The sequence below is a fragment of the Syzygium oleosum genome, unplaced genomic scaffold, assembly GCF_021117445.2.
Source record: "Syzygium oleosum isolate NSW1041296 unplaced genomic scaffold, Sole_v2.1 Sole_v2.17, whole genome shotgun sequence".
In the NCBI taxonomy this organism is placed as follows: domain Eukaryota; kingdom Viridiplantae; phylum Streptophyta; class Magnoliopsida; order Myrtales; family Myrtaceae; genus Syzygium; species Syzygium oleosum.
The window spans coordinates 6568246-6629919 of NW_026607501.1; the positions used below are offsets into that span (position 1 = coordinate 6568246).

Sequence of the window (61674 nt, forward strand, 5' to 3'; positions counted from 1 at the left end):
GGTGGAAATTGCCATTACGGTTGATCTGGCGAGAAGTGACCATGGACAGTTGGTCTGGTGACGTGATAGAGATCATGGGTAATACAATTTCAAGTTAGCAGTTGATGATGGTTATTGTGCACAGTTGCAGGTGCATTGCAATGACTTGGAGATTCAAGTTGAGATAAGCTGACGTAGAAGAATACATAAATTAAGGGGGAGCAAACCAAGTTGAGATAAGCTGACGTAAAAGAATACCTAAATTAAGGGGGAGCAAACCTAGTACTGAGCTCACACGTGAGGGGGAGATTGTTGAGATACACGTGTAAGTTATGTTAAAGAAGTCCCATATCGGATAATTGATGTGGTGTTGAGCAGTTAATATATCATACTTGGCCCATAACTCATTGGCTTAAGCTTTTGAGTGAAGGTGGGTCAAACTGGATATGGTGACAGGCTCAGACTTGAGCTCCCTCTTAACAATCTCCCCAGGTAAAGGTATCGGGCTTCTACTGTGCGCTCCCAACAAAGACTCTATTACAAAAGCAGCTCATGCTAGAGACGGTATGATATGGCTAGTGGACATACAAGCCTCTACATCCTGGTGGGAAGACAAATCTTTATCAATTTGAATTGGACTCAAATTAGTGTCTCACTACTGTCTTAAAATGCTGGAATCCACATCCAGCAACCTGGAGATATCAAAACGGTTTTCTCCATTATTGTGAAAGGGGAGAGATGTCAAACAGACTGCATAAGCAGAGAGTTATACATTGGGAAAGTATCTATAATGGTCAGATTAACAGCTATTTGACTGAGAAAGCTTCTAACAGATACCTTTAAAGGTTAACAGATCAAAGTGAGCTGTGAAGATCGGCGAAGTTCAAGAACTCTTTGTCTGTCAAGTTCTTAATAAGTGGGCTGTGAACATTAATCCTAGAGGAGTCTAAGCTAGTACTTCAACAGAAAAGATGGACTTAGGCTGAAGTTAACCTCATCCCAGATATGCCTTGAAAGTCTAACCATCATTGAAATCTCCAGTTAGGCTCCGTTTGTTTCGTGAAAAATAAATGATTTAAAACAAATCTTTCTAAAACTAATCGCTTATATCTCTAAAATAATTAGTCAATGAAAAATATTTTCGTTATCGATAACAATTTATGTCTAAACATTTTCGTGAACGACAAAATATTTTGAGTTAATACCACGAAAAACTCCAAACTGGTACACCTGATATAAATTTACCAAAAACTAATTTTTTTACTACCAAAATCTCCAAACCGGTACACCTGTAATAATTTTACCCTCCGTTAGTTTCCGTTAAATTTTACCTTCAAATTTCTGAGTTAGATAACACGTGACAGTTAACGGATGTACCAATTGGGGGTTTTACCTCCGTTTGTCACAGGTGTACCAATTCGTGATTTTTCTTAGTATTAATTTAATTTAACGGAAGGTAAATTTGTCATAAGTATACCAGTTTGGGGTTTTTTGTAATCAAAAAATTAGTTTTGGGTAAATTTGTCACTTGTGTACCAGTTTAGGATTTTTCGTGGTATTAACCCAAATATTTTTCGTCAAATCATCTTTATAAGTGATACAAGTAATCTTTTTTAGGAAAAAGTTTTTCAAATCATTCATTTTTCGCTAAACAAACGCATCCTTAGTTTATACTTTATGGACTCCAAATCTAATGGAATCGTATAAAACAAGTATATACATCACCAGGAAAATCTAACTGTATTACATTCAGAAATATTAGTAGGAGGAATAAACGGATAAAGATTCCAACCCACTATCTTCCAAAAGACAAAACTGTGGGTGGATTAGTCCTTACTGTTCTTTAATAAGTTCAATATACATCATGGTTTGAACAGATGCAATACATTGATCTCTCTTGCCTGCTAATTGTCCAACACACCCTAGATGTTACCTTAGGAGAAACTTGCTGAAAGACATTTTCTATTCATGACATTCGTAGTTTTGCACCAGAGTACTCCATCACCCTTTAAAATAAATGTCTGAATAGACAAAATCGGATGTGCTTCCCTACTCATTCATGTTGCGAAATTTATTCTTGCGACTTGATCTAAATTACTTATGTTAAGTCCCGCAATAATCGTAGGTTAATTAAAATGAAGTATGACGCTTTAAAGTTGAGGACAACCAATAGCTTGTCAATATGCGAGTATGTGAAGTTCTATATAAAGCAATGGTGGTTTGGGACAACCACACAAGCAACCACAAGAAGCAAGGACCGAGAGGGAGAAACAAGAACTTGAAATGGTCTCCTCAAGCATCCCAACAGTCGATCTCTCTCCTTTCTTGAGTGAGGAAGGTGATGAGCATGGAAAAAAGGAGGCAATAGAGACCATAACCCAGGCTTGCTCTGAGCATGGCTTCTTCAATATAATGAACCATGGCATCCCCACTGATCTTATGAGTAAAGCCCTCCAACTCTCCAAGACGTTCTTTCAATACCCACCTGAAGAGAAGCTCAAGTTGAGTCCCGCAGGCGGTTGCGATTGCGAGCTTCCTATTGGCTACAACATACAACCCGATCACTCGGTGGACAAGAATGAGTACTTCCTGGTGTTCCAACCAGGGTCAAGCTTAAATAAGTACCCTGAAAATCTACCTGAACTCAGGTAATGCTCAGTTCACTGCGGGCCTGCCCTTGTTCTTTTACCTTTCATTTTAGTCTAATCGTACGTCAAATGCCAATGATTCCTAAAAAAATGCTCTTTTACACTTTGACAGGAGTGTGATCGAAGATCTCTATACACGCTTCGTTGGAATTGGTTCTCTTTTGGAAAGCATCATAAATGACTGCTTGGGGCTCCCTCCGAATTTCCTTAAAGAGTATAATAATGAACGGGAGTGGGATTTCATGGCCGCGTTCCGCTATTTCCCTGCGACTGAGAGTGAGGCAAACGGAATCACAGAGCATGAAGATGGGAACTGCATCACCTTCGTGTTCCAGGATGAAGTTGGAGGCCTCGAAGTTCACAAGGATGGGGAGTGGATTCCCGTTGTTCCCGCGGAAGGCCAAATTGTGGTCAACGTGGCTGATTTCATTCAGGTAAGTGACAAAGATTCCAACTCTTTTCCCCCTATTTCGGCATGCGATCAACATATGGATCGTCTATTATTTGACTCCTGCGCTGCATCTTTTGTTCTCTGTTCCATCTTTTCATCATGTCACTCAACAAATGCTATGTCTCTGTTTTGCATGGCGACGCTGGCTAAAAGGTGCTGACCAACAAAAAGTTCAAGAGTGCCACTCACAGAGTGGTGAGATCGAAAGGAATAAGCCGGTACTCGTTCGGCTTCTTCTACAACTTGCATTGGGACAAATGGGTAGAGCCGCTGCCACAGTTCACTGCAGAGATCGGAGAGCCGCCTAAGTACAAAAGATTCCAGGTCAGGGAGTACCAGAAGATGAGGATGATGAACAAGCTTGATCCGCCTGCTAGACCGGAAGATGAGATCGGCATTACTTATTATGCCATTGATACTTAGCATGAATGAAAATGTCCCTATCAAGAACATGTGCAATCGTAATGTCTTAAGCAACTAGTACTTGCGTTCCCTGAAGTCAAGAATAAGCACTTGTTATTGTCTGATGGTTCGAATTATGTAAAAATGTGTGAACTAGTTAAGGGTTGTCATCGAGGTGCTCAGTTGCTTCCCGTTGTTAGTCCTTCAATGTCATTTCCTAATATTACAGCTCCATTTCTAAAGTTTACCTCAGAAATCCTCCAATGGAGAAACGATCCTCTCTTCACCTTGGGTATCCACGACCAACGTCTCCAATCCATAATCTGAGATACGAAGCGTGATAGAAAGTACAGAACTTATCCATTGTGCCCGGTGAATGTATCTTTAGAAGTTGGGATATGTTTCAGGATTCTATCTTCTCAATTTGAGTAACAAGATAAGGAAATTTGATGAAATGTCCCCACCCACATAAACATTGTGAGGATAATGCAACTGAATTTAGCTCTTCAACCAAAACAAAAAAAGATGTGCTGACCTTCTTATAAGCATTAGAGGTATGATTTCTTTAAGAATTCGAAAGCGAACTAGCGTTTGGCACTTCATTTTCCATGTATTCTGCTCATCCCTTTTGCTCATCTGTTCCTTTTAGTATGAAACTTAGTTTCTATCGATATCATTGCAATTGTCAAGTAGTGTAAAATCTTATGAATTTACAGATCTTTAAAGGGTGTGATTCCACAGCAACACGAAATGAAAAGACGGACTTAGGCCGAAGTCCACCTTGGCCCAGATATGTCTTGAAAGCTTAACCAGCATTGAATATTGCACTTTGTTTATACTGTTATAACTCCGAAACTAGTAGCCATATAAAAAAAATGGTTAACACGACGAAAAACTCCAAACTAGTACACCTGTGATAAATTTACCCGAACTAATTTTTTTACCACCAAAAACTCCAAACTGGTACGCATGTGACAAATTTACCCTAAACTAATTTTTTTACTACCAAAAATCCCAAACTGGTACACTTGTGACAAATTTACCCTCCGTTAAATTGAATTAATACTATGAAAAATCACAAATTGGTAAACCTGTGAAAAACAGATGAGTAAAACCCCAAATTGGTATGTCCGTCAACTGTCACGTATCATCCAACTCAGCAATTTAACGGTAAAATTTAATAGAAACTAACAGAGGGTAAAATTGTCACAAGTGTACCAATTTTAGATTTTTTGCGGTTAAAAAATTAATTCGAGGTAAAATTTGTCACATGTGTACCAGTTTTGGGTTTTTCGTGGTATTAACCCTAAAAAAAAAGGCACAAGTGCATTGGAAGTCCTAAATCTTGTCTTGAAAGTGAAATTAAATCCTAAAACTTACAAAAAGTGCAATTAAGTCTTAAAACTTGTCAAATTAGAGCAATCAAATCATTCCATAACCTCCGTCCAACTTGGATAATGAAAAATGCCAACGTGGCTTTTTTTAATATTTTCTCTCTCCTCTGTGGTGATGATGTGACTAAAACATAAAGCGAAAATGATATCATTATGGTCTAAATATGATTTTCAATAAATTAAAAAAAAGCTAAATTTAAATAATAAAAAAAAAAGTTGAGAAACCAAGAAGGCACTGCCCCACCATCACCAAGAAGGGCCGGCGATGGTAGGGGATGGCTAGCGAGGGCTACCAACTAGGGGTGTGCAAAAGAACTAGGACCCGCCCGGATCGTCCGGGACTACCCAGAACCAAACCGAAACCGGTCTAGTTCCCAGTTCCAATTTTTTGGAACCGGTGGGTATCAATCCAGTTCCCAGTTCCTGGTGTGGAACCCCCCACCCGCTCACCAGGACTGGACCGGTAATATAATAATAATATATTTTATTTTTTTAATTTTTAATTAAAAAATCTGACCAAAATTTTTTTAAAAAAAAAAAAAACTAAATCCCTAAACTAACATAACTCTCTGCTCTCTCATCTCTGGACGCTCAACGACTCAAGTCTCACGCTAAGTTAAGAAGTGAGAACTTCACGCTCATTCTTCTCTCCGACTCTCCAGCCTCGACTCACGGACTCGACTCCGTCTCCATCTCTCTAGCCTCGTCTCCGTCTCTCCGGCCTTAGCTATCAACTCCTGATGGCCACACCTCTGGCCCTCACTCTCGGTCGCCGTTAAGTAAGTTCAAATCCCTAATCTTTAATCTACTCACTAAATTCCTAAATCTGTAAGTTGTAGGTTTGTTTGTTTGGTCAATCTAACTCAAAAACTCTAGAAAAAATAAAACCCTAAATCCTTAACCTCTATGTTGTTTGATTGTTTGGTCGGTCTAGAGAAAAGTTTTGATTAGAGGGTTTAGTTTAGTTGGAGAATGGCTCTGTGAATCGCGATCGGTCGAACCGCAGGATCAAATTTTTTTCTTTTCTTTTGAGAATCGCAATGCTAATTTGAATACACGGGGTCACTTTGTTATCTCATGGCTAAGGTTGGTTCATATCTGAAACTCTTGCGTAGTTGGGATACCTTGGTCATTTTTCCCAATAATTAATGGGTACCCACTTGATTTATGAATGATGTGGTTAATAGAACTAATCATAGTGTAGAAATTATATGGAAAGTTATGTTCTTTTCTTTTTGTTCTGTTGATCCGATGTTGATCTACAGATTTTTTCCATATGTGATTGGCTTGGTATATTTGGAGTATTGAAAACTCATAAAACCTTTTGTCTGATATCTAAAGTTTGGCCTGAATTTTGTTGATACTATTCTTCTTTTTTTGCCAACCGAAATTGACTTATATTTTCCCTTTTATCCAAGCAAAGTTTAACCTTTTTTTCCTATGTTTTTGTATGATGTTTGCTGTACTTTGCTTTCTCAGTCATTAGTCCTTAAGAGCAGCCCAAAACTCAAAAAATGAAAGCAAACAAAACAATCCCACACCTGAAATAGAAAAAAGTCTCGTGATTTATGAAGTAAGTTGTAATAATGTTTGAGATACATGGGTTGAAGCCCCTACTTTTCGATATAGCATGTACACAAAGTCAATTTGCTTTAGTTTTGAATCTTGGATGACCTTAACTTTTATCCGTTGATGACATGTTGCTTGATTTGAGCAGGTGATCTATTAACATGTCAATGGAAGTAGAGAAATCATATGATGCGATAACACCAATAATGGAATCAAAATCACTAGAACATGGAGGAGGGGACGATGACTTTGAAGAGGCATCCAATACAGATAAGGTATCCAGTTCTTGTCCTCGGCCTAGTAAGCGAAAATTAGTAGCTTGGCTTCATTTTCGTAAAGGCAAAACTAACGCGAACGGGAAACTTGAAATGTTTTGCAATTATTGTGGGACCAGGTATTTGTACCATGTTGATAATGGTACTTCAAATATGTTGAAGCATTTGAGAAAGTGCCCTAAGTATCGTCGTAATATAGATAAGAAGCAAAAATTGTTTGCATCACATAGAGTAGATGGGAATCAAATGACAATGGGAAATACTAGTACTAGAAGTGCTAGTGTTTTAACAACATGGAAGTTTGATCAAGAGAAATATAGGCAAATGATTGTTCGAATGATTATAATTGATGAACAACCATTTTCGATGGTTGAGCGTGTTGGATTTTGTGATTATACCAATCAATTACAGCCTCTCTTCAAGCATGTGTCGTGATTTACGGTGGCTAGAGATTGCATGAAGTTGTATTTTTGTGAAAAAAAAAAATTTGAAGGCTTCCTTTCGTAAGCTTAATTCTAGAATCGCACTCACGACTGATACATGGAGTTCCCTTCAGAATTTGAACTATTGATGTCTCACCGCACATTTTATTGATGAAAACTAGAAATTGAACAAAAGAATCATCAATTTTGTGGTGATGCCTAGTCACAAGGGTAGGGATATTGGGAAAATGGTTAAGAAATGTATCTACAATTGGGGAATAGAGAAAAAAGTGTCAACAATCACCGTGGATAATGCTAGTTAGAATGATGTTGCCATTGGTTATTTGAAAGAAAAGTTTGCAAGAGATAAGCTATTGATCTTAGATGGTGAAGTTTTACACATGAGGTGCACAGCTCATCTATTAAACTTGATTGTGAGGGATGGCTTAGTTGAGGTACGCAATTCTATTACACGTATTCGTAATGTGGTTAGGTATGTGAGAAGTTCTCCTATGAGTGCTAAAACATTTCAAGATTGCATTGAGAAAACAAGGATCACTTATAAGGGTTCAATTTGTTTTGATGTCTCCACTAGGCGGAACTCCACTTACATAATGTTAGACACCGCCATAAAGCTAAGAAAAGCTTTTGAAAGGAGGGATAAAGAAAATCTTTCTTTCTCAACTGAGCTTAGCTCTGATACTCCAAATAGTGTTGATTGGGAAAATATCATTATTCTTTGCAAATTTTTGAAGAAGTTTTATGATGCCACCAACAAGATGTCCGGGACTTTGTATATCACTTCAAATGATTATTTTGAGGGAATAGCTTCTTTGTTCAATTATCTGAAAGAAGTGGCGAAGGCTTTCGATCCTAGGGTGAGAGTTATGGGTGCAAAAATGAAAGATAAGTTTGACAAATACTATGGGAGTTTTGAGAAAGTGAATATGATGGTGTTGATTATGGTAGCATTAGATCCTAGAAAAAAAAATGAATTATGTGAGGTATTTTGTAGACTCATTTATGATGATAGTGCGATAGTTGATGAGATGTTTGATAAGAAGAAGTTCGCTCTGGAATGTTTGTTTAAATTTTATGAGAAATCTTCTCTTGGTTCTTGTGACAAGAATTTGGGTGGTGAACTTTTGAGTTCTAGTACCGACAATAGTTGTGATCCTTATTGCGAAGAGGGAAATGAAGGGGAAGATTGCAGTTTGGATTTCTACATACAAGAGCCTTCGTATGAAGCCTTTCTTAACGAGAAGAAAAAGAAGTCCGATGGCAACTTATCTAAGCTCGATCGGTATCTTAAAGCTGAACTTGAAGAGGCTATCGATCTTGACATTTTGATGTGGTGGAGCATGGCCGGCCAAAAGTTTAAAATCCTATCTTTGATGGCTCGAGATAGTTTGTCTATTCCTGTAACTACCGTTGCTTCAAAGTCTACCTTCAGTACATCTGGTCGTGTGCTTGATGGCTTTCTAAGTTCTTTGACTCCTAGAGTCATGGAAGCTTTGATATGTACTCAAGATTGGTTGAGAGCGGTTATCGAGCCGATTAATGTTGAAGAGTGCATTGAGAATGCGGAAAAGTTTGAGTTGGGTAAGGCCATATCTTTTCATCTTGTAATTATTTCGTATATCTAATGAGTGAATGCTTTATTTAATATCTTTTTTTTTTGTTAGATATGAATCATGTTAACGTGGAGATTAACGGTACATAGAGTTTACAAGTTGAAGTGAAAGGAATATATATGATGAGATTTTTCAATAATTGTTTGATTTCAATTTCTAGTTCTAATTTATAACTAATGTTGTATGATCATCTTTATCTATACTTATTGTTGTTCTATTTTCAGGAGGTTGGAACTTGGAGTTTTAGAGCACTCAAAGCTTGAGAAGTTGTTTACTGCTATTATTCCTGCGTAAGTTCATGTTCTTCAATGCAAAATGTCTGTAAATATTAAACACTTTTATTTTAGACTCATTTCATCTATACTGTTGACACCTATTTTTAATTTGCCCAAAATTAATTGTACAAAATTTAGGAGTTAATTTCTTTAATTCCTAAAACAAAAAAAAATATTTCTATTTAAATGCATTGCATATAGACATTAGGCATATTTGCATTAATAGTGCCTATTAGAGCATATTTTCTTAATTAATTTCAAAAAAAAATTAAAAATTAAAAAATTAATTAAAAATCGGATCGGGCCGGCCCAGCCCGACCCTTTTTTCCTCTTTTATTTTCCCCCGCGCGGGCTCGGCCCGCTCTCCTTTTCTTTTTCTTTTCCTTCCCGCGCGGCTGGGCCTGGCCCGGCCCAGCTCTTCTCTTCCTTCTCCTCCCCATCGCCCGTCACTCTCGCTCCCCCTGTTCGCCTCTGTTCCCGGCCGCAGAGCGTGAGCGACTGAGCGCCTCCGCGCCATCCCCATCAACCAGAGGAGGGCCGAAGGAACACGCCAACGGGACTAGCATTGATTGCCAGTCCCGTCCGCCCTAAATTCCCGGGCCTCCTCTCCTCCTTCTTCCTCTCTTCTTCATGGCGTCAAAACTGGTCCCCCCTCTACACCAGCCTAATGGCCGCGAAAGTCATGGTAGGAGCAGAGGCCGGTGCAGAGCATTGAATGGAGTAGAGAATGGCTTCGTCGTCGTCGGATATACAGGCCAAAGAGAGGAGAGAGAGGAGGCTTCGGGGTTGGCGAAACAGTGAAAGAGAGAACAGAGAGAAAGAGAGCTGAGAATAGAGAGAGAGAAAGCAGGTCGGGAGTACGCCGGAGCGAACCATCAGCGTTGCCGTCGCCGTGAAGCAGCCAAAGCCGCCCGGTCGGCCGGAGGGAGAGAAAAATAGAGCAACAGAGAAGATAGAGAGAGCTGAGAATAGAGAGAGAGAAAGAGAGAGCGAACCACCGGAACAGGACAGACCAGCAGCGTCGCCGTCGCCTTCAGACCCGCCGTAAGCCGCCCAGCCGCGCCGTCGACCGGTGAGCATCCCCGGGTCCCGATCACCTCTGTCCTCCCCTGTTTTTGCACGCGGTCCGGCCAGGACTCACGCCGGCCGAGTCACGCGATTCCCGGCCCATGCCGTCGCCGGTCCCGGTCCCCACTCGCAGTCGAACGTCAGCTGCAGCCGTCGGAGCTGACCGTGCCACCGGAGGAGGTCGAAATCGGCTAATTTCCACCGCGCACGCCCAGTGTTCGACAAAATGCCTCAATGAGGCCGATTTTTGTCTCGTCGCCAGCCGGCGAACGACGGTCCGACGTCGGCTCAGGTGAGTGGTGTAGCTTAATGGTGGTACTAAGGGGTCAATTTGGGGGCGGCGCCGGTCTGGGTCGGCCGGCGGACGGTCAATTTTGGCTCCGCCGGCGTTTCTCCCCCGCGGGTCTGCAAGTTCGGGTCAGACCCGACCCGAATCAGTAGATCCGACCCGGGTCAACGCCCGGGTCGGATCCGTTGACTCGGGTCGGATTCGGCCGACCCGGATCAGCCGACCCGACCCGGGTCAACGCCTGGGTCGGATCCGTTGACCCGGGTCGGACTGGGCCGACCCGAATCCGTTGACCCGACCCGTTTTAATATTATTTTATTATTTTATTTTTTAAAAAAATATAAATTCAAAAACAAATTAAAAAAATTAAAAAAAAAAAATTTTCCTTCTTCCACCATATATATATATATTCGAAAAAAAAATTTTAAAATTTTTTTTTTTAAAAAATTTTTTTTATGTGGTTTATTTGAATGTTTTAATTTATTGTTATATAATTATGCATGTAATTTTAATTGCATAAATTGCCATGTCTTAAATTAGATATACCTATAGGGTTATAAGTAGTTTTTTGCATGTTTTTACTACTGTTTTGTTACAATTGCATGAACTGTTGTGTTTTGAATGTCATCTGACTTAGTTAAGGCTAGAACCTTAGGCTGCATATCTATCATAACTGCTAATTGTTTCTGATTATGCACTCGCTTGATCACCTCATATGTTAGGAGAAAGGTCCTAAAATCAATCCAAATTGTCTGACGAATATTTTCAAAAATGAACAGGGTAGAAAGGTACCGAAAGGGCATTAGTTATCTAACTAGTGTAACCAAGTCCCCGAACTCGGTTAATCTCTGGTTCGCAGGAATAGGGTGATTCTCCCATCACCCTATTTGAGTTTCTAATCGGCTCACCCCAAATCGATTAGTGGCAACTCCTTGATATAAATCACCTGCATGTTAAGAAACTTAAACCCTAAGTCGCGATATGGTATGGGCTTGGGAGAGCTCGAGTTAAGTCTCAAACCTAGACTTAGCACGTACCAGGCGAGCCCCCCATTTTTGCATGTTCGATAAAAAAGGGCTCGGGAGTTCGGTCGCGACATATACTCATTGCTGTTTTGTTTTAAGGAGGTTGGAACTTGAAGTTAAAGAGCTCTTAAAGCTAGAGAAGTTGCTTGCTCTTTGTATTCTTGAGAATAGGAGAGTTGCTGTTTTGTTTGCCTGTTGACTATTGTGAACTTGTGGCAAACTCCCACGTGTGATATATAATATAGGTTACGGATGTATTTGATGTGAAGCTTGTGAAGTTGTGAACTTTGTCACGAATCTTGTTGTAATGTGTAATTGAACTTTGTGGCAAATCTTGTTGTCATTGTTTCTGAGGGTTTTAGGCTCATTCAATTTATTAGCTTAAATGAGAGCCTCTTGACTCTTGAGGCTTGAGCAAGTTGTGTAGAAGCTTGAAAAGTTGTAGAGGACAGTTCTGCATCATACCATTTTAAATGGAAGTGCATGACTTATGCATCAGACTAGTGAAATAAAATGCCAAAGTAGGGATGTTCTATGTACATTGAAGATACATCACACATGTACATTAAGGTAAGTCAAAGTAGCATGTGGTAAACACAACCCACCAATGGGCAAGAATTAGATCAGTCCATTTTTTGATTTGTTCAGGAAAACTTGGTGGGATTGGTTCCATGGACCCACTGTCCGATTCCCGGGTGGGTCCATGGATTCGACTGGCGGTTCTCGGTTCCAATTTTTTGGAACCGATCCTTAATGGGCGGTCCACGGTTCCGGGGTGGGAACCGCCCACTCGGACAATGCTCACCCCTACTGCCAACCCTCACTTACGATCAACGAGAGTCACCAGCTGTAATATAAAAAGCCTAAGCCCATGCTCCTAAGGCTTAGGCCTCAACCCATTTTCCTCTTATCTTCCGCAAATGAAGAGAGTTTAGTGGAGAAAACAAGAAAGATAGAGAGAGAGTGCACGACCACAAGAAAGAAAAGGGAAAGAAAAGAGGAAAATTCGGAAAATTCTTGGTGCGCTCACATCCGAAGCTGATTTCACGCCGTTTTGTAACATCATATAAGCGTTCGAACCTTTTATTCGTCTAATTGAAGAATCGTCAAAGTTAGGGCTTGAAATTCGAAATTATATCAATTATGTGTTGCTGCTTCCGATTGGGGGTTGTTGGGTTGCGTATATATATATAAATGAAAGTTTAGCGTAGTGTGAAGCTATAGAATCTTATGGATCTCGATTTGAGCTAGCGGTTTGCCCAAAGAGAAATTCTGAAGTTTGCCATACGTGCTGGACAGATTACAAACAATAACTTAGGGGCTAAGTTTCTTTGATTTCCGGCTAGGTTTTAGGTCGGCTAAATTGAGGGTTTTGTAGTATATCAAAAGGGCTTTCTATGGATTGTAAGTTTGCTTTAATCGAAATTCATTGGTGGAAGTTCTGGCTCGAACAAGTTCGTCGCGCAAGTTACACTTAGCGGGTAACACTGGTTATCCGCTATGGGCAAGCTTGCCATTGACGCGTAGTTGTCATTTTATTAACAAATAAGCATGGTATTATCGAGTCGCTCGCTAGAATATTGGTTTACTCAGTTTTTAATACCATTTTTCGATTAATTGTTAAGTATTCGGGTGCGTCAGCTCGAGTAACCACTATAGATTGATTTTTCGGTGTTTCCAGGTGAATAGTATTATTTCTTCTTTGAGTTTGTAAACTCATATTTCGAAAATGATATATCATAGATATGGGGCTGCGCTATTTCAACTCATAGTTTGGCTAAAACACTCCCCAACAAAGTGTTTTAACCATTTCACCCATTATGGGTCCCATCTTTCAGCATCTTAAACTTTCCCTCAATGTCTTATTTTGATTTTTTTTACGGGTCCCACTTTCCTTCCTTGTCATCCCACCTTTCAGCAATTTTCTCTCTTTCTCTCTCTTTGTAGAGAAAATGCCACCATAATCACCTCCTTAAAATCACAAAACTCAATCGAATGATGTTTTCTCGGTCTAGTTGGTGGCTGTGCAACATATGAAATTCAAAACCAACCCAATATAATGCTGAGGAGGGATTCAACTAGACTTTACTATGTTTGAACCATAATTAGACCAATATGCGCATCTTTAAATCATTCTGCCAAACAGATTGCAGAAAAGAAAGAGGCCAATGGAAACCGATTTGGGGAAATTTTCAATGAAAAGAATACTCAAAATTCACTCAAAAAATTAAATGCATGCTCCATCCTAACAGGTAGGGGTGTTAGAACCGAACCGAAATCGAAACCGAACCGAACCGAAATCTCGTGCATTTTCGGTTCGATTCGATTTTTGGTTCGGATAATGAAAAAATACCCGTTATTTTTTTCGGTTCAGATTATTTCAGTTCGATTTTCGGTTCCGAACCGAACTGAAATTTACACAATCTCTCTTTTCTTACTCATCCCTCTCAAAATCAATCTTCGTTTCTCTTCTCCATTCCGTTACCGCGTCTCTTTTAGGATACTTGTCACACCCCGAACCCCGCTATGGTCGTTATGATGCGACGACCCAGGACTCGTCGCCGACCCTTTTCTTTTTATCTTTTAATTACGCATGCGGAAACGATCACAACAATCTCCGGACAACAACAATAAACAGGGATAGTTAGGAAAACAATTCACAACAGTCAAACCACACTATTTTGATTTTCACTTGATTAACCCCTGGGAACATTCTTACAAGCCCACATCGGGCGCTACCACAAAAGCCAGCAAAAAGAGTAAAGGCTAGGGTTAATCTACTCCATCAACAAGTCGATCCCAAAAAGCCAGCTTCCAGACGCCCTGAACCAAACTGGGTGCAACAACATGCTAGGGGCCTGAAAAGTGGTTAACAACAACAAATGAGACGAAAGTCTCAATAAGTTAACAGCCTAAGCCCCGCTTAGGAGGCTAACTCGCACGGGGGTCCCTAACCAGGCAATACAGCATCAACAGCACATCATTAAACAGTCACAGGCATCCTTACCTCGCCTTGGGACACTCGTTGATGAAATGCATATGTCGCAAACTCGAAGCATCTAGATCAATTACTCATGCATCAATGCATCACAAGCGGGCGTGTCCCGATTATAAGATAGAATCCACTTGAGCACGTCCCATACCATACTTAGCAGTTTCTACCACATAATCAGGCACTATGCATTGCATCACACGTATTCCAGTTATTACGCCCCCTCGGCGCCACCACACATCAAGCGATACGCAGCAAGATGGCGGTCTACCGGTAAAAACCGGGCTCCGTCCCGCCCCGTCGGGCACGGCTACGTCAAACGATCTACAGTAAGACGGCATTCCAATACGGCAACATCAAACGATCTACAGTAAGATGGTATCCCGTAAGGAGCATCGAGTCCGGCCTCGGGCCGCAACAAGGCATCCGGGGTATCGGCACTCCAGATAATCCCCAGGCATCCGATAAATCGGGCATCGTCAAGCGATACACAGCAAGACGGGTCCAACGTGTGACCACACGAGCACACAAGCATTCCGGCCAATTATTATCTTCTCAATTAGCCCATGCATACATGAATCGTGCTCTCCTCGATGTCATACAATAATACCAAGTGGCCACACATGCCAACAGTCAATCAATTCTTGCAATCTTCGATTTCAAACACGAATATCAACCACAAAGTATCACTAACATTACTTGGCATAACAGAATAAAATAATTTAATTCCAAAAGTCACATAAATTTTTCCACAAAAACTTTCGATCAAACAATTTGCCATAAAATCAATTTAATACGACAATTCGCGGCAAAATCGCCAACATTCAAGCTAGAAATCATAATTTGAAATTATAAATTTTCCGAAATAACAATAAATTAAATTCGGAATTAATTAATTAATAATATCCGAAAATAATTTAATTTTCCAAAATGTCAAAATATTTCCTCGAATCAAAAATCATTCAAATCATTTTCTAAATACGCCAACTTAGACGGCGAAAACCAACATTGGCGTCACAATTTGACGCTAGAAATTTTCCGAAAATAATAATATTTAATTTCCGGAAATTGATTATTTAATAATAAAAATAATAATATTTAATTCGGAATTAATTTATTAACTAATAAAATAATATTTAAATTCCGAAAATAATAACATTTCATATAATAATCAATAACAATAAACTAATCAATAACTTATACCCTAAACACAATTAATTAACCACTAACCCACAATTAACACAAACTAAACATAAATTAAACTACCCTAAGCAAGTTTAACGCCCTAAACACGGGATTAGGGGTTAACTTACTCGGCTAACGCCGGCGATGACGCGAGGACGACGGCAGCGACGAGGGCGGTCCACGGTGGTTCCGGTTCGGACTCGGCGGCCGGCGGACGACGGTGAACGGCGAAGGAATAGCCGCCGTGGGGGCTGATCCAGCGCGGCCTGGGTTGTTCCGGGGGAAGCTGGCGGCTGGTGGCGGTGTCCCGATAGCTGGGACGGCGGCGGCGACGTTCGGGACGGTGGCGGCGAGTGGCGGAAATGGACAACGGGGCCGGCTCCTGCAGCGAGTGGGCTGGGCAGGGGCGAGCTCGGCCAGAGGGGAGTCGGGATGGCGGTCGGAGGCGGCACGGTGGCGGTTAGGACGAGCTGGGGTGGTGCGACGGCGGAGCGGCGAGCGGTGGCTGAGGGCGACGACGCGCGGCGGAGCCGGGGTGGCACAGCGGCTGGGCCGACGGACAGCGTTGCTCGCGCGCCGCGCGGGCAAGCCGTCGACAGGCGGTTGCGGCAACGGACGGCGGCACGGCTCGTTCGGGGTGACGGCAGCACGAGGCGACGGCGGGCGGTGGCTGGGCTGGTCCCGGCGAGGCGCGGTCGCGAGTGGAACAGAAGCGGAGCGGAACCAGAAACAATCAACGTCGGGGGAGGAAGAAAGGGAAGGAAGAGAAGGAAGAAAAAGAAGAAAAGGAGAAAAAGAAAAAGAAAAAGGAGAAAAGGAAGAGAGAGAGAGAGAGAGAGAGAGAGTTGGTGGGGTAGGTGGGGGAGAGGTCAGACACGCAAGGGGAGGGGATCGGCGGAAAAGAAGGGGGAGAGAGAGTGAGAGAGTGTGGTCAAATCGCAATAATCGCGATCCAACGGCCACGGTTTAAATCCGGAAACGATCCAACGGTCCCCGAAAAATCCTAATTAATATTTTTAGGATTTGGCCAAAAGGGTGTTAATAAAAACACACTGCGAGGGTGGTCTACCAATCCAAATTCGCACCCGGTCAAAAATTCACTTTTCACGTATCCCGGGTAATATCGAGATTGGCCACACTAATATCGACACCGTCCAATTATATTCGTTCCGGAATTCCGAGAAATTCGACACCAAAGTTTGGGCTCTAAATAACGGCCAAATTCGATCGAATGCGATTCTAGCGAAATCTCAATTTTAAAAACAATAACCGGGAGTGATCAGTTCCCGGGCGAGATTTTACCATAAGCACACTGACGAATTACACGTTTTATAAATCCCAAAAATGGGTCGAAATTCGGAATGTCACAATACTTTCTTCCGTTGACTAGAGGTTTGCCTGGGCTTGACGTCGCCTGAAGTGGTGCCTCTAGTACTGGGATTGATCTATTGTTGTGGTGGTCGCCGGAGCTGCTGCTATTATTAGGTTGAAGCGCAAGATCAAGCTGAGAGAGGGAACAAACTGACAAAGGGAAAAACTTGATAATGTCTGGCCCCTCGCTTGGCATATAAAAAGGGACTGATAGAGACAATACAAGGAGGAGGGACACTCTTACAAAAAAGAAGTCTACACATACAGAGAAAATTTGTGAAGAGAGAACACAAAAAGAGGAAAAGGCCAAACAAGAGCAGTAAAAGGTTTTCTCTCTCGAGACTTGTGTTTCCCCAACATTGTTCCAATTTTTTCTCTTGGAGTCGCGTTGCTACTTCAGCTCTTCGTCCGTTTCCCTCCGGCCCTTCAATCTGCGGCCGCCAACCCACTGCAACTAGTGACCTCCAAGCTCATTGCCGTGTCATCTTATAACAGCGCCTGTGTCAATCCTCAAGGATTTTTTTAACATCCTTGACTCAGTATTGCATCTCTCTATCTCGGATGCCTGGCCGTCTCCTCTCAAGTGGGCAGAGTGTGTAGCTTCTTTAAAAAAAAAAGCCCATTCACTGTCAGAACGTGAAGACCTCACAGTTTACCTCGTAAGATGGGGCGAAAAATAAAGAAGAAAAAAGAAGACGAGGAAAACCGAAAAATTAAACCGATCCGAACCGAACCGAACCGAACCGAACCGAACCAAACCAGGTTTTCAGTTCGGGTCATATTCGGTTTGGCTTGCTATTTGATTCGGTTCAAGCACTCACCCCTACTAACAGGGTCAAAGAAATTAGCAAGTTCAATCGTCAGAAGTTAATGAGATGATAAACCTTTTTTCACTTGGTGAAAGCAAAACTCTTTAGGATCAGACAAGACTCACTTTTCTCTTTCCACTCTTCCCCATAAAATATCAAAATCTTCAACTGAGAAAATCCCTAGAAGGAGAAAAACCCAGCAATGCCAAAAGGCCTCACTAAAGATCATCCTCAAAAAGCATAAACTTTAATCAGATTCAACAGTAAACAAGGAATGAATAAATACCTACTTTTTCCTAGACATAAAAAAAAGAAATAACAGAAGAAAAAGGAAAAAAAAACACTTTTAGACTTCATTGACCTGAACCCATAACAAGGAAAATTACCACATTACTCAACATTAACAAACACTTCAAATTTAATCAATTTATCTGGCATCCATCACAAAAAACGACGCAAAAACCATCTCAAACATTAAAGAAAAGAAACTAAAATGAGAGAGAAAGAGAGAAGGGTGAAGATGAAGGAAAATGGGACCCGCAAAAGAAGATTAAAAAAAAAGACACTAAGAGAATACATAGAAAGCTAAAAAGTGGGACACACAATGGGTGAAATGGTCAAAACAATTTGTTGTGAAGTGTTTTAGCCAAATTAGGAATGGAAAAAGTGCAGCCCTAGATATGTTATGAGACAAGAAATGACATTTTGGTTGCCTAAAAATGGATTGAGCATTTACTGCTATTTGGTCTATTTGAAATGAAAAGTTACTTTTGATTTTGGTTTGAGCTTATTGAATATAAATGGGTTTGTGAAATCTTTTGGGAAAGAGTCATGGGAAGTGAATGACTTTGAACATGGTTTATAAAAGATTATATATTTTTGTGAGTAAGTATTTATACTTAGTGTCTTTGTGAACCCATTGAAGTATGGGTATGCACATACTAGTCTAGGATATCCTTGTAGGTAGAGCTACCGACAATATAGGTGGAGACTTAGTCAACGGAGAAATTTGATCGCATTGTCACGAGGTGTTATTCGTGGATATGGTTAAGATTTCTGAGCATGAGATTGGCTAATTGAATGGATCATTGACGTGTGTTTTCGATGAGATTGATCAATGGACCAGACCATTAGTTTTTGCTTTGATATTATTGATTGAAATGAGTATTTCTGTTGTGAAAATGTTATGTTAAAGTAGTATATAACGTATTTTGACATTGACGTTTGTTATATGCTGGAGTTGGGTTAAATGAGTTATGGTTTGATTTTGTAACTGTGTATAGTGGATGCTAGATCTACTTAGAAAAAATGTATTGCTCATGAAGCCGCAATAGCTCATTCCTCTCATCTTACTTGTTTTTCAAGTTTTTCAGCAAGCCGCAAATAGGATGTGAGCGTTTCGTATAGACTTTTTGGTACAAATTGTATATAACTGCGGAGCTTCTGAGTTAGCTTGTTGATGGATATGTATATAGCCTTTTGATGGTTTATAGTGAACTCTGATATTGTAATCAGACAACATTTTTATCATACATATAAATAGATGTATATATTTTGATATCGGAATGAGTTTTGGTTATGTTTAAGCTGCATCCTTTGGTGAAAGGACGGTCATGTCATGCTCTTGTTCTTGTTGAGTTAGGAGTGTGACATCAGCAACTCTCGCCGGCCATCCCTTACCATCACTGGCCCTTCCTAGCTATGATGGGTTCTCACCTCTCTCTCTCTCTCTCTCTCTCTCTCTCTCTCTCTTTAAATTAGTTTATTTGTTCATTTAATTTAAATAAACTTGTATTAAAAATCAGATTTGGACTAAAAAGACGTCGTTTTAACCATGTCATCGCCACATAGAAAAGAGAAAATATTTATAAAAAAAAGCCACATTAGCATTTTCCGTTAGTCAAGTTGGACGAAGTTAACGGAAAGACTCGATTGCACCAATTTGATAAGTTTTGGGACTTAATTGTACTTTTTTGTAAATTTTAGGACTTCGGCCGAAGTCGACCTTGGCCCGGATATGCCTTGAAAGCTTCACTAGCATTGAAAATTACACTTACTTTATACTATTATGGCTCTAAAACTAGCAATCATATAAAAAAAAAAGGGACAAGTGCACTAAAAGTTCTAAATCTTGTCACGAAAATGCAATTGAATCCTAAAACTTACAAAATGTGCAATCAAACCCTAAAATTTGTCAAATTGATGCAATCGAGTTTTCCTGTTAACTCCATCCACCTTGAATAACAGAAAGTGCTAACATGGCTTTTTTTAATATTCTCTCTCTCCTACGTGGCAATAATATAGCTAAAACATAAAACATAAGGCTAAAACGATATTATCTTGGTCTAAATCTGATTTTTAAAACAAATATTATTTAAATTAAATTAAAAATAAGCTAAATTTAAAAAAAATTGAAAAACCAGGTGGCGACGGTGGGGGGCGTTTCTCTCTCCCTCTCTCTCTCTCTCTCTCTCTCTCTCTCTAAAGAGTTAATATCACAAAAAATCTTAAACCAGTACACATGTGACAAATTTATCCCAAAACTAATTTTTTTACCACTAAAAATCCCAAATCAGTACACTTGTAATAAATTTACCTTCCGTTAAGTTGGATGACACGTGGCAGTTGACAGGTGTATCAGTTTAGGATTTTACCTCTCTGTTTGTCACAGATTTACCAATTTGTAATTTTTTATGGTATTAATCCAATTTAACGGAGGGTAAATTTGTTAGAAGTGAATCAATTTGGAGTTTTTGATGGTCAAAAAATTAGTTTTTAGTAAATTTATCACAAGTGTATCAGTTTGGGATTTTTCGTGGTAAAAAAATTAATTTGAGGTAAATTTGTCATAAGCGTACCAGTTTAGAGTTTTTCATAATATTAGCCCATCTTTAATTAGCCTAATTTTTTATTTAATTCAAATAAAATTTGTATTGAAAATCAGATTGACATCGTTTTGGCCACGTCATCACCACATAGGAGAGAGAGAAATTTACAAAAAGACCACATTAGCATTTTCCGTTAGCCAAGTTGGACGGAGTTAAGTAAAGACTCGATTGTACCAATTTGACAAATTTTAGGCCTTGATTATATTTTTTGTAAGTTTTGAGACTTTCAATGTACTTATCTCAAAAAAAGATATAGTTCACAGAATGACCTCATGTTATCACATTTAGAAATACTAGAAAGAATAAACGGATGAAGATTCCACCATACTATCTTCCAAAAGACGGAACTGTACATATTTTCCTGATCTTTATTAGACTCGTTGTGCTCAACAAGTCCAAAATTCTTTCGGACTTGGCCACGCGATGCCAAACCCTCCTATGTTAAACTATGCAGTATGATTTGCTCGTTAATTTTTTATTCAAGAACCATTTAATCATTTTTGCACGACTATATTTATTTTAGTATATTCAAAAGTAGAGATGTGATTGAGAGCAAATTAAATTCACAGCATCGATCTGGTGAAGAGTCAGGCAAACTGACAGTCAGTAGGACTGTAACAATAGTAAAGGTGATCAGTTTCTAAGCGGTCCAATTCCCAGTTTCTAGAACCGAGAATCGGACCATCCAGTCCTAACACCGGATTGGTCGGGTCGGGTCCGGTTCTCGGGTGGGTAAATGGAATCAATGGCATGTGTTTTATTTTTAAAGCATATAGTTCATAATCCAAATTCATTGCAGGATTGATAATGAGAAGACGCATGCCTGAAAAGAATTAGAGAACTTGCAAGAATAGCAACCGGCAGATACTCTCTTGAAAAGGCAATTAGAAGAATCATTAATAAAAAGGGACATCAATTCGGCTCTTTCGATGGGAAAGGAAATGTATAAACTAAAGAGACACGAAATGATCAATATAGCACATTCCAATGTTGCCCGAGTTCTCCATAGTCGATATGATCAAATGCATCCACAGTCTACGATGGCGTACGAAAAACGGCAAAAAAAATAAAGCATCGGATATATTCCTCGATGAGATGCAATTGCAATCACAATCGACTAAAAATAGAGCAAAAGATGTTGGCCGGCCCGTATGACTCGGCCGAGCGCCCTAGGATCACCATAGCGAGATATTAACTGTACGGTAAAAGGATTGATAGAATTTGTGCACCTGTTTTGGATTCCATCTGCCTAGATGCCGAAATGACGATGAACCGGTGCCGTAGGTCTTCTACCCTGTCACCCCCGAAGTCCCGGCGCTATGAGACCGCCTCAGCCAACTCACGGAAGCCTTAGGTGAGTTTGAGAGCGTTTGAGAGAGATTGGAGAGAGTTGGGTGCAGAGGAAGGACCTGCAGCTCTATTTATAGAGTTTCCAGCCAGGCCCTCTCATAACGGGCCGGGCCGAACTCGGCCCACACAAGCCGGGCCCATATCTGACCAATTAAGAAACCTTATATCCAAACTTATTAGACCAAACCCGTAAGCAGGTAATAATAATCTCAATTAATGTAACCCACATTAGGAAAACGTTACAAAAGAGGGAGGCGAGAGTTGAGACTCAAGATGAGACCATGAGAGGGAGGCGTCGAGCAAGAGGGACGCATCAAGTGACTTAAGCAAGAGGGTGGCATCTAAGACTCGAGCAAGACTGAGAGTGATTGAGTCGAACGAGAGAAAGAGAGCAACTGAGTCGAGCGAGAGAGGCATGAGCGTGAGCATGAGCATCAGGCGTGAAAGTTTTGTTTCAAATTTGGGAAAGAGGCGTGAAAGAGTGAGGTTTGTGAAGATATTGAGGATTTTTCACATTTGTAATAAATAAAAAATTCGTTTGGTTCGGATGATCTAGGCAGGTGGTTCCACACCTGAAACCAGAAACTGAACCGAAATTCACCGATTCCAATTGCATGGAATTGGGAACCAGACCAGTGCCCTCGCGAACCACTTAGAATTGGCTGGTTGGGACTAGCCTTGACAATTCCTTTTGGTCGCCCCTAAGGATTAGGATTGAGTATACTTCTAAATGTTCTAAGATGAAATGATGTTAAACCAGGTGAACTCGAAACTGATCCCAGACTCTACATACAATTGTAATACCTTAGAAATTGTCATGAAGGCAGATATAATCATTTCGCTTTGATTAATAGCAATACTAGTCAAGCAATTGATCATCTGGTGGGTACCATTGGCGTCTTCACAACATAGTATTTTTCATTTCATAAGCAATTGCGAAACAAAAGTCACGGCTGTCTTCCTCATGAAATTCAAACAAGACAAAGGAAAAGGTTAGAAGAAGCCAATTGAGCATCTTTCGTGCAGGCCTACGAAGCATGAGTAAATATGCTTCAGTTGACACGTTATGTCAGCTATGTGAAGTCCTTGTAGATGAGGACATACTTGCAGATGACTTCCCAAGCTCTGTTAGGCCATACCGTAAAATGAAAGAAATTATAAGTATGACACCCATGTTTTGTTCTTTAACATCTAGTCAAGCCAAATTTATTTGAGATATATGCACCAGAAGTCCTAAAACTTATCACGAAGGTAAAATTGAGTCCTAAAACTTTCAAAAAGTACGATCAAATCCTAAAACTTATTAAGTGGAGTTGATCAAATCCTTCAATTAACTCCGTCTAATCAAGCTAACAGAAAATGCTGGCATGTCTTATTTTATTACTTAACTTTAGACACATGGCGATGATGTGGCGTTCAATAAGCACCACATCAGAAAAAAATAAATAAATAATATAAATTACATTAGGTAAAAAAGCTAAAAAAATAAAAACAGACCACCACAACCAACGACCGTGGCCAAGCCCTTGCTGGTGGCCGCCGCCACAACCACCGGGAAAGACCGGCAGACGTCGCCTGGGCTTTCCCGAAGCTCGAAAACCCTCGGTTAGATTTGGGGCAAGGGTTGCGCCCTCCCCCATATTGGGGCCTCACCCGGGGTCAGCAAGGGTCGTTGGCCTTCGAGAAGGCCCACGCGACCTCCGCCGGCCCTTCTCGGCGGTTATGGCGGTAGCCACCGGCGAAGGCTTGGCCACAGCCGCTAGTCGTGGGTCTTTTTCTTTAGCTATTTACCTTATTTTTTAAATTTAATTGTAATAAAATTAGTATTACAAATTAAATTTGGGCCAAAACGGTGTTGTTTTAGTGTTATGTTTCATTATTTAGCCACGCCATCGCTACGTAGAAGAGAGAAAATATTAAAATAAGCTACGTCAACGTCACGTCAGCGTTTTCCGTTAGTAAATTAGATGATGTTAACTTTAGGATTCGATTGAACCAACTTGACAAGTTTTAAAATTTGATTTTTGCAAGTTATATGACTCAATTGCACTTTCGTAATAAATTTTAAGACTTTCAATGAACATATTCCAATTTATTTATAGTTTAACCATGTTTGGTCGATCCTTGACTTCTTTTACAATCGATGTATGCGCTAGTTTAATGCAGTTAATCGACCTTGAAAAGCTATATTAGCTCCTCATAGATGCTGTCATTTTCTTAGTCACTTTCTTCTTTTTGGCTCAGCCTCTTAGTTTTAGTTGAAAGGGGGTCAAAACAACCAAACTTACTGAAGCATCTTTATTTCAGACTCTATATATATAGTCAGAACTGAGGAGAGATCAGGGAGTGGCACAAAAAGCATATATCCTTAACAATGAGTTCAGGAATTCCTACGGTGGATCTCTCTCCTTTCTTTGCACAAGGAGATGAAGAAGGCAAAAGGAAGGCCATCAAATCAATAGGCCATGCGTGCTCCGAGTACGGCTTCTTCCAAGTGGTGAACCATGGTGTTCCCGTTGAGCTGATGAAGAGAGCCCTGGCTCTTTCCAAGACATTTTTCAAGTACCCGAATGAGGAAAAATTGAAGTCCGGTCCGGTGCCCGGCATGCCGATCCCCGCCGGCTACAGCCTGCAACCGGAAAGGTCAGCCGACAAGAACGAGTTTTTCATGATGTTTCCTCCTGGGTCCAGCTTCAATGTATACCCCATCAACCCACCCGGTTTCAGGTACCACAAAGTAATTAACTTCATAGTTTATCATAACGTGGTGTCCCCCTAAGAGGAAAGAATTCGATAGAACTGAAGCACTTTCCGTGTTCTCATTGCTTCTGAACTTTTCAGTTTTGAATGAGTCGATACAGTATTGTTGACTCCTATTTTACCACGGGGAGGTCGCGACAAGTATGAATTGTATTCGGTAGCGGCATGGTCTAATAGCTAAACAATGATACTTATAGGGTAATCATAAGCTGTGAGCTTCAACTATTTAATTTTTCTTCACAATGTCTTGCAGGGAGGTCCTGGATGAGATGTTCTCACACTTTGTGAACGCAGGGAGGATCATTGAGAACACAATCAATGAGTGCTTAGGGCTCCCGTCGAATTTGCTGACAGAGTATAACAATGACCGGAAGTGGGACCTCATGTTGGCATTCCGCTACTTCCCCACTACCGAGACAGAAAACACTGGGGTCGCCGAACACAAAGACGTGAACTGCATCACATTTGTGTTCCAGGATGAAGTCGGAGGACTAGAGGTCCGGAAGGATGGGAACTGGATACCAGTGACTCCGCTAGAAGGCACGCTCATCGTCAACGTCGGAGACGTTATTCAAGTAATGACTAATGAAACACGCGACAATTATTGATTATTATTCCTTGCACATGTACAGGCAATGAGTACAAAAAAATTATAATTTTTTGTGTAGGTACTGAGCAACGACAGGTTCAAGAGTGCGAGTCATAGGGTGGTGAGGCAGGCAAGAGATCGGCACTCGTATGCATTCTTTTACAACATAGGCGGAGACAAGTGGGTCGAGCCATTGCCGCAGTTCACTAAGGAAATTAAAGAGGCACCGAAGTACAAAGGGTTCCTGTTCAAGGAGTATTTGCAGTTGAGGTCGAGAAACAAGACCCACCCTCCTTCTAGGCCAGAGGATGTGATCAGCATAAAGCACTATTCGATCCCTCCCCAATAAGAGCAATTCCGAATTGCCGAAAAAGTGTCCCTTGTTGATGAACTATAAGCAGCACCGAGTCTATTCCTAGATGGTGTAATTTTGGGCTTCAAATTACATTTCTGCAATGGATTTCTCCAATTTCAACCCGCATCAGGGGAAAATAATGTTCACCGAGTTCAGTGAATATGCAATCTTTCTGCTCTTGTATGAAAGAAAACACTCAGAGCCTTTGCGTTGGCACCAAAAAACAGCTATAACATGAAAATGAAGGATGGTGACCAGGATCCTATAAAAGAAAGAATACAGATGGCTCAGCTGTATATTCCTAGATGGTGTAATTTTGGGCTTCAAATTACATTTCTGCAATGGATTTCTCCAATTTCAACCCGCATCAGGGGAAAATAATGCTCACCGAGTTCAGTGAATATGCAATCTTCCTGCTCTTATATGAAAGAAAACACTCAGAGCCTTTGCGTTGGCACCAAAAAACAGCTATAACATGAAAATGAAGGATGGTGACCAGGATCCTATAAAAGAAAGAATACAGATGGCTAAGCTGTATATTCCAGCAGCAAGAACATAATTATACAGAAGGTATTGATGATAGTAAGAATTTGAGGACCCGTCAGAATTGGTCAATGAGACCAAAGTTTGTTAACGTTAACTGAAAGTATGAAACCGGATGGTATCATCCTGAAACTTTAATACAATAAGTTCATGTCATTTTCATCAATCTTATGTGGTCTTTCTTTTGCATCATTTCTTTATTCAGACATTCGACAGAACTCTAATCTTGACAAGAGAACTGATATGCAGTACTCGTAGAAATTCGTATACGCTAGTATAACAGAGTTTGGAGGTGATGACTATCCTTTATCAACTTTAAATTTTTCACCCACTATATGTTTCTCTCATTAACTATGCAAGTAGAACTTACATTGCCTGTTAAATATTCTATAGCGCAAAAGTACTCGGGTAGATTCGATATGGTTTTCACCAAGTAAATTATGCAATTGACTAGCTAACAACTTTTGTCATACAAATTTGCTGGTAGCCTCATGGTTGGTATTGCCTGAAGAGGTTTCTGCATGTAACATACCAATCCTGGGCTTTCCGTCATGTCAATCTCCTCCCCGCCGGCCCAGGAGAAGTGATGTAGTAGCTGGCACAACATTGATGCAACCAAGTTTAAGCTGAGCTGGGCTGCAGGACAGACCCGTCTCCCCGACCCGAACGGCAAAAGCCTGAAATCTTGACCCTTTACATCGATGTTGTCTTCACGGAACCGGTCCGGTCGGAACTTTAGCGGGTCTTGCCAAAGATCCGGGTCACGGCCCATGGCCCACAGATTTATGGATACAATAGTGCCCTTTGGAATGTCATGGTGACCAATCTTGGTGTTGGCGCTGGCCTTGTGAGGAAGCATCAATGGGGTTGGAGGGTGCAATCTGAGTGCCTCCTTGACTACACATTGTAAATAAGGGAGGTTCGAGAGGTCAGATTCGGTCATCCAAAGACCCAGCCCGACAACCCGGTCCAGTTCTTCTTGGACCTTGCGTTGCGTTCGCGGATTCTTGATTAGCTCGGCCATCGCCCATTCAACCGAGATAGCAATCGTGTCCATGCCAGCAGTGATCATGTCCCAAAGTAACTCAATCACGGTTTCCTCACTGAGGTCATAGCTTTCTTGCATACCAAGCAAGGCGTCCACAAAGTGTTGCTCAGCAGCACGGCCTTGTTCGGCTTTCAGCCTGCCCTCTCCGATGATCGCTCGCACGAGCCGATCCCTCCGAGCAACATGCCTCCGCAACTCCTCTTGATCTGGCCGAAAAACCCAACCGAACCACCGGACATGCTCCGAGACAAACAAGGAAAGCGACGCACCTCGCCGGTTCCCTTCAGCGACTATTTCCTTGAACTCCGACCCTTGCTCGGTCGCCTCACCCGCCGTCGTCACGAATTTCTTCCCAAACACGAGCCGCGAGATGCAATTAAACGCGACCGAGCTCAAGTACTTCCTAACGACCAAGCTCCTCCCCTGACCTTCATTCCCGGTGCAATCCCGGCAAATGGTCTCCACCATGTTCCTGACTTCATCTTCTCTAATGGGCCTCAGAGCTTCAATTCTCCTTGCAGAGAACAGCTCGTGAACACAGATTTTTCTGAGCTTCACGTAGTGTGGCCCATAATCGGCCCATACAAGCCCCTTGCCATCTTTAGTGATCTTGACTGTAGACTCCATTCTGTGCCTGTTGGCCAATACCTGGTCATGATCTTTGAGGACTTCCTTGGCCAACTCAGGACTAGACACGACGATGCTCAGCTTGGAGCCGAGCCAAACCGACATGACAGGGCCGTAAAGCCATGACCACTCGGCAAAGCAGCGAGCCGTGGCCACATTCGGTTTGATCTGGTGCAAGTTGCCTATGAGTGGGAAAGGATAAGGACCCGGCGGGAGCGTGGGCTTCCTCCATTGGCAAAGCTTGATGGCCAAGAAGATGGAGATGATCAGAATGAAGGGTTCATATGACATTGGAAGAGGGCGATCAACACTTCCACTTTTCTCACATTTGACATTGGATTTGGAGTTATAAAAGGATTTAAAATAAGCATTTGTTTTTAATTCTTGGTTTAACAAATGTAAAGGAAGTCGTTTCATCTGCATGACCCCTCTTGAGGAAACATGCCAATCTCATCGCCTTCTCGAGAGCAAGAATCATGCCCACTTAGTTTGCATGACGATCAAAGGCGCGACGGCTCTCGTCCTATTTTACGTTTGCCTAAACGATTGTCCTCGTTAAGTAAGAACAGAAAATCGGATCTTCATCTGAAATTACAAGCTCTGCCAATCAACTAGCGCAGTCCCGTGTAAATTCAGGCCGACGATAAAGTATCGCCGAAGATTTTATTTAGAAAAAAGGCTAAGAGAGATTTTTATGAGAATTTCTTGTTGAAGAGTTTTTTTATTTTTTTGGTTGAAAGAAAGTTATACTCATTGCTCAAAAGGATACAGAAAAAGTTTGTAGACTTCAAGAAAAAACAAATCAAAACAGAGAACGACCCAAAATACTGCAAAACAAAGCTAATATGGGGAATCGACGAAGTACCAACAAGGTTAAGCACATATTCATTAAAATAAATTGATCTGTTAAGCAAAATAATCAACGGCTAACCACCGAATTGGGGAGCATATATGAAGGGTTTGGCACACCGTTCATAGAGTAAAGAAGCCATCCCCCGAGTGACTTGGGGGAGTTTCCAGGGACCATGATTACGTGGCGTGTCCTCATTGGCTCTCCCCAATGTTGTTTGGATAAGATATTTGATGTCCTATGCGGGAGTTTGCAACTTGCAGAAGTGGGACCCCAAGAAAATAAAACATAAAACAAGAATCATTGAAGATGACCATTACTGTTCTCCTACGTGGATGTCCGGGGCTTATGTTTCGTACCTCTCTCTCGGTGTGAAAACGTTATTATTTTAATTGATAAAGTTGCATAGGTTAACATAGGAAATGCATGGTGGAGTTTATCTATTAATATATGTATAACATATGTTGCGAATATCCTATTTCTTTTAACATAAATTCATGAAGTGATTCTAAACAAGCCAATGCCATGAACATGACTAAGTACATCTAGCATGTCATAGCAATGGTGAAAAAGTTATCACCAAGGTTATCCGGATGTCAAACATGGTACGATAAATGGCCATAACAATATCCAAAATTGTTTTTCTTTTAAAAGTAATTCTTATATAATGTAGAGAGTGAAAGAGAGCTCTCTCACAAGTTGCAAACATTAAGTGGTGTTCCTTTGAGGAGGAAAATTAGCACATGGCCATACTTGCGAAAACTTCCGTATGTTCCCGAAACGCGACTTTTTTCATATGTGGATGTAATTCTTATCGCGTGTCAAGTAATATGAATTCATCTCTCAATAAAACGGTACGTAATACTCTATGATCTTGATGTATGGAAAATCTCGTATTACATGCTAAAACTTTCAAATGTTCTCGAAACCCAACGTTTTCATACCTAAAGGCAACTATTTTCATGCGTCGAGTAATATGAATTCATCTACCAAAAACACGATAATACTTTGGACTTGCTAATTGAACTTGATGGATGGAAAACATCGGATTACACTGAAAAGTCTCTCTCTCGTAAAGCTATTGGGCCTTCACATCCCTTCGAAGGAACCAAATATCCATAGGAGGTAGGGACCAATCGAGCAAGAGAAGCCCAAAAATCATGTTCAAAACACTTGAAATAGAAACATAATCCCAATGAGGATATCTAAATGGTCTTGAGAGTTGGATGAAAGGGATATTTCCCAATAGGGCCATGCAAAAAACCAAGTTAAATTGAAGTTGATGTGACGCATGAGGCTGGCTATTCTAGCTAATATTCATTCTTGAGGCTGTTTTTTGTTCTTTGTGACGTCAGCCCTAGCTACATTTGGAGGCATGAAAGATTCCGACTGTCTAAATATTTCCCTCAACGTGACGTTTGATCCAATCAGCAACAGTATCTCATGAAGCTGGCATATTGGTAAAGTAGGGGCCTAAATATAGTTTTTTGAGTATTTATAGTGCGCACCAACCATGGCCAATTCCATCACATAATAATTTTTCTTTTGGTTCATTTGGTTTGCGAATTTCGTATATTTGACTCCTTAAGAAACTACAAAGAGAATATTTTCCTTTTGGGTCTTTCACTTTTCTCAAGTAGCCCGGCTCATCGACAAGTCTTGGGTACGTAGAGCAATTATCAAGGGAACGACACCTAAATTTAACAAAATTAATGATAATGAGCTCTCTGTGTCGGGTCACTTGGTCTTTGGGCTTGACGAGCACAAATTGACTCGAGATCAGTCGAAGAAACACCATAATCATAATGAAAATGAATATGTTTATATTGGAATTACTTAATTATTGTGGAGATATTCGTCTTTCAATTAAAGACAAGTGAACCATTTTTTCAACTCCAAAGTACCATTCAGCTTAGGGATTAGTCAAAATGGGGTTAAGGTCAAGCGTTTGCCCATATGTAAGGCTCACAAAGTCTACTTTAATTGATCTATGACTGGTTCCTAGCCAGAACATGCCAAAATGAATGAGTTGGGTCCTAATATAACCTCAGTTAATTGGGTTTTTGGAGTTGATCTCGTGAAATTAATTACACGTTCTTGCCTAAATGAAGGGTCTTGAATCTTGAACAACTGCATAGACATTAATATGAGGCGCCATATGTCATCTTTAAACCAAGCAAGTAATGTACCATCAATTGTATTGCTGTCAAACTTACGACTCGGTGACAGAAATCGGGACAAAGATGAAGATGGTTGGATGAAAATTAAAGTGAGATTTGACATGAGAGAAAATGATGAAGAGTTCACAACTCAGATTGCTGAGAAACAAGGAGAGGACTTGGTCTATCTCGCTGGCAACACAAGCTGAACCACAAATTCCCTCCTTTTGTTTTTTAGGGCTATTCACTATGCTCTCGGAAGATTCAATAATGCAAAAGTCATCAATTTATAAATCTTGTGTGTTCGTACCAGTCCATCCATCTCTCTCTCTCTCTCTCTCTCTCTCTCTCTCTCTCTCTCTCTCTCTCTCTCTCTCTCTCTCTCTCTCTCTCTCTCTCTCTCTCTCTCAGCTGGAATACACTCACCCAACATACAGCTCTTTCCGGCAATCCAGCCATTAATGGAGCTTATAGTACCCTCTCTTCACCCAAAAGAATCAAGAAATTAAAGAAATAAGCTGACAAAAGAGAAGACCTAAAGACCAAGGTCAACAAAGAAATTGACAGGAACCCTTACTTTATAAACCTATATACTTTAGCAACCTCCATTTGTCATCTAATTGAATCAATAATAAACAATTCACCCGACCATGATCTCAGGGGATCAGCCATAGAATAAAGATCTTAGGGTTTCAAGAACCCTTTCAAAGTCCATTTTAAATTTCAAGAACAAGAATCCACTTATACCCTAAGGTTTGGACTTCCAGGATTTCATATATGCATGTATCATATGTATATACAGATATATCTAAATGGGAAAACGAAGGACTGTACAAGAGAAAAGAGAGAAGGTAAGACGTCGATGTCAGAATGGCATAAGGGAGCTGAAGCTTGTGGTCTCAGAAAAGGCAGCATTGACTAACTTCTGGTCCACAATCCTCGGCCAAACTGGTCCACATTCGCGTCATGAATTGGGGCAGTTTTCCTCAGACCAAATACCATCGCTCTTCTCTTAACTTGTCACTTGTCACACAGCATCCACACACAGTCCCCCACTAGGTCTTGCCGCGTGTTTGAAAATTTATTGATGAGAAAAAACACAATATCCCGCAACTGCAATACACTCAAACAGTAAGAATTATCGAAACAGCGGCAATTCAAGATCCGTCGACGTCTCGTCTGCTGATTCTTCTTTCTTACTATTTCGCAGGTTTCTCTCGAGGTCGTCTGGAGAGCTCGGATCCGAGGTGCTTAAAACTAAAAACCCATTTTTCGGCGGTAATTTTTCCGTTTGGAGAGCGTAAAAGTGGAGAGTTCAGACTATATGGGCAGTAAATAGAGCAGCTAAATTGGACTATGTAGTTATACTCACCATGCAATGTGACGTTCCCTTCATGCTCAATTAGGGCAAAAGTGGAACAAAGACAGAGCCTCTCTCCTCCACAATCGCGCGACACTGACAACGACATCGAGAAACAATGTGCATGTGCAAACCCTAATGTGACAGCCCAAAAATAATGGAGGAGAAGCAACAACAAAAAAGAAAAGGCAAAAAAAAAATATACCCTTTACAGAAAAGTTACCTATCGGATAAACTCGCTTTTCATTATGTTGAAAACGGCATGTGTTTTTACTTATCGATGGAGCCAAAGATTGGAAAAGGTGGGGGGTGAAAGTGATTAGCATGAAGTTATTGACTCCCCAATTTGACTGTCGTTTTCAATGCCTCAAGTGTGAATTACCTTGGGCACCAATACCATCATGTCCCACTTCACCACTCCAATCTTTTCAAAGCGTAATTTAGTGTTCTCATGGATATGTTCCATCAAGATTTAGTTGTATATTTCCTTTAATATTTGAAAAATTAAACATAAATAATACCATTCAAATTTTCTAGTGAACGTGCTCGAATTCATTTCAATTATTTCCCATCATAGCTAAATTTCGGCAGAAATTCAAAACGGGATATAACGATTCGCTAAGAGTCAAGCCAGACACGCTTGAACATGAGATTTAAACGTCGGTGTTAGACGGTTCTCGACGTAGGTATAAAATTGTATTAACGCCACCAAAATCATGATCGATATGAATCTTACAGAGAAAAAGCACAGGAGGGCCCCATGCATATTCATGAAAATCACAGTCACAAAAAAGGAACACTAATCAACCAAAGTACTGGCTAATGAAAGGTTATTTAACTTGGCCTGGCACGTAATCTGTCGCCTTGCTAGTGTGACATCATAAGTGCATATTCCGTCCTCTAAAGCATCATTCGAAAAGAATACTTCAAATTGCGGGAGATCGTCATTTATAGACTCCTATATGTTTGATTTCGACAGGACCCAGATAAGCATCTGCCTCAAACATGGTCCCTTCGAAGCACCATCCTGAGAATGCGTCAAAAATAATGGCAAAAAGGCATCCTTTGGTATGATTAAGTTCTTTAAACTTTGCTTAGTTCTTTTTCCCCAATTCATGGTCATAAATATAATATCCCCTCATAATCTTCTCTTTTTCTTGTTGATAATTAGTAATGCTAGCATCGTTTGAATGTTCCTGTGTTCAAGAGTAAATTATCTTTGTCTTTAACTCATCTAAAGAGGTGGGCTACTCAAGATGTGCATATAATTAGAAATGACACTAGACGATGTTGGGGATTGTGCTCCCCGTCCCTACCCCGTCAGGCAAAGCTCTACCTAGTCAGGGCCCCGTGCCTCGTGCGGGGCAAGAGAGTTTTGCCCTAATCCCATATTCCCATGGGGCAACAATGCCTCAGGGGAACCACCCTCGTAGGCTCTAAATACACCTTCGCTAATTTTCAGGCAAGTTTTTAGATTTTATCCCTATTTTGATATGAGAAATTATAATTTACATTGCTCTTTTATGTCTATCAAAAATCTAAGCACTCTTATGCCGTGTCTATCATTCGCATACAATAAGACATTTGTTTTCATTTCCAATTGAATTTTAAATGAAGTAACGTCACTATTATGACCGGTACAATCTACGTCTTTTACTGAATCTTAAATGAAGTAATGTCGCTATGATGAGTGATATAGTCTACGTCTCCAAAAAGAAGATAGTCGAGTAAAGAGGTTTTTGTCAAATACTTGTAATCAATATATATTTCGAAAAACATACTAGTCGAGCCAGGCAGGGCTGATACCAATCCCCTCCCGATTTCCCTTCCCGTCATCCGGCGAACTGTGTCTTGCATCCATTTCGACGGGGGCAAATTCCCCGTACTAAAATCGAGGAGTGCGGGATGCGAAGAATCCGTGCCCTCCACGCCCATCCCCCCAAATAAAAATGCTCTAGGACAGCAGTCACAGCACCACCCCTTCACCTGATCACATAGGGTGAAAAAAATAGGGAGGCCAAACAATCAAATCCAGCCAAAGGATCCCAAGGAAAAGGCAACATGAATGTTGAGAGATAGCTACTACCAATGCTTAAGGGTATCCCAAAGACGTGTGTGCTTGTGTTTGTTCTTTCCTCTCTCTCTCTCTCTGTCTCTCTCTCTCTCTCTCTCTCTCTCTAGTTTTCTTTTGTTCTGTTTTCTGATCCCCACAAAAACAAAGCTTTGATGCAGAGCAAAAGGCAAAGGGCCAAATGCACCAGGGAATGATTACTTGAATGGGGAAGGGGACCCACCTCATAATCTTTCCTTTATAAGCCCCCTCCCCTCACCCTCTCTCTCAAAATTCATCTTTTTGACTTAGGACTGGGCCCCACCCCAATTCCAATGCCCATTGTCTTTATGGATTGAATGATAGAAAAAAGAGAGCACCTCACGTGGAGTCTGAACCAATGGCCCTGTCCAACCACAAATTATTAAAAAGAAAAATAAAAAAAAAGATAGTAACTTCTCACTTCCCTCCCTCCTTCCTTCACATACCCAAAAAAAAAAAAAAACAACAACATGACCAAAAAGAAGAAAAAAAAAAAAGGAAGGAAGGAAGATTACAATAACGTTAGAACAATGAAAATCAATACCAAACATCCCCTACTCATGTTAGGAAATGTATTGCAACATGAAACTCAATCGGGAAGGATGAGCAGATACCCGATACGCTCGTGTTGAGATGCGGGGTAAATATTCGATGGCTTCATCTGAGGAGATCACTAAGAGGAAATCAAAGATCGAGTCAATTGGCATATCTAATTGAACATATATTCACTTTATAGCTTAATCTAATAAGTGTTAATTGCTCGACACCGAATTAGTATTTCGAATGAGACTATAAGAGGGAGCCAAAGGTCGAGTCCATTAATATATCAAATTGGACATGTATTCACTCAACAACTTAAGTTAATGAGTTATGAGTCAACTATAATATAGTTAAGACAAAAAAAAAGCTAGAATATTTTAATTGCTCCACACCACATCAATTTTTCAAATGAAAGCGTAAGACCATCGCATACACACTTGAACATGTTCCATGTGCTTATAAAAATAGACCTCTTGATTAGTGCATATCTTACCAAACGTACGATATTGAAATCGACGGATCTTGCTACATCTAAGCAGATGATTGCAAAAATGACTTGATATGTCTTACAAATAATTCCGCCTAAAGTTACGGAATAATCACATGTTGAAACCCTTTCCACTTAATACGATAAAATCAAGTAAAAGCACGGCATCTAATCAATGAAAAATCTCATTGAATCGACATATTCGCGACGAACAAAACTTGTTACATCAGCACACATCACTTTAATCACAACGGAACATCGAAAACAATATCATACATCCGCTCTAATCACAACCTCCATGAAAATCTAAAGATAATGCGATAATTGCACATCGAAATTTCGTCGATCGATCTTATCTAATTCTATCCGCCTAATGTCTGGCAACGTAGACTATACCTTTTTTTTTGCTTTCTGGCCAGTATCTAGATCATACCTTTTTTTATCTAGACTATACTTTTGCCTGTAGACTATACTTTTTTTGGGGGGATCTGAAATTGTAGACTATACTTCAAAAGCCTAAAACTGACCTAGTTAGCAGTTGTGACAAAAGCGGTGAACTGGATTTTATTTTTTGTTCAAGAGATAGAGAGAGAGATAGAGGATTAAAAAAACTCAAGAATGTACAGCAAGAAAGCAAAAGGAAAAAATTAAAAAATTTTCCAATGGGGGAGGAATTTAAAAAAAAAAAAACAGCTTTTTAAAGCTCACCCATATAATTCCCACTCATTATCTTTTTGTTCCCTCAAAGCCCTTTTTAGCTTTGCCCCTCTCTCTCTCTCTCTCTCCTTCCTTCCTTATCCTCTCTCTCTCTCTCTCTAACTCAGTCGCCTGTGAAAGCAAAGCAATTCCACACACTCTCTCTCTTGCAAGCTTACTGCAACTCACTCACTCTCAAGGAGGAAGGCGGAGAAGGAGGAGGCGGAGGCGGCGGCGGCGGCGGCGGAGGTGTGGAGGGAAGAACAAGAAGAAGAGAGAAGGTGGGTTAGACAGAGAGAGAGAGAGAGAGAAGAGAAGAGAAGGGAGAGCTTGGTTTTACATGTGATAATGGAAGGAGGTGATCACGACCACCACCATCACGACCACTTCCTCCACCACCACCAACACCACCGACGACCCAACTTCCCCTTCCAGCTGCTCGAGAAGAAGGAGGACGAGCAGCCGTGCTCGACGTCCAGCTATCCCTCCCTCGCCATGTCCTCCGACGACGCGGCGCCCCCGAACCCTAACAACCGATCGTCCTCCGCCTCCAACAGCCTCCAGATCGTGTCCGCCGAGGATCAGCAGCAGCCGCTGGCGGGGGGGGCGGGGGCGGCGGGGTCCAAGAAGCCGCCGCCGAAGCGGACCTCGACGAAGGACCGGCACACGAAGGTGGACGGCCGGGGGCGGCGCATCCGCATGCCGGCCCTCTGCGCCGCCAGGGTCTTCCAGCTCACCCGCGAGCTCGGCCACAAGTCCGACGGGGAGACCATCGAGTGGCTCCTCCAGCAGGCGGAGCCCGCCGTGATCGCCGCCACCGGGACGGGCACCATCCCGGCCAACTTCACGTCCCTCAACATCTCGCTCCGCAGCTCCGGCTCCAGCATGTCGGTCCCGTCGCAGCTCCGATCGACTTACTTCAGCCCCAACTTCTCCCTCCCGCCGCAGCGCCGGAGCAACACCGCCTTGTTCCCCGGGATCGGGCTGTCGCCTGAATCGACGCCGACGCTGCTCAATTTCCAGGGCTCCTCGAGCAATTTGAGCTCGATGCTGTTTCAGGCCAAGCAGGAGCTCCGAGAGGCTTCGAATTTGGACCTATCAGAGAGCACCGATCACGAGGGCATGAGCAAGAAGCGAAGGTCCGATCAGCTTGATTTGTCGACCAATTCTCAGTCTCAGCCTCAGCCTCAGTCGCATGTCGGCAGCTACCTGTTGCAGTCGAGCTCCGGAGCCCTGCCGGCGAGCCACGGGAATCTCCCGGCGAACTTCTGGATGGTGACCAACCCGAGCAACCAGGTCATGAGCGGTGATCCGGTATGGACGTTCCCGGCCTCGGTCAGCAACAGCGCCGCTTTGTACCGGGGCACCATGTCTAGCGGCCTGCATTTCATGAACTTCCCCGCGCCCGTCGCCCTATTGCCGGGTCAGCATTTGGGCTCGGCCTCTGCCGGGGCAGGCGGCTGCGAGGGCCAGTTCAACATGCTCGGCGGGCTGAGCCCGTACCGGCCCGTGACGAGCTCCGGCGTGTCGGAATCCCAGGCGAGCGGTTCGCACTCTCACCACGGCGGCGGGGGCGGCGGCGGCGGCGACGACCGGCAGCCACCGTTCCCAGATCCCGGCGGCGATTAATTTGGTGGGCTAGCTTGATTGATGTGTTGTACACACGTGAGGTTTTGGTTGTCGTTAAATGGATGAGCTTCCCCCTTTTTTTTTTCACCCCGCTTTTTTTTCCGAAAAAAAAAATCACTGATATTACTATTATTATTATTATCATCATCCCCCAATTTTTTTCCTGTGTGATTAAAATATGGATTGATTATTATCAAGGCTTGCAAGAAGACGCTTTTAACAGGGTGGGGATTATGGAGGATTCCCTTTTTGGATTAGGGCTAAATTCTGATCTGGGTCTTCTTCTTTTTTTATGCCCCCTCTTTTGGGTACCCATTCTAATTTTTTTGTGCAAATTGCCCCCCCACCCCCACCAAAACATGCTTGTATAATCTACATATATGCTTTGCCTTTTGGATCAAATGGGTCAAAATCACCTATATTCAAATGTATGCATTTGCTTGGCAAGACTCCCACCTAACCAGCAAGCAACTCTCTCTCTCTCTCTCTCTCTCTCTCTCTCTCTCTCTCTCTCTCTCTCTGATTTTGCTGGGAATGGAAGGACCACAAGGGCCTTTTTGAGCACTTTTGGGGGAAGAGATGGAACGTCGCCACTTCAATTGTGTAGGATGGAGGGAGGGAGGGAGTCTTTGTAAATCAATGTGACTGCCCTTGGGCTAAGTTTTTTTGTGGATGGATCAATGCGATTTGATGACTCCTAACATGACCCAATGGGATGGTGAATGCAAAAGATGATGATGACGATGATGGTGATCAGAGAGCTGAGGAGAGAGGAGGAGGTAGGTGGGGGCCCACAGGAAGAGCACTTCCAGGTGTTGGTCAGGTAGTGGAGGCCCAGATGCTGGTCATTGCCCTAACCAATGTACAATTGTCACTGACAAACAGGTGAATCATCATCCCTCCTCCCTTCCCTCCTTTTTCCTCTCAATTTAGTTTTGGCCGATCTATAAAATAAGGAAGATATCGTGTTGAAAAAATTTGCGAAAATTGTTCGCCCCCCGAGATGCGTGCAAATTCGATTATGCAATGATGGCCCGCGAGAATCGAATAGGGGTCGCTAGAGAATGCGAGCTATCGCACAGTGACCAACCATGTCGGTCGTGTCGAGTAACGACCATAAAACGAGCCGATGCAATAATTTCTCCTTTTTTTTTCCCTGGTGGCCATTTGGAGATCAGTGGTGGGTTTCAGTTGGCCTACCCGGGAGGGGGCGGGGGGGCCCCACCAGGACATTAAATCTAGACCGTTCGTTCGGCGGGGCCCAGGGTCTTGATGGGCTCAATGAATGATTGGGTCTCGGCTCAGAGAGAGAGAGAGAGAGAGAGTGCGGAATCTGGAGTTGAATGTACCCGATTTTTTTTCCTTTTTTTACCCCTCTTTCTTGCTCCAATGAATTAATAAAATTAAATAGAGAAATTGAGCTGCCACGTGGCAAGTGGCGATTGGTGGAATCGCGGACATGACTCGAGGGGGGAAAAAAAGAAGTTTATTTTTTATATCAGTTGGAAATGGAATGTGGGAAAAAGAAAAAGGCGGATTTGGCAGATCCCAAAGGAGAACACTTTAGTGAATTTAATTAATTAAAAGGTGTCGAGTGTTTCTTTTTTTTTGTTTTATAAAGCTTCGGGGGTTTATTAAATTGCATTTAAAAAAAAATCAACATTGATCTTTGAGGAGGGGGGAGGGGGCTATGATTGTTTTTGGCGTGCGTGGGGGGAAGCGAATGGGAACATTACACGTCATCGGGAAGCCTTTCAAAACGGGGAACTTTGCGAAACCAATTTTTTCCTGCGAATTCAATTGGCTTATAGATCAAACCCCGATCAGCAAAGCGCGTGCAGGACACTCGTTGCAACGCTTCGTAAATTTGGAGCGTAATCATTGCATTGTGTTAGGGCGGTGGATTCCCACATGAGTCACGATCATGTGCGAGGGAAACGACGTTCCGAATCATTGGATGATCCCATGGAAGTTATCGTACTAACAAAATCATCTTAATCCGAGTTGTTCCCAACCCGTAAAAAGGATAACATTGGAGGTGTATGAACAAACTCGGCCTTATGGTCTCTCCAGGGGTTCACTCCTCAATTCCCACAATGTCGATCACTCGTGTTATGTGCTTATAGTGGATCGCTATTCCTAACTATCGAAATACTTAAATATTAAAATACGCCTTCATCTAATAATTCAAGTTTTTTAAATTGCTGACAATGATTTTCCACATATTTTTACAAGGAACTAAAGTAAAGGTCCCAAATTCAAATATTTCTATGTATCTTATTTGCGTCCATTATTTTATATACTGCTGCGCTTAGTATTGACCAAAGTCCGGCCTTCTTGAGGAGAAAGGGGAATGTTAGACTATTTGAAGATCAAATCAAATCATCATTTAACAGGTTTAAGTTTTTGTAACAACTGGCAGTGTCTCACAGGATGTTACGCCCGCATCCATAACTAAGCGACACACGGTTGTGCTGCTCGACGAAAGTTTTCCATGAAACCGACAACCGAAAAAGAAACGGTCAAGTTATTGGCACGATGCGCGGTGTTTTTGCGAATCGAGCAATCAAGGGCGCGAATGATAGCCACTCTGTTTCTCTGTTTTTCTATTTTTCTGTTCTCGGGAACAGGTTTGGAATAAAAATTCGTTTGACAACGCAACTTCATTCTTTTTTTATTTCCGGGATAAATTTTTAGGTCAAAAATAGATTTGAAAAGAAATGAGAAATAGATTTTTTTTTTACTTTTCTATTTCTAGAACAGAAACAGAAATAAAAAGTCTTTTATCGCTGGCCCTCGTTGCTCGCCATCACCTTTACCGTCATTTGGTCACCACCGCCTCCGTCGCCTGGGGCCACCCGTCGGACATCCGCCCCGCCCCGACGTTGCCCTTCCGCCGCCCCCCGGGCTGTACACCAGAAGAAATTTAAGAATAACCTATCAAACGAATTTTTATTCCGGGAACATAAATTTTGTGTCGTTATCAACCGCTACTTTTTGCTCAGAAATTTATCCAAGAAAATAAATTTTGTATTTCTATCCATAAATGGAGTCAAAAAAAAAAAGAATGGTTTTCATTCGCACTCGAATCGACAATGTCTCGAGTGCTAGCTCAAAGTTTACAAAGGAAAACTGCGAACTCAATCCAACTCGGGACGAAACAACATGCAGAACGTGTCGAGTTTTCTCGATCCTTGGCGACGAAATCAATTTGCGCACAACATGTCTTGATCCTTGGTGACAATTTTTCAATTACGACGAGACTGCTGTCAAGACTGCGCCTTTGTGCATCATGTGTTGCGGAATCTCCCACGAGTGCATGAAATTTGCAGCCGCGTCTGTCCTTTCCCTTTCCTCCTCTTCTTCTTCTTTTGACTTTCTCCATGCGAATTTAATGCGGATTCCTGCCAACATTAGTCGTCGCACGAGACAAGCGCCGGTTGGTTCTTTTCATCACGCTAGGAAGTCGCCATCGACCGATGCCGAGGACCCTTTGAAACGAACGATTCGGCAGTGCAGTACAACTGGTCGCATGAATATCGAGAGTAATTCGAAGGCCGGCGCTGCCCCGGGTCCCCGATTTTTCCCTCTTCGATGTTGTCGTCGAACGGTGCCCGATGTGATTTTCGTGCATCGGGCGAAATCCATCTTTTTGCGATTTTTTCGAAAGCCGAGTAGGTAGCGTTTGAGCGTTTGAGAGCCGTCATCGATCGACGAATTGCACGGGGGACAATCTAATCGCTGGTGCGAAATCCAAATCTCCATCGTGCTCTCAAAATTGAGACACGTCTCTCAATTGATTTGTGGATAATTACGTACTCGACATTGATAACTACCGGAACACATCCTCCAGCTGGCAAAACCCACGATTTTAATGGATCCCACGTGAAGTCGCGTCGTGCGACCTTTATCAATCCCCGTCGCGTTCCTGTGCACATAAGCATTGAGAGATTTTGGTTTCCTGCACGCCGCGTGTCAATGGAAGCCCGGCCGATATAGAGGAAAAAGACAATTCGGGAACTCGAACGGGGGGAAAAATTCCGGTCGGGTCGGGACGCGCGCGGGCCACGTGAGCGACGGGACGGGTTGGGAATGGCGCGATCCACACCCCCGTGTAACAGGTTGCAACGAAAATACCTTTCACGCCGCGTGTCGCGCGATGCCGTGGCCCGGGGAAATACCCCCGGGGAATACACGAGCATCACGTGGTGGGCGGTGAATCCCAACATGGGTACGACCCCCAGACCCACCCCCATGGGCGCCCATGGGTTCCCCCCGACCTTTACCCCTCCAGGATGGCCCTTTTTGCCAAGGACCCAAGACAGCATTTTCTTCTTTCTCCTTTATACTCATGATGGTCTAAACCAAATTTTAAAATTTAACAAAGAAAATAATAATAATAATGATAGGAAATTTGATGGTGCTTGAGGCCATTAGATCAAGATGGCCTTCTTCGATCAGGACCAGAAGTTTCTGGTTTAATCCCCCAGTCCTTTTGGTGTGGATCTTGGGCCCCGTATCAAATCCTTTCTTGTGCGTCTCTCCTTTAATTGTCATGATGGTGTGGATTTTCCATCGACTTTGGGGCAGATCTTTGTCCTTGATTCGACTCGATTAGTGGGGAGGGGGAGGCTAACCCCTCGTCTGGACTCGGGACCTCGTGCGCCGACACGTGCAAGAGAGAGGAAAGAGGAATTCTCTTTTTCCGCCTCCGGGGTAACCACGTGAATCTCCTTTTTGACCCGAGCATATTTCTATCGAGAATTCTTTGTGACTTTACACTGTTGCAATTCGCGATGACCCTAATTGCTTTAAATATCGATGATTAGATAGAACTGGCATTGTTAGTAATTGTCTCGACCCGCGAGAGTTTTTTTTTTTTTTTTTGGAAAACCAGACGGAGTATTCGGATATAAATTACCCGCCATCAATTATGACATCCAAACTGAAATTTTCAATTCTGGTGATTAATATGCAAGGTACTTATAGTTTGATCTTTGCATATACTTTAGCCATGCTATCGACAGAAGTAACTTAAAGATTAATGTCTATTATCTACTGTCAAAACAATATTTTACAGGAACATCTGACCGTTCCTTCGTTCTCTTTCTTCTTCTTCTTCTTCTTCTTCTTCTTCCGAACAGCCAGATCAAGCAACTGTGCAAGCCCATTTCGCGGATGAACACCGCAAGTAGCAGCCCGAGGGCATCATGATCATCTCCGTCGTCGTTGCCATCGTCAAAGAAAATGGCGATGCCTAGGATCGGGGCTCGGTGGAACCATTCAAGAGTGAAAGCCGCACTCATCTGGGTTGTCTGCTTTGTCCCGTTTCACTTTCTTTTTCGCACGGCTTCGCACAATTCTTCACAGAGTCCCGCTCCAAATCAGTCTTCCGGTCGTTCATCAGGTGGGGTTTCTCGACTTATATATTTTTCTCTTCTTGATGTAAGCAAATCTATACAAGATGTCACTTAGCTGTAATTTTGCCCCCAGGCAGTAATTAATCTTATCATTCGCATGTTTTTTTTACCCAATCACCTTGCTCTCACCTTAGGGTAGGAAGAGAGAGATTCATTCCCCTCGTTTTCCTTCTTCCTAGAGCTTTCAATTCTACATGGAAGTGATGCTCGAACTGTATCTCTATGCATCGCTAATGGAAGGGATGCTGCATGGCCATTGTTTGGACCATGTTATGATGAAGGCAAGCTTTTGTTTAGCATTCAATCGCTTCCCTTGCAGCTGCAGTTTGGAAATGCGTGTCGCTCGAGTTTCTCCTTCGTTCTAGGAATCCTATAATCTGGTTTCAGAGCTCCTGTTTGCATCATCTTAGCATGTTCCAGCCTCTGAGGATGCATCTTTGTTAGCACTCTGGTTTCAGAACTCCCGTTTGTATCATTTTAGCATTTCCAGCCTCCGAAGACGAGGTAATCTACGGTTCACGGGATTTAATTCTTGACATTGATTCTGCTTGGACTCGGTGCTGATTTTTGCTAAACAGATCGAAGTTGCAGATATTGGATGCCCTTTGAATCTTGGATAGGGTGGTTTCGACTTCAGCTCATGTGCTTCTTGGTTGCTGGCAGGTAACTTTGAAGTTTCAATGTTTCGAGGTCTCTCCTCTCTGTCTCCCGCACGACTAATCGCTATTGGTGGCTAACTATTTCTCAAAATCTTTGAAAACTATTAATGGGTTACTGAAGAACCCTACTGATGGTATGATGATGCTGCTTAACATATGTTCAGGTCATCTGAGGGACAGATCCTATCTCCATTCGTGCAAATAGAGACAATTCTCGCCCTGTTCAACCTGCGAAGAAGGTACTAGGTGCAGCTCTTCCATGTGGGTTAACATCGGGTTGCGCTTCGTTGCTCGGTATGCTTGTACAATTGGGGAGTTGGTGGGACCTATCAGAACGTTCGATTGTCCACCAGGTTTTAATGATGGAAGTGACGTATTGGTGCCTGGAGATTGAGGAGAGCGGTCGCTTTGGTATCGTAAAGGCAAGCTTTTGACCATACGTAAGTATGTATATCGAGATGCTAGGTTAATTCTAACTACGTTGGATTCCCAAGACGGACATTTTGAGTAGGGTTGTCAAATGGGAGGATCGGATTTGTGTTGAGTCGAAAATAATCTGACTCAAATTGGCTCATTTAGCCCATATTGATCAATTTTTATACAATACAATTTTGATGACTCGTACTTGAAGTAACCTCGACTTAATTTATACCTGATTCATATTACTAAAACACATTCATAATTAACCCTCACTAATATATACCCACCCAATTAACCCACTTTAAGCTCTTCATCTTAATGTGTTAATTAGATAAAATTTTATATCAAATTAAAAAATTAAAATAACAAAATGAAGATGTAAGTAAATAAACAAAAATGTAAAAAAACAAAAAACCAAAAAAATCAAAGATGCCGAAGCCACCCTCGAAGAGCTTGAACGGGAAGACGATCCGCTGCAGATGCACAGTACCAGAGATGCCCTCGAAGATGCCAGAGCTGCTGGCACGACGAGGAAGGTATCTTAGTAGGTGAGGCAGGGGCCTTGGACGGAGATGTGCCCTTAGCCGCCGAAGTATAAGCTGCAGATGGCCTCGTAGTCGTAGCGGTCGTCGTCCTTTTCAAGGAGGTGCTGGATGAGGACACAGACACCAAAGGTGACACCGAGGCGGCGCTGGAGATCACCGGAGTAGAGCTTGTCGGTGAAGGGGATGAGGTCGCCGAGGGAGTCGACATTTTTCTGGCTCAACCACTGCTTCGGTTGTTGTCAAAGTGCTAAGCGACGGATCGGCCGCCATCTTCTGGTGGTTTGATAATGTAGAGTGTGGGTCGACCACAGCACCGCCGCCCTTGGCTCCAGAAGCGAAGACCTTTGTCTCAGGGTCCCCGATGGGGAGGACAAGGTTGATCACGCAGACGATCGGGGCGAATGTGGGCACGGTAGAAAGGGTGGCGTTACGGTTTTGCGGCGGTAAATACGGTTGTGACGAGCGAGTGGAGTGAGGAGAGGGGGGGACGATCGGGAGAGACGAAAGAGGGAGACAAGAGAAACCTGTTTTGCTGGGCTAAATGGGTCAAATATGGATCATAAGCAAACCCATCATGATATGTTTTTTAGGCTTTCATTTTCTTCTTAACCCAATTAAGCCCATTTATAAAAAAAAAAAACGAGTTACCCATATAGTATTGGGCCTCCTAAATTGAGATCCATTTTGCCAGCCCTAGTTTGAGACGTGACGTCATGAGAATCCAACATAGTGAGGGTCAACCTAGCACCATTATGAGCATACTATTATTTGATCAAAAACTTTTTTGTACAATATCCAAGCTATCACTCTACTCAATGGTCTATAACCATTGGCACCAATGCATCACCTTCGTAACCAAAACCTGGTGGACCATCAAACACTTTGAGAGTTCCCACCAACTAGCCAAGTAGCCATTAATACAAGCATACCAAGTAACAAAGTGATAAGGGGTATATTGGGGTAACCCGGTGTCAACCCAAACTGAAGAGCTGCAACATGCTCCATCGCAAAACGAGGTACGGGGACATGTTGATATAAATACTCTATAGATAGCAGTATCCAAAGTCGCGAGCGGTGGCTCCATCACTACAGATTTGTAAATAAAAGGGTGAGGCAGAGTCTAGTGAATGGAATCTCCAGGTTTAAGGTCTAAGGTAGGAGATCATATTATCAGTTACCCAATATCAAATATAACAACATGAGTTCAAGACGAGTATAAAATATCTGCATATACGAAACGAATATGAGTAGATGCCTTTGCTTTCTACCATGATATGTAAATAACAATAACTTGTCACGTGTTATAATTTTTTTTTATTCTAATGAAAGTAAATGACATATTATTTCACGATACGCGATTACCACATAGCTCACTAAAATGTATAGGTGAGTATCTAGCCTACTCATCTCTAGCTAAGACTATATCGACTGACAAGACATCATTGTCACCAACTGATGGGGATGGATTCATAAATCCACCCGAGATACCTCAGCGAGGATAAATACGCCACTGTAGAACCTCATGATGACGGTTATCTCATACTCATTGTCTTTTATATTTTCTTTTTCAAACTTGGATCTCTTGTCCCTAACATCTCATCGCCAGCCACTCAAGCCAATACCATATATTTGTGAACGTGAGTTGCGAACCTATCGTATGTAAGAATAGTTGGACCTCATATTCTCTCAATTTTGCACAGTCTAGGGATGAACAACTGGACTGGTTCAACCCGGAAGTCGGCCCGAACTGACCTTACTCGATTGATTCAAGACCGGTTCCTGACTCTAGAAACTAGAAATCGGTCTTGACCAGTTAGGATCCCGACTCTAGACCCTGAACATGCTAGAAACCGGTTTACCTTAAAGAATTAATTCAACGCATGCTTGAAAAATCAAACCCATGATCTCTTTAAACTAAGTGCATGCGCTGCACCACTTGATCAGCATCAACAAGTTTGCTTATGTTTGTATGTAGCAAAAGATTTTATACAATTAGAAAATGTCACGAATTTTGAAAAAGTTCAAACCCTACAAGCCTAAACTTAGGGCCCTGTATCTCTTTCGTCACAAAACTCTATCTATCTCTGAGATTAGAAGTATAAAAGAAGTAGCAGGTAAAAACCAAAGCCATACTTTCTGCTGTCTGGCCATGATGGGCACTGCATTGCATTCGCCTTTTGTTTGACTTCACTATTCTTTTTTTAACCAGACATGTTTTCACTGTTCTTTTTTTTTTTTTTTGGTAAGGTTGTTTTCACTGTTTTCACTGTTCTTTAATCCATGTGTTGGCAAAAAAAAAAAAAATCCCGTCTACGCGGTTCGGTTCCAAGGAGGTTCCAAGCCTTGCCGGTATGGTTCTCAGTTCCGAAAAGGAACTAGGACCTAAAGGGTCGGTTCAGAATCTAGCTTTGAACCAGCTCATCCTAAAATTTTAGTCAGTAGAACATTTGTCATTTCCCAGAAATATTAAATACAAACTCATATAGGGGGAGCATTATTCACATGCAAATTATTACTACATAACAAATACAATATATTTTCAATAATCACAATTGCAAGTAATAGCACACTAATTTCTTGACTTTTCCCATCTAAACAGTGGCAATCAAAGGAAAACCAAGAAGTTGAAAAATCTAAAACAAGAGAACCAGTGAAGCACCATGCCCTGACGTGACACTCCTTTCGCACAAGGAATTGACTAATATGATATCTATCCGATTCGATGATCAAATGTTCTGAATGTCACATATCATGTCCTGAACTCATATATATCTATATATATATGTTCAAGGTCGGAAATTTTTTATTCATTTGGTGCTCCCTAAATATGTACGAGAATAGAACAATCACCGAAATCTTGGACGAGTAATAACATCAGTCTTAAGACGCTTCGATATAATTCTATTTAACGATTTGATTTTCTTCAATTTGTCTTGGTATGGCTATCTTTTTAACGACCCATGAAATTTCTCAACAATGGAAAAAAAAAATATGTCGTATATCCATAAGAACTTAAAATCGAGGTAAAAGTTTTATCCTAAGTAAGACGTTAAATCACTTCATCTTAGGTCTAGTGGGAAGCTTGGCATCCCTTAGACGCAAAACACTTGGAGGGCATTATAAATAGGAGTGTCAATGGGTCAGATCGGGTCGACTTCCACTACTACCCGACCCGACCCGAATCATAAGTGCTCGTGCTCTCTCTGACCCGAACCGACCTGAATCGCATAGGACCCGTACTAAAAATCCGGTTCGGGTCAAGTCGGGTTTCGGGTTTTTGAGTGGGTTTTTCGGAGGGTGCGTTTAGAAGCAAGTCTAGTAAGAACTTTTTTTTTATAGAGTGGGTGTTTATTAAGCCGCTCGTCACTTTGAATACAACTAAATTGCTTGTGCTGAAATCAACTTGTGTACAAGAGCTTTTTAACTTAAACTGTAAGCTTCACCATCTTTAATGCCTGAAAAGAATATAGAATCCAATTGCACTGGAAGTAGCAGCAACATCCAACAATCTAGAAAAGAAGCTCAATTGCCATAACAAATAAATACATTTTCCCTCACAGAATTAAGCGATGAACTAAAAGACAAATTATTTAGAGTAGAGAACTGCAATTCAATTTTGATAAACTAACATGTTTCGGTTCGGTTCGTGTTATGACCCGAACCAAACCGAACCGAACCGAACCGAAACAAGTCACAATACCCATTTTATAAATGTATACCTGAACATAGTAAGACCCGAACTGAAAATATCTTAAAATTTCGGGTCGGTTCGTGTTTCGATTCGGGTATTATGTTTGGTTTTGACACCCCTAATTATAAAGATACAGAGGAAGCAAGGGGGGGCCTTCGGTTGCCCGGCCGCCGGGACGTAAAGCAAGGCGCATACGACGTGGGCCGGCTCCTAGTAGGGTTGGTCCACGGAGCCCCCGAGGCACGGTTCACATATAATTATTTTTTTCGCAATTCCAAATTTCTGAAAATAAAAAGAAAAAAAGAAAAGGAAAAGATAAATGAAGAAGACGATTTGAAGGCGCTCTTGGCGAGCGTGGAGGGCACACGCTTCGATGGGGCCGGACAAGGTCCGGTGCTCGACATCATCCTCTTTCCTCGGTCACTCCATCCTTCCAGCTCGTGAACGCCACACGCCTTCCTCCCTCCCACCCTTTCCTTTTCTTGATTTTCGGAAATTGTCCCAAAAGTCCCTAAGCCCAAAAAGCTCAAATTTTTTCGACCAAAAAAAAAAGAAAAGGAGCTCAAATTTTTATTTCGATTTTCTCCGTGACCCATTTTCCGAAAAGGAAAAAAATTGTCACTTTAAAAAAAAGGATAATACTATGAAAAATCTCAAACTGATATATTTGTGACCATATGAACCCCAAACTGGTATATTTGTGATAAATTAACCTTCCGTTAGTTTCTGTTAAATTGAATTAATACCACGAAAAATCACAAATTAGTACACCTATGATAAACCGAGGGTAAAACCTCAAAATGGTACACCCGTCAACTGCCGCGTGTCATCCAACTCAGTAATTTGACAGTAAGTTTTAATAGAAAATAATTGAGGGTAAATTTATCATAAATGTACCAGTTTGGAGTTTAGTTTTGAGATAAATTTATTACAAGTGTATAAATTTAAGGTTATTTGTGATATTAACTGAAAATAGAAAAAAAGAAGAAAAGACCACACGCCTTCCTCCTCACCCAGCCTCGTGAACACCACACGCCTTCCTCCTCCCACTCGTCTTCTTCTCCCCCCTCTTTTTCCTTTTCTTGATTTTCGGAAATTGTCCCAAAGTAAGCCCAAGAAAAGCTCCAATTTTTATTTCGATTTCATTTCATGGACCAATTTTTCTCCACGACCCATTTTCCGAAAAGGGAAAAAATCATCACTTTTTTTGGAAAAAAAAATATTTGACTCTTTCGAAGCCGCCTTCAGTTTGGCAAGAATCAATCCAATGGGGAGGGAGTGTGAAATCTGGGGGCCGAATGCAAAGAGGAGGAGGAAGAAACAAAAGGGGGCACGTGGAGAGAGGGGGAGGACATGATTCTAAGCTTTGCATCGGCAGGTGGTCGCCACGCTCCTTCCTGTGTCCGTGCCCCTCTGTCTCTCTCTCTCTCTCTCTCTCTCTCTCTCATTCTATCTCTCTCTTACCTACTCCTTCCTTCAATCATATGCCTGCTCTCTCTCTCTCTCTCTCTCTCTAACCCTAAGAGTTATTGAAAATCTTTTGGCCTTTTCCTTCGGGAATTGTCCCGATTCGTCGATTGATTGTTGCCCCTGGCAATCTGCACCTTTTCACCAGGTAGATCAATCGCGCTGTTTCTCTCCATCGGCAGTTTAGTTTGGGGTTTTATTTGGATCTCTGCTTTGCTTGTTGTGCTCCTTTGTTTCTTGCTCTGGTTTATGCGGGTCTTCATTTTCTTGCCTTGCTAGTCTTGATCTTTGTTTTCTGTTCATCTGGGGCTTTAATTTGATGGTGCCCCGATTCGGTTCTGGCGGAAAGATCCTTTTTTTTTTTGGTGGGTTTTGTGAATGGATATGTGGGTTCTGTGCTGTAGGACCTGGGTAGTTGTGTGTTTGGTTGCAGAAGAAGGTCAAATTTTGTAGAGTAGAATTGGCTATTGCCTGCGTACTTTTGAGCAAATGAAATAGAAGTTTGATGGGCCTCGTTTAGTTTCTTCAGTGATTTGCGTTTGCGCCGCAACGACCATGGTTTCGGAGGCGACGACTTCGTCCGGCGACAATACCAACGGGGCAGTGGAGGCATCCCTATCAGCAGGAAGGTTAGTTCCTGTTTGGCTGTTTTAATTGATCGCGGTTGTTGGGACTGCTGTCTATCTCTTAGTTCATGTAGTCCATGCGGTGTGTGATTGGCATGTGGAATGCACGTAATCACACGAATGAACCGCGAGTCGTGCAGATGACACTTTCGCTCAACATGATGACCAGATCAGGAAAGAAGTGATCTGACTGAGAACAATTGTCAATTTGCATGATGGTTCCTATACTTAAAGCTTATTAGCTCCAAACTACGACGGGAGCCTGCGTAGTTGATGAGATTGACAAGGTCGTTTTGCTTGTGTCAGACATAAGGACCATAAGCTGAACGGTTCAAAATATCATTCGATCCACATAGTGCATAAGTTTAATGGTGCCTTAGGCTTCTGTTAGCTGAATTGGTGCATCATCATAATCAACTGGTAGTAAGTGTCAGTTGAGATCTGGTGTGTACAGGCTTCATTTATTAATTGCTCGTATTATTACAGATATGCCTATTTATATGGGAATAGATGTTCGAGAAGTTTGGTTATACCTGAATCTAAACTAGTAACTATCACTTGATTTTGAATTTTTTTATGGTGAAGTGTAGAAGAGCTACAGTTCTTGGCTTTCTATATTCCGTTTGGAGTTGGCTTTAATGTTACTTTTATAGATATTAAATCTAACTGGCTCATGCATTTTTACTTGAAATTGGTAATCCTAGATGGAAGATCAGCATTATCGTCCTTTAAGGGTCGTTCGTTTTGTTGTCTCCATCTCTAGCATGGTACCCGCAGAGTCAACTTCCTGCTCTGTCTAGTGCATGTTTTACTTGCCACAATTCCCATTTTGGAGTGGGGAGGTGGGGTCAGGACTTGGGGGGCAAGGGGCGTGCAGCAAAAAAGATAAAGTGCTTGTTTTCCTGATTGTTCCTTAGGCCTTCAGACTTTTGCTGTATAGATCTATTAAAAGAAGACGGTTATCCAGTTTTCAATCTGATAAATTCTCGGGCTATTCATTTTCTTGGCATGGAATGGACACCGCTGTTTTGAATCATTTTGATTCTATGCTTTGTGGTCTTATAAATTTTATTTTGCTTTTGCAGGTCGTCTCCTTGCAAAAAGAATCAGGGTAAAGTACCCAAAAGAATTCACAAAGCTGAGCGGGAGAAACAAAAGCGTGAGCATTTGAATGAGCTTTTCCAAGATTTGGCAAGCGCACTTGGTAATTATCATCTTGTTTAGTGGAAGGAAATCATCTGCTTCACGTTATAGCAAGATGCTCTCTCCTGTTCAGTTTATCTGCTCAGACACTACTGTTCTGATGAGTGCATCAAATCACTCCATTTGGATTTCACCTCATTGTGGTAAGTATCTTGCGCAGAATTGAATCAGCAGAACAATGGCAAGGCCTCTATACTATGCGAAGCTGCTCGCCTGTTGAAAGAAATATATGGCCAGATTGACGGGCTTAAAAAGGACAACGTTTCTCTCTTGTCTGAGTCTCGCTATGTAAGTTCTCACTTCTATTGGATATCTTTTTATGCTGATGTTCGGGTATGTCCACTGTTCCCGAAATGTAGGCTCCTAAAGTTTTTTGTCAACCACTCTCAGTCGCATGTCCTTTGCCCAACACCTGAAACTTATTTCCACTATAAAAAAAATTTGTACCTGGTAGTTTTCATGTCAATGTATTCTTTTAACACCAAGATGAATGGGAGACTTTGCTTTGGAAAGTTCCTGGCTTTTGACCATTTCACTCTTCTATGTGATAAACAAACTGAAAATTTCTTGATGTTTCATTTGCATCAGTTTGTCTAAAGTTTCAGGGGTGATAACTCTGTGAAATGCTGATTCAGGTGACTGTCGAGAAAAATGAGCTGAAAGAGGAGAATTCTGCCTTAGAAGCCCAAATAGAGAAATTGCAGAGCGAGCTAAGAGCCCGGGTAGCCGAGTCTAAGCCTGATCTGAATGCACCTCCTCCTGAATGTACCCAACCTGCAGTGACGGCAAATTATCCCGGAGATGCTACAGGGTTGGCTACGGCAGAACCCCCATTGCAGCAAACGCATGCCGTGATCATCGTCCCCCTTCAACCCGATCTCTCGTCGTATCCCGTGCATGCCCCGCACGTGAGTAAACCGCACCCGAGATACCCCACGCCCGCAGATTCGTGGCCGTCGCAGCTCCTCGGCGACCAAACCGCTGGGAGGAACGAGCTCCCACTTTGCGGTGGCAATAACGGTAGCAGCAATAGGGAAAATGTCCCTGATAATGGCGTGTAAAAACTCAGTTTTTAGACTCTTTGAGAATCTGTACCTTTGTATTCTTGAATTTGCTCCTTTAGCTTTCTCCCTTTAGCATCTTGGATCGGCAGTCTGTACATGGATGATGGATAAGGGTAAATCTCTCCTAACTTTTGAGTCGTTTTCTCTCTCCTCTTTTGTCATGATTTGGGGGACGTGTGGGTTTTGATAACCCACAGTCAGTTTTCTGGGTTTGTGGAGTACTCTGTTCCTTCACTTCGAAAGCCTTATAAAACAGTAATTTCAACTCGATTCAGTTTCAAGAAGGGAAATCATAAAGTTGAGCGAATCAAACGAAAGGAGGATATAAGCTTGGAGAAGAAAGTGTAAATTCTCAAAAATTCATTGGTCACGGTAAATTATTGAATCCGTGCCTCTGCTCTGCCGACAGAAATCACGTACGTATGCCCGGAAGGAGACAGAGACCACATGTAAGAGAGGAAATGACTCATGCGGTCCTGAAAATTGGTTCAATTATATGACGTGATTCTTGAACTTTATTTTAATATGCAGTATTTTTTTTTAACTTTTAATTTTTTCAATGTGATCCATGAGTTTTTGAAATATGTCCAATCTAGTATCTGAATTTAACACTATCCCTGAACTTGAATTAAGGGAATGAAAATATTGAACAAACTATGAGTTCAGGGATACACATTGTGCTAAAATTTGAGGATCATATTGAATAAATTAAAAATTCATGGATCACGTATATTATATTGTTTATGTCATTGTCTCGATGTAATATGATAAAAACTTAGAGCACACGAGAAGTGGCACTTTCGTGGTTTTGACAGGGAGCAGGGTCTTTTTCCTTAGGATCTTTCTTCACATTCGGTGCACCGAACCCACCCACCTCAAAAGATCCGATGGTTTGGGATGCACCCGTAGTCCGGCAACCAAATCCACTGTCTGAAGCCGACAAAGTCAAAGTCAAACCGGCCATCCTGCGTGGCGCGTCACGATTGGTGGAACGAATGAGCTCACGGAACCACCGAAGCACCCTACCAGAACGAATTCCTGGGATCTCTTGCCTTTGTCAAGCTTCCATGTTCTTGTTTTCTTCCGCCTTTTTGCTTTTTTTAAAGCGCTTGTTCTCCCCCGTCTCTCTCGAACCAATTTCTACCTGAAACCCTATAATACTGCCTTCCCTCCTGCAACACGCAAGGGCTAATAATTAGAAGAGGAAGAAGGAGGACCGAGGAAGACGCGCATTTGAGAGAGAGAATAATGGGATCGGGGGTCGGAACCTTTCTCAAGGTGGTGCTGAAAAACTTTGATGTTCTTGCTGGGTATGCCTTCTTTTCCCTTTATTCGCTCTGCCCACTATTTCTTTTTCAGTTTTTTTCCTGGAGAAACCGGAATTCTTGAGAAAAAAAAAGAAACGATGGGGTTTACCGTTGTTGTTATCATGTGAGCTGGAGATGGAAATTTGGGGTACAGAGCTAGAGGGGCTTTACTTGGGATCTGTTGAAGTTGATAATTGGTGTGTAGAGCTGAAGGGGCATACTTGGAACCTGTTGAAGTTGAAGTTTCTATGCGTTTTAGTTGATGGGATGAACTAATTCGGGATCCGTTGTGTTTGTTTCAGGCCGTTTATCAGTCTTGTGTATCCTCTGTAAGTTGGTTTCTGATCACATTATCTGAAATTTTAGCTTCCTTTTGCATTTGCTTTGATATTCTGGTTTAGTTCCTAGTTGGTTTTGTATCTGATTAATAATCATTTTGCTTACAGGTATGCTTCCATCAGGGCAATTGAGACTAAATCTCCTATAGATGATCAGCAGTGGCTTACCTATTGGGTTCTGTATTCCCTCGTTACTCTCTTTGAGCTCACCTTTAACAAACTCCTCGAATGGTAAATTGCATTTCGCTGTGGATGCCTTTTGCTATCCATGAAGTAGTTATTGCAGTTTGCAATCGGCAGTCGCATAAATCGCTGTTTAGAAAGAATGTCAAGATGGTTTTTTGAGTATTATGTTGCAAGTGTTGACCTGTTCTTATAGCCTCCAATATACTTCCAAAGCCTGTTAGCCATTTAGCTTTCTGGAATGAGTTGGATGCACAAACAGCTGGGAATGGGATGTCGTAAATACCAACTGCAATGCCGATGTGACCTGGTTCATAGTTATCCCCTGGTGGTAGAAGCTTTTGTCAGAGTCTTCTAGGTCATACAGTCATTAAATGCTTTAGATATAGGACTATTCTACCTTTGGATGTGCTCGGCTGGTAGCTGCAGTCTTAAGATGGGTATCATCAGCCTCTTACTTGATTAGCATAGTGACATTTGTAAAAAAGATGACGATTGAGAATGATAGTGTGTGGCTGGTATTCTTGCATTAAAATTTCTGCTAAGGTTATGGAATAAAAAAGCGATCACCAACAGCAAGCATTATTCTCCTTATATTATCAGGGGCTGTTACTCTCGAAATCAGGGCTTTGTTTATTTATGTCATGTTAAATAATAGAATGTAATCTGTGTTATTCCCTCAGCCTTTCCTGATTGTATTGCGGACTTGCGGTTCCATGGAGGATTTCCTATAAAGCAGAAGACACATGTTAAATGTATAGGACGAAGACACATGTTAAATGTATAGGACACGTTTTTGCGTAGCTTTTATGGTATTCGCTTCTTTACAGAGTCTCGAGTCTTTGGCAGGATCCCTATATGGCCATATGCAAAGTTGATTTTGACCTGCTGGTTGGTCATACCATACTTCAGCGGTGCTGCATATGTATATGAACATTTTGTGAGGCCCGTGCTTGTCAACCCTCAGACTATTAACATCTGGTATGTCCCAAGAAAGAAGGATCTCTTTAATAAGCCGCCAGATGACATTTTGACCGCTGCGGAGAAGTATATTGAAGAGCATGGAACTGAACAGTTTGAAAGTCTCATCCATAGGGTAAGACCTTACCTAGATTCTGAGGAGTAAAAAACAGTTCTTGATGCGATCTCTCGTATGTCTCTGGTTGACTGCCACCGGAGCACCAAATTATTTGAAAATTTGTGTTTCATTATCTGATTTTGGAAAAAGAAAGTCTCAGGATAGCTGTGAAGCCGCTTAATTTCTTCTTTCTGTCCATGCAGGCTCATAAGTCTGGGACTAGCGGCAGTTTGACAGTATTTGATGAGGACTATCATTATTCATAATGTTATACTTTGAATTCTGGAGTCGGTGATGCCTACTAACAGAGATGTACAATGCCATGAGCTGTTGTGTTGCAGTACCAGATTTCACTGGCTTTCTGCTTTCTGGTGATAATGTATATGCACCCTTCTGTTATTTGCAGTAGTTCTACCGTTGCAGTTGCTGCTACTGTTCTTTTGCTTCCGTGTATTTAGGGCAATAGTGTAAATTCTTCAGATAAACTATGCAGTACTCGAGGTTGGAGTTGTGTTGCTTTATTTTCACCTCTTGTCCATGTCAACCGGTTCCTCTTGCCTTGTGTGTCCCTGCATCTGACTTCTCTATCAAATGAATATGGATGAGATCGTGCTTAAACTTTTGAGCATGCAAGACATGATCTCAACTTCGTGTAAGCTTTTCTTGGAAGCTGAAGCTGTGATAGCCTGATAGGCATCATAGGATCGTTGAATGTGACTGGGACTTCATTTGAATGGGGAATGTTTCTTTGGAACCCTTTCTTCTTTTAGCCAAAATCTTTGTATTCCTAATATACTAGATACACTTTGTAACTATTTGCAATCCAGCTTCGTTCTGCTATTATCATTGTGGCTTTATCCATGATCCATTCTCCAGGTTATTATTGACTTCGTTGAACAAACTATATTTGTAATGCCATTAAACCAATCCAGGGGGAGTTGTTTGCGGAAAATGTAGGCAAACGGTCTGCCCAAGCTCCTGAATAGAATGTGCAACGATCGTTATACTTCATCGGGAATCACTGCAACTCTTGTTATGGCGTAACTAGTACGGATAAGCTGTTAACTGGGATGTTCATCATCAATTTGCAGTTTATTCTCACAGCACATGCAATGTCTGAAAATGTCCCTAAGTCATTCTGGGCCGAAGCAGTTTTGACCGCTTGTTATCTTATCAATCGTCTTCCTTCTGTTATTCTCAATGGAGAAATCCCTTTCCGTGTGTTGTTCCCTACTAAATCTCTGTTTCCTCTCTTTCCAAAGATGTTCGGGTGTGTGTGTTTCGTTCGTGATATGCGACCTCGGGTCTCTAAACTCGACCTTAAGTCTCTTCGTTGTATTTTTAGGGCTATGCTCGGCATCGGAAAGGATACCGTTGTTTTCTCGATCTAGGTCGCTACGTTGTCTCTGCGGATGTTACCTTCCATGAGTCTCAATCTTATGGCACCAAGGATGATTCTCCATCTACTTTCTTGGAGGATGTTACGGTCCATCGTTCTCGATCGAGTCCTTCTTACGAGACATCATCCACACCCATGACTCAATCTAGTCCTACTTCGAGACATCATCCACCCCACAGCTCAATCCAACGATGTGTGGTATGGTCGTATGTATCATCATGCCGACTCTGTGATTTCTTCTACCCCATCCAATGTGCCTTCGATGACTCATTGGATCCTCCTCCCGGATGCATCTTCGCCAACGCCACCTCCATTTGGATACCTCTCCATTGATACTGGGATCTCCCCTCGGATGATGAGCCTATTGCTCTCAGTAAAGGTATTCGTGCTTGCCGTGATAGACTTGTTTATACTATACGTTATAAGGGTTTATCGGTTCGGACACGGGCGTTGATTGCCACTTTGGATTCCATCTACATTCCACGATCGAGTTTATGATGCCTTGGCTCATTACGGTTGGCGTCTTTGCTATGGTGGATGAGATGCGAGGCCTTGGTTCGAGAATGAGACACTGGGAGCTTGTTCCTCTTCCACGGGTAAGCAAGCTATTGGTTGTAAATGGGTTTATACTGTCAAGGTTAATCCGGATGGCTCGCTTGCTCACTTGAAGGCTCGTCTTGTTGCTAAGGGATATACTCAACAGTATGGTGTTGATTATTTTGAGACTTTTTCCCCGGTGGCTAAAATGGCCTCCGTTCGGTTATTTATTTCTCTGGCCGCCTCCCATGATTGGATCCTCCATCAACTTGATGTCAAGAATGCTTTCTTGAATGGACATCTTGACGAGGAGGTGTATATGGAGCAACCTCCCGGGTTTGTTGCTCAGGGGGAGTCTCATAAGGTTTGTCGGCTTCGTCGCTCCTTATATGGTCTCAAGCAGTCACCTCGTGCATGGTTTAGCAGGTTTACTAGAGCTGTTGTACGGGATTTTGACATGAAGCAGAGTATTAAGGATAGTTCTGTTTTCTATCATACTTCTCCTGCAGGTTGTATTTATATGGTTGTATATGTGGATGACATTGTGATCACTAGCAGTGACTTAGCAGGCATTTCTAGGCTCAAGAAGTTTCTAAACAGTCAGTTTCAAACCAAAGATCTCGGTCCTCTAGAATACTTCCTTGGTATTGAAGTTTCTAAATGTAAGAATGGTGTTTTTCTGTCTCAGAGAAAATATGTGTTAGATTTATTGCAAGATACAGGGCTGTCTGGGGCAAAATATTGCGAGTCCCCTATGATTCCTGGTGATAAACTCATGCCGCAAGAAGGTGCCCCGATTCCAAAGCTTGAGAGGTATCGTAGATTAGTGGGAAAACTCAATTATCTCACTATGACCAGACCTGATGTTGCCTTTCCGGTTAGTGTTGTTAGTCAGTTTATGGCTGACCCTCGTGTTCCTCATTGGGAGGCTGCTCTGCGGATTGTATGTTGACACCTAAATTTTGGCGTATCATTTAGTGTAATTTGCATAGAAAATTAGGGATTAAATTTTTAACCCCTAAACAAAAATATTTAAATTGCATAAATATATAGTTTGGGTCCATTTAATTTAATTGCATTTTTTGCATCGAGATTAGCGTGGCGAATGAGCTTAAAATTTCTTCGAATGGGACTCGGCTCGCTTGGAATGCAGGGCGGGAATTCTAGTCAAATCGGTCCGGTTGTTTTAATTTGAGTTTAATTCAGCCCATTATACTTAATTAAATAAAAGCCCAAGATAAATCAGCCCATTTAAATTAAATTAAACCTAAGCCCAAGCCTAAGCCCATTAGGACTATAGAGCCCATCTAATTGACCTAGGTTAGCATTATATAAACATGTTTAGGTCAGATTTTTAGGGGGGAGAGAATTTTCGGTTCAGAATTTTCAGAGACCACGTAATTTTGAGGGAGTCAAAGAAGAGAGGCGTGAAGATAGAGGGAGTTTTATGGGGAAAGCTTCGGTGGGTTTGCTGGGTGAGTGGATCAGTGTGTGAGTGAAAATATGTATAGCGCCTACAGTTGAAAGAGCTAAGGGCCAAGAGGATCTTCGTGCAAATTCTTCACCAAGAGCTCACTTTCACATCCCATCATCACGTTCTTTCTTCCTCAGATTTACGGACACAGCAAGTCCGACGTTCACCAGGTCCATCCGTAGCGCCTTGTTGCTCCTGCCATCAAAGTTCATTGCTTCAGCGACGCCGAGTCCCAGTCCAGTACAGCAGCCTTGTCCACGCCTGTGCTCCTTCGCTAAACCTGCTGTGACAAGCACAAGCAATCGTGCCCCGAATGCAACAACTCGAGCTGCAATATTGCAACAACACAGCCGTCGAGCCTCATTGAATCTTTCTAGTCCGTGAACAGCATTGCATGCATATCGCCGCTGCTCCCAACGCCGCTTTGTCAGTGACAATTCAGCCTCAGCGAGTCTCCCGTCATTGGTCCCGCCACCACCGCGCGCTCCACTGCGCCCGTCGCCGGACGCCACCGTGAGCCGCCGCGCCGACGCCGCGTCGCCCGTCGTCCGAGGCCGATCCCGATCCGTAAACTCGATCCCGAGTCGATTTGAATTTGGGAATTATCTGCAAATTAGGTAATCCAACATTATCCGATATTTTCAGAATATTTAATTTCTAATATGGGTGTTTGAATATTTCGTGAATATCGTGTGGATATTTAGATATCTTAGGATAATATTCGATATATCCGCAATATTTTTAAATATTCATAATTAGGAAAACTTCCTAATTTAGCAACGTATACGGACGACTATCCGACCTTATCCCTAAGGTTCGATACGCGGCGATACGGAAAATCGTTATTTTATCCATAATCAGCTTGGATACGATAATAGATTTTATTTGCTTTTCAAATTTGAACAATCAGACTTTCAGTCGATATCTATAACCCTATAGATATCCTTTGTTAGTTTGATTTCTTTACCTAATCTGAATTTGATAAGAAGAATCTTGCGGATTGCGTGGATTGTTTGAATGTGATTGTTATCTTCGTTTGATTGTTTTCCTTTTAAATAAAGAAAATCCAAAAATTTGTTAGTTAGGATTTAAATTAGAAATTTTGCATGCTTAGGGAATCTTAAATACATCCAAAAGAATAAGATAATTATTTGATTTGAATTGGGATTTATGGTAGCATATTTCCTAGTTTAAATTAGAGATTGTTTTAATCTTAGTGGATTATTTAGGATATTTAATAATTTCGAATTTTAATAAAAATCCCAAAAAAAGAATCACTTTAGGATAGATCAAATCATTTTCTCTAGGATAGATTGCATGTTAATTTGAGTAATTTTTAATTCCGAATTTCATTTGAAAATACCAAAAATAAATCATTTGTCCGTCATTAGAATTAGGTCGCGTTGTCGCATGACATATAGTTTGCATGCTAGGTTGCATTAATCGCATGTCATTTTCGCATGTCATTGCATATAGGCTAGATTTCATTTAAATAAGTGAAAATCAAAAAAAGAAATTGAGTGAATTGTTTGTTAATTAGAAATCATATTAGGGTGTCAATGTGATTTTCTAGCTAACAATGTGATCTTACGTTGCTTCCAGGTAAATAATTCTTCCAAACTTGCAATTTATTTAATGCTTTCGGGTGTTAAATTGGTGGTTTCTGCGACTCGCATGAACACCTACATGTTAGTAACTAAGTTGAAATGGATCCAACCGCTTGCCAAAACATTTTGAAAAGAAAAGGTACCGAAAGGGCGTTAGACTAGATCTAGCGTAATCAAGTCCCGGCTTAGAATCTACGGTTCGTAGGAATAAAACATATCTCCCTATGTTTTATTTAGGTTTCTAATCAACCTACCATAAATTGATTAGTGGCGACTCCAAGCATGAAAACTTTTGCATGTTAAAAACTTAAACCCTAAGTTGCGAATTGGTAGGGCTTGGGAGGGCCCGAGTTAGGCTTAGTCTTAATAATCCATTAGCCTGAGAGAAATTTTAGGTCGCGACATTATAAAGTATCTAAAAAGGATCTCGGGAAGGGTGTTATCTATCAGAATCACGAACATTCCCGCATTGAAGCATTTTGTGATGCGGATTGGGCTGGATCTCCCGCTGATAGGCGATCTACATCCGGTTTTACTATATTTATGGGTGGTAATCTTGTCTCGTGGAAGAGTAAGAAGCAAGATGTCGTTTCTCGGTCTAGTTGCGAAGCAGAGTATCGCTCAATGGCAAGTACAGCTGCTGAGATTATGTGGCTGCAGCAGCTTTTGACAGAGATAGGTTATTCTGTTGATTATCCTTCTAATTTATGGTGTGATAATCAGTCTGCTCTACATATTAGGGATAATCCAGTTTTTCATGAGAGGACTAAACACATTGAAGTTGATTGTCATTTTGTCAGAAATGCTTTGCTCAGGAATGTCATCGAATTTGGATATGTTCGGACCGGTAATCAACTTGCTGACATCCTTACAAAATCGAGTACTGGAAAGAGGA

At 41.8% G+C, this 61674-nt stretch overlaps 6 protein-coding genes and 1 long non-coding RNA gene across 9 annotated transcripts; 6 read left to right on the top strand and 1 right to left on the bottom strand.

Annotated features, from left to right (window-relative positions):
- The first annotated feature begins 2262 nt into the window (after positions 1–2262).
- On the top strand, positions 2263–3501 carry LOC115678871 (1-aminocyclopropane-1-carboxylate oxidase 5-like). The gene is made up of 3 exons (XM_030602340.2): positions 2263–2627; positions 2740–3061; positions 3232–3501. The coding sequence occupies exons 1-3, from the start codon at positions 2263–2265 to the stop codon at positions 3499–3501; spliced, it is 957 nt and encodes a 318-aa protein (XP_030458200.1).
- A 20854-nt stretch (positions 3502–24355) lies between these two features.
- Positions 24356–25869, top strand: LOC115678919 (flavonol synthase/flavanone 3-hydroxylase-like). The gene is made up of 3 exons (XM_030602424.2): positions 24356–24753; positions 25040–25361; positions 25455–25869. The coding sequence occupies exons 1-3, from the start codon at positions 24401–24403 to the stop codon at positions 25722–25724; spliced, it is 945 nt and encodes a 314-aa protein (XP_030458284.1). The 5' UTR covers positions 24356–24400; the 3' UTR covers positions 25725–25869.
- A 756-nt stretch (positions 25870–26625) lies between these two features.
- LOC115678938 (cytochrome P450 98A2-like) lies at positions 26626–28252 on the bottom strand. Its single transcript, XM_056319383.1, has one exon. It carries the CDS (start codon positions 28237–28239, stop codon positions 26728–26730), a length of 1512 nt encoding a protein of 503 aa, XP_056175358.1. The 5' UTR covers positions 28240–28252; the 3' UTR covers positions 26626–26727.
- A 7942-nt stretch (positions 28253–36194) lies between these two features.
- Positions 36195–37860, top strand: LOC115678935 (transcription factor TCP14-like). Its single transcript, XM_056319397.1, has one exon. It carries the CDS (start codon positions 36481–36483, stop codon positions 37759–37761), a length of 1281 nt encoding a protein of 426 aa, XP_056175372.1. The 5' UTR covers positions 36195–36480; the 3' UTR covers positions 37762–37860.
- Positions 37861–42569: 4709 nt separating this feature from the next.
- On the top strand, positions 42570–45643 carry LOC130140230 (uncharacterized). Of its 2 annotated transcripts, XR_008818249.1 has the most exons (4): positions 42570–42740; positions 42906–43168; positions 43422–43910; positions 44005–45643. It is a non-coding gene; the product is annotated as an uncharacterized LOC130140230 (long non-coding RNA). The 2 variants fall into 2 exon arrangements; XR_008818248.1 differs by having other exon boundaries at positions 42613–42740; positions 43422–45643.
- Positions 45644–49968: 4325 nt separating this feature from the next.
- On the top strand, positions 49969–52994 carry LOC115678828 (transcription factor bHLH47). 2 transcript variants are annotated; one of them, XM_030602284.2, is made up of 5 exons: positions 49969–50111; positions 50484–50592; positions 51675–51793; positions 51953–52080; positions 52428–52994. In XM_030602284.2, the coding sequence occupies exons 2-5, from the start codon at positions 50519–50521 to the stop codon at positions 52851–52853; spliced, it is 747 nt and encodes a 248-aa protein (XP_030458144.2). In that variant the 5' UTR covers positions 49969–50111; positions 50484–50518; the 3' UTR covers positions 52854–52994. The 2 variants fall into 2 exon arrangements, with proteins under 2 accessions (XP_030458144.2, XP_056174912.1); XM_056318937.1 differs by having other exon boundaries at positions 50493–50592.
- A 970-nt stretch (positions 52995–53964) lies between these two features.
- Positions 53965–56283, top strand: LOC115678829 (HVA22-like protein a). Its single transcript, XM_030602285.2, has 5 exons — positions 53965–54166; positions 54466–54492; positions 54610–54732; positions 55534–55780; positions 55966–56283. The coding sequence occupies exons 1-5, from the start codon at positions 54105–54107 to the stop codon at positions 56026–56028; spliced, it is 522 nt and encodes a 173-aa protein (XP_030458145.1). The 5' UTR covers positions 53965–54104; the 3' UTR covers positions 56029–56283.
- The last annotated feature ends 5391 nt before the right edge of the window (positions 56284–61674 follow it).

Excerpts from the sequence above, each read along its gene's own strand:
- LOC115678871 (XM_030602340.2), top strand. The coding sequence starts at position 2,263 with ATGGTCTCCTCAAGCATCCCAACAGTCGATCTCTCTCCTTTCTTGAGT. Across the intron at positions 2,628-2,739 it reads GAAAATCTACCTGAACTCAG|GAGTGTGATCGAAGATCTCT; the intron begins GTAATGCTCAGT and ends ACACTTTGACAG. Across the intron at positions 3,062-3,231 it reads ACGTGGCTGATTTCATTCAG|GTGCTGACCAACAAAAAGTT; the intron begins GTAAGTGACAAA and ends GCTGGCTAAAAG.
- LOC115678919 (XM_030602424.2), top strand. The coding sequence starts at position 24,401 with ATGAGTTCAGGAATTCCTACGGTGGATCTCTCTCCTTTCTTTGCACAA. Across the intron at positions 24,754-25,039 it reads ATCAACCCACCCGGTTTCAG|GGAGGTCCTGGATGAGATGT; the intron begins GTACCACAAAGT and ends AATGTCTTGCAG. Across the intron at positions 25,362-25,454 it reads ACGTCGGAGACGTTATTCAA|GTACTGAGCAACGACAGGTT; the intron begins GTAATGACTAAT and ends TTTTTTGTGTAG.
- LOC115678938 (XM_056319383.1), bottom strand. The coding sequence starts at position 28,239 with ATGTCATATGAACCCTTCATTCTGATCATCTCCATCTTCTTGGCCATC.
- LOC115678935 (XM_056319397.1), top strand. The coding sequence starts at position 36,481 with ATGGAAGGAGGTGATCACGACCACCACCATCACGACCACTTCCTCCAC.
- LOC115678828 (XM_030602284.2), top strand. The coding sequence starts at position 50,519 with ATGGTTTCGGAGGCGACGACTTCGTCCGGCGACAATACCAACGGGGCA. Across the intron at positions 50,593-51,674 it reads GCATCCCTATCAGCAGGAAG|GTCGTCTCCTTGCAAAAAGA; the intron begins GTTAGTTCCTGT and ends TTGCTTTTGCAG. Across the intron at positions 52,081-52,427 it reads TCTTGTCTGAGTCTCGCTAT|GTGACTGTCGAGAAAAATGA; the intron begins GTAAGTTCTCAC and ends ATGCTGATTCAG.
- LOC115678829 (XM_030602285.2), top strand. The coding sequence starts at position 54,105 with ATGGGATCGGGGGTCGGAACCTTTCTCAAGGTGGTGCTGAAAAACTTT. Across the intron at positions 54,167-54,465 it reads AACTTTGATGTTCTTGCTGG|GCCGTTTATCAGTCTTGTGT; the intron begins GTATGCCTTCTT and ends TGTTTGTTTCAG. Across the intron at positions 55,781-55,965 it reads TTGAAAGTCTCATCCATAGG|GCTCATAAGTCTGGGACTAG; the intron begins GTAAGACCTTAC and ends CTGTCCATGCAG.